Consider the following 72,089-nt stretch of genomic DNA (forward strand, 5'->3'; position numbering starts at 1 on the left):
CTGTGCACAAGCACTTGGCATTTTATAAAATACAACACATTTCACATTTTTATTTTTGTTTTGGTGAATGAAACTTTCCTATGTGCATCACTCCCATGCAAATACTATTCTGTGCACTTAAGTAACATGGATTACGGGGTTTGGCCTGTTTTAAGCACTTCAGCTTTTTACATATAAGGTATAGGGAACCCAGTGACTTGCACTTGGCCATAAAATATTGTCTTGAGGGGAAATTGTGATCAAAGCTCAGGGTTCCTTAACTCCTTAACCGAGGCGCAAATTCCGCTGTGGTGCGAGAGTTCTAATGAGTAGGCGGGGCTGCGTCGGCCAACGGACGTGCGCAGCACTAGCGAGGTAGTGCTCGTGACGGCCGTTGGCCGACGCGCGCACGGAACGGGTTAAACAACAGCTTAAAGCGTCACCACTCAACAAGACCAGATTGTGCCTATAAACTTAAAGGTCCAGAAAACAGGAGTTTGCACAATTCCAGCCACACAAAGCTTCTTGACCACTTTGCTTATTCTCCAATCTACCCTGCATGCGACTTGCACAGATATTTGTCAGGCACTGACTGCCCCAGTGCTTAATTTGAGACAGTGGTTTCCGGTGCTCAGCGCAAACACTTAATTGTTAGCACTGGTGCTTGCGACAGCCTGCCACAAGATGGCGCTTTCTAGGTAATTTAGAGATGACCACAACAACAGTTAATCATTGATACTATATTCATTAAATATGTAGGAGTGTGACAGTTAGTAGTTGTGTTGTTACTATCATTGCCATCATAGCAGGACAATGTGTGGTGGAAGCTGCAGTGGCCTCCTGGTGAGAGCCCTGACACTTATGTTTTTACAAATTAAGCACTGGACTGCACCCTATGGACCAAACTCCCCCTACGAACCAAGAACACTCACAATTCATCAAGGCATTTCAAATTTGGCTTTTCCAGAACTAAACAAAATCTATAGAATGAACACTCTTTTGGTCCGCTCAGTGCCTAATGGCCATCTTGATGGCGAAAAAGCGCTTCATAGTCATAAACAACAGAATGTTTCCTGCGCCTTCTCTTCAATTGTTCCAAGTGGTTTTAAAACCTAGTTCCCTCCTTCCAATGGCCCCCAACAATCTACAGTTGTTATGTTACCTACTGTCCCGCTGATCTGCACCAATCAGGGCCTTCGACACAGGAGCATGTTGACACAAGTCAACATAATAACTGAAATGGCCATAGAAGGGGAGGGAGAGTGCAGGAGGCTTGGTGTTTGTGTGTGTGGTTCAGGCTGTAGGAGGGACCTTGGGAGGCAGGAGTGGATATATTGCAAATTACAGAGGATAACAACTGAGCTGTGTATTTTGACTAAAAGTCTGACCGGGAGCTAGTATCAGGAACAAACTGCTCCTCATCAAGGAGGCACAGAGTCTCTGTCAATGTCGTAGATTACTGGTCCTCCCACTCACGGCTTGCCTTGTATTGGTGTTTTGTGACGTTCAGACACACCACCACCCAGATCTTGCTTTAGGAATTAGGACAGTTTGTAAATGTTATTTTGATTCGTAGGATGACAGTATGGTACCGAGGTGCCTCCTGGGTAAAGTATAGGATCAGAAATTATAGAAAGAAATAAGAGTATTTATTTCTAATCGCTGTCACTTGCATAACGCTAAAACCTAGGAGCTGATCAGGTGGAATAACAACAACAAAAAGGTTTGCGCCAATTTCCAAAAAGGCAGTAGAGCTTTGTGAGCCAATGAGATCCCAGAAGGAAGTTTAATAAATGTTCATTCTCCGGCTCATGACTTCAACAGCAAATTGACCAATCAGATGTACTTTCATTGGGATGAGAGAGTGAGTACTGACGTATATACTTTAAGGCATGCCCTGAGATATAGCATATCGCCATACATAGCATGATGGACTCGTCTCAGAGCTTTAGTTTTTAACCACTTTTCTTAAGTGCTGTACTTACAAGCTATCCTGGCTGATGAGTGTGAAACCAGTCCCAGGATGTTTGTTTACTGTCCAGGGAGGACCTGGCCTGGCAGTTTGGGATGGACTGTTCCCATTGGGCACAGGGTCAAGACTGATTTGCATATGGCTGGGTTCAAACTGGAATGGCGTGGGGAGCAAAAAAACGATGGATTTAGGCCCAGATCTCTGTACTGGGGTGAATGTGACATTGTTATGCATTCTGTCCATCAATTGTTGTTTTTTACTTACATGTTCATCACAGATGACTTTTGAAGTGCTTGAAGCTGCTGCATTAATGTCTTTTGTTGAAGGCCTCGTGAAAACTATTTTACACTAGAAAAACGTGGCTCTTTGTTTTTTGTCTAAAATTGGTTATTTCTACACCAAAGATTGATAGAAAGAGTCAAAGAGACCTACACTCCAGAGTTGAGTCAAAAGTAGCTATAAGGACTTATCTTTCTCGTTAGGTGACAGTAAGAGGGAATCAGGCGCGATTTGTTAGTAGTACTGAGTAAAGTACAAAAACGTAAAGTTAGGACTTATTGAAGTTTAGTCAGTAGTTGTTCATCAACGCTTGAGTCGATATTGGTAAACTGGATGACGGCCAAGGTATCTTTCGGTGAATCACTGATTCTGAAGTTAGTTTAGACTGGCATAATTGGTGCTATACAAACCACTGCAAATAAATATAAATACATTTTTGCATGGTTCTTGGGAAGGACAGTCCACAGTGGTGTCTTCAGAACTAGTGAAACACAAAGATGAAGGGTGGAATACTTGCAAAAAGTCTATGCTACTGGTAATCACTCGGGCTGCATTCCAATCCATCGTTTTTGACCCACTATGTCGCTTGAGACAGATTCCAGCTATATGCAAATAAGCCTTGGTCCTGCTCCAATAAAAACAACGCAGCCAGAAATGCAAGGCCTACTAGTCCTGGCAGAACTTCTTCATTTCTGTTTTGTGATTGACTGTGTTTTTCATGCGCAGAAATTGGGTACCACTAGGACGCAAAGCTGAGATAGAAATGGCCGCACCATTGTAAACTGTCACTCAGTTTAGTTTCCATTCCCTTGAGCATTTATTCCAGCATGCTTGAAAAGTCCCATTATATCCAAAAGGCATCTTTCTAAACAGGTTAATTCTATTCTTCTCTTTGAATGGAGTATTTTTTTCTTTTCCATTCCAGAGCGTCATGCGCCCTGAAGCCCACTGTTCCCTGTTTCCTATTGTTCCCCTAACACAAATGAGTTGTGCCTCTGAGTCATTTTCTTCTTGCTCTCTATTTTTCCAGAGGTAAGTTTGAAAAACCTCTTTAACAAGGAAGTAATACATGATACAGCAATTGGTAAATATAATCAGTAGCTGTCTGCAGGACTGAGCTTTGTGTGCAGTGGATGGGAAATACATTTTAGGTCTGGCTACAGACAGCTCCATTATCTAAAGCACATTATATTATCAAATCTACAAGAAAGTGCAATACGAGGTGGGCTTTGGGTCAGCCCCTTGTAGCCACTGGCTTTCACATGTTTTTATGGTTTGGCATTGCCTAGATGGGCTGTTCATCAAGCGATGCATCTCCAGGAGGATTACTTTGCATTGTATTCCCTTTAGGTCGTGATCATGGTACAGCAAGTAATCTTTTTGTTAGACTGCAGATTCTACATGGTGTGCAGCTTGTCGGACAATGTGCTTTTTTTTGCCACTCTGACATAGTTGTCATCACAAGGTTTTGAGTTGAGGGCCTAAAGCCGCCCCTACAGATCTGCCTAGGAAGTCTGTGGTGACATTTGAAATGGTGGTATGGCACCAAGGAATGACCAAGAGAGGCGTGGAGGTCAGAGGCTAGAAGGGCGAGTTGGTGAGATCACATGCTACACATGCGCGTTTTCCTGCACGTTTTGTGTGGCATGCTGCCTGCCTCAAGTCTTTAAAACTGAGCACATTCACAATACCACGGCTGGGCCCTGATTTCGATCACTGCAATATCTGATTTTTTTTTGCCCCCTTGGACATCGCTGCCTACGGTTAGTATTTCTTTGTGATATAAAATGTCTAAGTTTTAGTTGCACTTTTTTCTAATTATACAAATAGGAATACTCTGAATAATAATTGTCGTTAAGTAAGTCTCATTCGCTTCCTTTTACGGGTCCCGTTTCACGTTATCCGAAGTGGCCTCATTACCACATAATCAGCAGCGCGCTCTGTCGTGTACCCTGGAGTGGCCCTTCATTCTAAAGTCTTTAATGGTGGCTTTGTACATCTCAGGTCCTTGAGTTGACAATACTTAGAATTTCTATTAAGTGTTGTAAACAGAGCATGCAGATTGCCGCCTCGGGCGGGGAGGCCGCGTGGCGCACTGGAACTGGCCGCCGCCGGCTCTGTCTGGTTCTGGCTGCAGGGCCCGCGCGCCCGCCAGGCCCAGCTGCGTCTAATTGTTCTCCTTGGCTCGTGAAGGTCAAGATGCAGCCCTGGACCGCAGGTCGGGGCTTGACATTTCGTGCACACAAACGTTATGCTAATCCTTTGTGGAGCGCCTGGCTTCTTGTCGTCCTGTCCCGACCCTTCCCTACAGGGGCATAACGCTAAATGATGGGGCCCCCTTTGGAATGTGAAGTGGGTCCCTTAACCTTACAGATATTCATTGGCTTGGACTCAATGGGGTCCCGTGGAGATTTGAGCACCACACCTCTTCACTGCAGCAGGGGCCTGCCGCCTGCGTCACGCCACTGCTGCCCCCCCCCCCAATTCTAAGCGATGTCCCGAATCAGTGGGGGGGGGGCGGACAGGCCTGACCATCTCTTCATTGTTCGTGTTTCTTCACTAAATACTTTCTAGTATCTGTATTAAACGTATGTACTTACTACCATTCTCATGTGAATTTAGAGTTTATCTGTTTGTATCTTTTCCTTGAGTTAATTTGCATCTTTTATATATGAAACTCTAACCACTCGTATCTGTAGTAGTATTATGTACTTTCTACCATTCTTATGTGAATTTAGAGTTTATCTGTTTGTATCTTTTCCTTGAGTTAATTTGCAACTTGTATATATGTAACTCTACCTTCTCATATCTGTAGTAGACATTTGTACTTACTACCATTATATGAATTTAGAGTTTTTTCTGTTTGTATCTTTTATGGAGGTGGTCCTTTTGTAAAGTGCTCTGACACGTTCGGGTAAAGTTAACTCTATATAAACATGCATTAAATAAATAAATAAATCCCACATTTAACAGATGAAAGGGCGGGATACTGTCGCTCCTGAATAGACTAGAAACCAAAGGTTTGATTATGAGTCTGACAGGAAATTCACGTTATCGCGCAATAACTCAGAAGAAGCGGAATGCCTTTATTTCATAAGTTTCCCACCTAAAATTGTTTTTTCTTCAATGTATGTCAATGGGGTAAATAAAGTCCTCCATTATTTTTTCAAAATCTCTCTTTTTCTAATTTAAAACTATTGGCATATATTATAGGTATAATGTTAGAGCATGGATTCCGCCAAGGTAACCATGCTGTCAGTCCGAATGGAGTTAATGGACTCCAGATCTCGGATTCAATACCCTGCACCTATGTCCATGAAAAGAGATGAAGGACTTGCCAGGGGCTGACCCATCTGGGGATAAATGAGTAATAATTGGTAGAGGAAAGAGCAGAATTTCAGATGAACTGTTTGGATGGTAAATGGTTGATACAGTGTCGTGCTTAACTTACATTTGGATTGGAAATTATTGATGTTTTAGAGGAAGATAACTTAAGTAACATGAACCGTAAATAAATTATTGTGAAAATCAATAACATCTAGACTAGAGGAACGAGTGATTTATTGGTGGGGGATTAGACATTTTGAGGACCATACAAGCAACATTTTGTGATGGAGAGAGTACTTGTAATGCTGAGCTAGCACTTATTGTCACTAATTTGTGGGGGGAAAAGGAAGAAGCTCAAAGATTTTCTTGGGAGTCTGCTGCCTGTGCTAGTGATTTGTTGGGATTGAGTAATACCAAGGCTACCATGTCTTTATACCACCTCACGCCTCTTTGTTCCACCACCATACACGTCCTGTCTCTTTAACCTGTTATTGCAGGGTCCTGGTGAATCGCCGAAGAGCACTTAAAGTCACCCTTCATGAAGGGAAGTGTGACGAGGGATGAGGAGGCACCTCTGTTTCCTTTCCCTTGAGAAATTAGGTTTCTGCTTCCACCTTCAGCTCTTCCTGAGGGCTGCCCACTGCTTTTCCAGGTACAGGGGATTGGCCAGTATGGACAAAGAGGGCTTCCTGGTAGGGACAGCGCAACTAAGCATCCCGGTGTTTAATTAGTGTATGGGGTTGAGCTCTGGCAATTGGTTACTTGGAGGGTGAGACCTACTTGAAGGTGCTTCAGACCCCTGCTCTTCCTCGGGATTCCCACTGCTTTGCCAGTTAGTGGGGAGTGTCAACAATAGACCACATGGGGCCCGGTGCAGGGAAGGCATAACAAAGCATTTACTGGTTGTAAAATAGGTGGGCACCAAAGAAATGTCCACCAGTATTTTTTGGGTGTAGCCAAGGGACACAATTTGGTTTATTCAAGCATGGCTGAGTGCTGACTTTTTTTGGTAGGGGCGGGCCAATAGTAGTCATTTCACCAAAATTGCCATTTTTATGACCTATAGCACATTCTGTTAAAGTATTTCAACCCTCTTCATGAGGGTTCAAGCTTGGTACTGGGCTGATTATAGGGTAGACTTTCCTGCTGGTAGTCCAGACCCTCTACCCCTAATCAAGGATTGCCCCACAGTATGAGCGTTTAGATGGTGTGATCTGTAATGGTCATGTGATGCCCCAAGCAAAGACGATGCGGTAAGTGGCTCTCTGGTTGCTGGATCTGTAAATATACAACTCTATTGAGCTGGTAATATTTTTGCTTATTTCTTACGTAATTGTTCCCTGACCACTGGGCTCACGCTGCACAGGGGATGAACATAATTAACAGCTGTATCTGTGAATGTTATGCCCATATTATGTGGTTTTTCAAGAGATGTAAGATATGTATATATGTAAGAGATGTTTTCCAGCGTTTCTATTTAGAAGATCTATATGTGAAACACATGCCATAAAAATGTCTACAATATTTTGAAGTCAGTCGGAGCTATGCCTACGTTGTGTGCCACGACTTGCCAAGCCCCACAACATTGCACAGACGCAACTTATTTTTTTTATCCCGCTTTTCTCTTTTTGTCACTATTTTAGGATCTTTATCTTCCTCCTACTTTCTTCCACTTTTGTCTTTCACTCTCTTGCTCTGGGTCCAAGTCTGATGATGGTAAATAATTCCAGGTCCCCACAACTGAGTGCCAGTGCCGACCACCTACAATTGCCAGAACAAATTAAGCACTGGTACCCCATAGCCCAGAGCATGGACAGCTGTGCACTGCACAGCTTTTAGTCCATTTAAAGGGTCTGGAGGAGACAACAGATAGCCTTAGTGATGGGTCTTACAGGATGTTTAGAGAAGGTGCTGGGAGTGAGAGGGTGCATCGGGCTGCTATACCATTGTCAATGTAGCTTGCCTAAGCTCTGTAAGACCTCCTTTGCAACATGGTACCACCCTGTTGAACCATGATGTCAATAATAACTTCAATACTGTACAAAACAAGCAATTAGCAATTTCAGAAGGGTTCAAGAGTGGTTTAGTCTCCAGGGGCAGCCTCTCCATATTATTACTAGAATAGACAAAGAGATACTTGCATTGAACGGTGGTGTTGTACTAATGCGCACATTGCCAGAGTTCTCAGAATGCTTTTAGCCTGCAGCAACTCATAGGCCTTGATCTTTATCGGGGAACAAAAAGCACGCGCTCCACCTGAACAGAGAGAAATACTCAAGCAACATCAGCCTTCTCATCTTTGCCAAGTTGAAGTGCTTTTGACTTGCAAATCAATGACCTGCAGGAGGTCTTCTGTGCCTCAGAATGTTCCGGCTTATGTTAATTCAATTTCAGCTTTTGTTATGGTTTCCAATGCATCGATAGTGCAGATCCAGAACGTCCTCTCCTGCCACACTCTAATAGGAAGCTTTGTGCTACATATAGGAGGTCCACGAATAATATATAAATATTTATTTAATGTCCTCCTTGTACATTGGTGAGGTTAAAGTGCTTAGACAATGGGATCGGTCTTCCTTGCTGATCATGGAGAAATTAAGGGTCTACTTTATCTTATGGCACAACTGGTGCCACCAAGTCTCTGGGACTGCAGAAGCCCCGTCTCCCCTGACCCAGCGGTGGTTGACCTGCCATTTATTTAGATTTTTCACCAAGTTTGCTTCTGTTTCTCAGCAAATTTCCCCATCTGTGCAACAGGGAACTCAAACTATGGTGGGTGTGCCATCCCTCTAACTTGGCAGCCAGTCCATCATAACTTTAATAAGTTCCTCAAATGGCCTGTCCAAGTGCAGCATTTTAAATATTGTTTCATTTTATGTCTTTAGTTGGCTATCTAAGAGAATAAACTGAAGTAACTCACTGATTCGCAGTCAATATGGTAAAAAAACTAGTTTCACTGAAACAAAATTTGACATATTGAGATGACCCGTACCTTGAAAATGATCCCACCATGACTTCATATGTCCTTGCAAGATGCATGCATGCCAGTATGGTATGATCTAAAATGGGATGTATGTTTTGGCAGCCATTTTGGATATTGAGAAGCTATCTGTTTGCTAAAGTGCCTTGTCCAAATATTACCACATACAGTTACATAAGCTTTAGAACTACAAAATGGTAAACCACTATAGAAAAAAGAAACAAGTTATACAATAGGTAAATAAAGCAGTGAAAGGGTTGTAAGTGCCTGCTGAAGTGGAGGTAGTGTAGATCTGTGCCAAGAGATGACTGAACATGTTCTCAATGGAGAGGATTAGCTGCAAAGAATTAGCTAAAATATCGTCGCGTTCAGTTCCGTTTAGAAGGTGAGTGAACATGTTCTCAATGGAGGGGAACTGGTTGCAATGTCTTAGCTAAAGTATCACTGAAGGAGGAGGGATTTCATTCCCAATTTGAAGGTCAACAGTGAGGTAGTAGTGCGAAGGTTTGGAGGTAGTGAGGTCCAAATTCTGGTTGGGCTACCCGAGAAGGATTGTGTCAGGAGTCTTTCCTTTTTGAAGGTCGGAGTTCTAGCCACAATGCTTCAGCATTTTGCTGTGGTCTAAAACCTCCTGATAGATTGAGTTTGTCCGCCAGGTAACATGGAGTGGATGTGTGTAGAACCTTACGGGTGATGCAAGCAGTCTTCTTTCAGGCCCTGGCTTCAATGGGCAACCAGCGGAGGAAGACCAGCATAGGCATGAGGTGGTCATTCCTTTTGGCCCCGTAAATTAAGCGTGCTGCCGAGTGTAGGATCTATTTCAAAGGAGTTGGGGTTGAGAGCAGGTAAGCAAAATTGGCAGTCATGATGTGCCACCACTCTGGCTGCCTCTTACTTCATGAAAAGGGGGTGTGTTAATTGGGTTACTAGTTGACTGGGGTGTGCGCTCTAGTCAAGCAGCAACCACAGTCCTAGTCAGGTTAAGCCACAAGCAAACCCCAAATTAACCTGTGCTCTCCCCCTGGTTTGCCAAAGAGCAGTCAGGCTTAACGTAGATGCAATGTGCAAAGTATTTGTGCAACACTTCAAACAGTAAAACAGTGAAAATACCATGCAAAAAGATCCCACACCAGGTTGAAAAAATAGAGCTTAATTTAATAAATAAAACAAGACCAATACGATAAAGATGCAGTCAGTAGAACCAGAGTTATGAATCTTTAAAGAATAAACTGTAATAAAGGGCATCAAAGCATAAAGCGCCAACCACTGCTTTCAAGTCGCTCTGGAACAGGTCAAAGTCAAAATTTTAGGCCGACCTTGATGGAGTGCAGGTCGGGTACAGTCCCAGATTAATCCAGCGAAGTTTTACCATGTCAACTTTGGTACCAAGAGCCCCATTTGTGTTGGAGAGTGTCGCAGAGCGCAAAGAGAGCCGGCTGGAGCTTCGCGGTGGTAATCTTTTGTGGGCGATTAATGCTTGCTGTGCAAGGAGATGGGCTGGCGGTGGCTTGTGCTTAATTTCAGTGCGAGCGGCAGGGTTCCTGTGTAAATGGGCCAGTTTGTGGTCACGAAGAGCACAAAAACTTGACTTGAAGAGGCCAGGAGCCACACCAAGGGTCCAGGTCCTGAAAGGAACAACTTGGAGGTCAGGAACCCGTTGCAGCTGGGTCCAAGAGTTGGGGAGCCTTTTATGTACCTGAGGCTCACATCAGGAGGCCAGCAAACTAGTCCGTTGAGTCACTCTGGGGTCCCGGATTCAGGATGAAGTTGCATGTCCAGTTCTTCTTCCCAAGGCAAAAGGGCAGTAGGCAGAATGTCAGCACAGCAGGGCAGCAGTTACTTAAGAGCAGCAGTCCAGCGGAATGGCAGGTCTTGTAGCAGCATAGCATTCCTTCTTCCTGACAGGAAGGTCCAGAAGTGTACTGTAAAGTTGGTGCCTGAGTTCCTTCTTTTATACACAGTTGTGCCTCTGATGTGGGGAAAGCGTCTAGAGGCATGCCTTCAAAGTGCACAGATACCATGCCTTTACTGCCCTGGATCCAGACTAATGACAGGTGGTATGCAGCCCTTTGTGTGGAGGCAGGACACAGCCTATCCAAATGAAAGCGGGATGTGCCTAGCTCCTCCCTCCCATCCTGCCAGTGATGGCCCATCCAGTCACACCTAATCTCCCATTGGGTGTGGTTATCTAGGAAGAATACACAAAGCCCAAATGTCACCTGCATCCAATCATGTCACCAAGAGACAGGTTGCAACCACTAAATGGCTAAAAGTTAGGGGGAAACCATGCCAAGGATGCCAGGTCTAACAATCGGGAAAGCAAGAGTTAGCTGCTGCTGCTAAAACTGCTCTAATGCCTTTTAATTCGTGCAGTATGGCAGGGGTAAGAGTGGGTGAGTGTGATGCCTGCAGATTATGTGGTGCCACTCCAGGGGCTTTTTCCTTTTTGCGGTGGGCGTGGCTGGAACTGTTGTACTTGGTTTGCTACAGGTAAGTGCATTTGGGACCATGGTGATTTCTAGATGGACTTTTGCTTCATGTGTGGGAGCCAAAAGGATGTCTCAAAGAGGGATCCCTATGTCACTCTGTGCTCCAAATGTGGATGCAAGTTTAAATAACTAAAATAGCTCACTCAGTATGAATAAGATTCCTGATGTCAAATGGCCGTCCTGTGGGCTGACCCAAAATAAGACTAACACTGCCAACAAAGCCAATAGTTGAAGGAGGCTGGCCCATTCCTCCACTCCGTGCATGCTGGTCTGTGGGCTGCACTAAAATTTGAATGACATCCCAAAAGAAGAGGTTGAAGGAAACTGACCAAATCCCCTTTAAGTATAGGCATTACTTTTTTATGTGTCATTGTGATTTTTAGTCAATATAAGAGATTGGCAGGCAGCTAATGCTGCCTTTCCAATAGACCAAAAAAGCATTATAAAAACAATAATTTGGAGCTTAAAAAAGAACATTCATTCAGGTCTCGAGTGTAGATCTGGGGATATCAAAGGAAGCCTCTCTGCTTTCAAAACAGTCTCCTTGACTGGGCCTTCAACATTCTGGTGGCAAGATGTTCCAATGAGGAACATGAAAAGATCTCTGACTTTATAAGTTTTCATGCCATTAAAGGCGGGAAACTTTAGATGACAGAACCGTTGTAGAAAACCTGGTTTATTACTCAAAGACGCTATGTATTGACCCTTGCCTGGATCCACAAACTTTTTGTCAGTAGAAGTTCCTATTATTTTCTTCTATGTAAAATTGTTATATAGTATTGATGATTTAAAGTCAAGTCACAGAAAATGTCGCCCAATCATGATGGCATTCAGTTTCAGGCTCTTGGGTTTATATAGTTAAATTGTTTTTAAGAAGTACACCAAAGAGTAGGAAAATCTGCTATTGCTCAACATAGTGGATTAATGGTAACTGGAAGCCAGGAACAGCATCGCTTGCTTAGCGTAATACAATAATAGACCCGATGGCCATCAACTTACCTCACTTTGGCTACTCCTTGGTGGTACCACTTACCTTGCTCCTGAGTGATCAGGCAATAAGCGGGCTGAGGTATTACAGTGACAATGCCACTCCCGACTTCCGTTTCATGGTTGCAGGTGTTGGGCTGCCGCCTTTCCCCACTTTATTCTATTGTCATCTGTGCAAGGTGCTATATTTACTGTGACAATGTTCGTGGGTTGTTTTCTGTCTGTGTCTATGGTTCCACAGTTAACTCTGCCATTTCCTGCACACTGTGGATAGCATGTTGTGACAACGGTTGTTGGCTGTTTTTCTCTTTGCATCCATGTTCTCCTTTGCCCTTTATTGGTTCCCAGACAACAATTCCCCTGAATAGGCTCTCCCTGCCCCTTTCTGTGTAACATTTGCGCCACAACCTTTCAGCTGTCCCTTGAAAACGTGCCCACCTCTTCTGGAGAGGCTGGTCCTGCCCCTTCCTTGCTTCCACCACCGCCACCAGTGCCAGTTACGAGGTGTTGTTATAGTAAATGGTTCATTGAGAATGGCCAACCGTGAGACTGTGTACTCCCTCACTTGGAGATGTTTTCTGGTTGGGTCCACCATGCGAAGTATGGTGATCAAAGCAGGAAAATAACAAAATGTCCCTGACACACAGGAAGAAAACTCATTGCATATTGGGGGACATTGTTCTTTGTTTTGTATTTCAGACTAGGACCCCAGCTTTGGGCACATTGATGGTACACCATAAAGGTACTCTCGTCGCCAGGGTTGCCCAATTGCATGGGACTGTGCATCTTGGAGATGGTTTTGGCCTTTCCTTCTACTGGTCTTCTGAATTAGGGGCGGGCATAACTCACTGTAGTGTAATTCCAGCAAATTACATCAATTACACAAGATGAAACTGAATTACGTGAGGAGAGTAACCACGGGTTAGTGCTTTTTTCTTAGCATAAAATGCACCCTTGCGTCCAAAATGTACCTGAGGATGCATTTAGGGCTAAGAGAATAGCTCTAAATGTAACAGCAGCAGCAACTTGAGCTGTGTTCCTGTGCTCTTGGTTAGGCATTTTTGCCCTAAATTGCCCCCAATTACGCAAATGGGCATAATCACATAATTTTTGGTAATTTTGAAATTACTTCAAATACTCTGCCGTAATTAAAATGTGCTTGGGCCTAGTCTAAATCCACATCTGAATTACATAGCTGGCAAAGGCAGAGACGGCAGGACGTCTAAAAAGAATAACCCAATACAAGACCAGTTTTTTGTAGGCTTATTGTAGGTGGTGATGCATAGCTTCACAGCTGGATCACTTAATCAGGTTGAGTATGCTAGTTGTAGACTAAAGGACTAAGCCCCTATATACCAGGCATTGTAAGTACAGCCAATGCTTTACTTGAGTGTCAACGCGTATACAACGCAGGCTTCAGGCCTTTTCGTTTGCCAGATTCTATTCTGCACTCCCTTTTCAATGACCCAAGTAGCCTATAATTGCCCACAGGGGCTTTTTTTGTAAATCCACTAGAAAATAACTGTGTAATTTTGTGATCCTGTCTTCAAAGTGGTCTACAATACCTATACCCAAATGTTCAGTGAAGTATCATTGTGAAGATCTCAACAGTCGACTCTCCTTCTACGTACCCAACAGGAAACTCCGCTCCGCTGACCACGCCCTAGACACGGTCCCACGCATTCGGAGAACTACTTCCGGAGGCAGATCCTTCTCCCACTGTGCCGCCAAGACCTGGAACTCCCTCCCCTCTACCTGCGACAAACCGAAGACCTGCTGACCTTCAGGAGACAACTCAAGACCTGGCTCTTCGACCAATAGCAGCAGCCCCCCCCGCCCCCCAAGCGCCTTGAAACCCTCATGGGTATGTAGTGCGCTTTACAAATTAGTGATTGATTGATTGAAGATGGATGGGTAAACCTGTTGTAAATACCTAGGGGTGGGACCTCATTAGATATCTCTTGATTCATCACCTCCCGGTGAATGCTGGTGCACTCTTGTATAGATGTGCTAGAAGACATTTATAAATACCACTTTATAAAACAGATTTTACTCTATTTAGACCACCCTACATAAACTCAAACAAACTGTGTGTTGCTGTCGACAATCGATATTCAAGAAACGTATCTTTAAAAGACGAGCAATGCGGACCTCTCACCCTTCAATGACTGGAAGGGAGTATTTTATAATTTGAGGTTTCTTAATAGGGTGATGTTTCTGGGTTGATATGTGATCTATGTTTTGTTCACAAGTGCCATTTCAATACTGAATTGGTCACAAGATAAAAATTGCCTGGAGGGTGATCCACATCTCCAGGGATACAAACAGATATCATGAGCGTGAATGCCTGATGGATTCATTGCTCTCAGAGATGAACTGTGGTTTTGAACAGTTTCAAAGGAGCATCGCTAGTGATGTTATAAGGAGGCTGAAGATCTTTGAACAACTCCCAAAACCAGTGAACACGTTCATTGTTCATGAGCCCACAACTACATAAGCGGGGATAGGAAGAGGTCTACAAAACTGGTGATGATCTGTGTGTCTTGTAAATCTAGCACATTATGCACTGGGAGCCACAGTCAGCAGCGGCTCCTCCACTAAGGTGGCAGGGCGTTGCCCCATAGGAAAAATAAAATTATAATAACACCATGATATTATCATTGTATTATTCCTTAGTGGCTCTGTATGTGCGGACGGGACTGGGCTGCCCACACAGCAGAGGGAGAAGTGGTGAGCACTTTTTAAGTGTGCATGATGGTTTGGGCGCCCGTCTTGGGCCGGCTAAACACTCATGCACATTTAGGGGCCGATTTCGATGTAGGTCGGAAAAGCTCAGAACGGCATTCAGTTCGTCCGAATCTTTGTCGGAAACCTTGATTCCGACCGACTCAGAAACATTTCCGACCAACCGATTACAATGGTTGGAAACCGTTCGGACTCTCCGACTCTGTTCCAGCTCGTGTCTGAATGGCATCCGGAGAGTCCGAGTCGATCGATCGAAGCCGACTCGTACGTCTCCACTGACCGCATTTCCGACTGGGCGATTACGATGAATAGTTCGGACAGCCTTTCCAAATCGGTCTGTCTAACACGGATCAGCTGTCGGAATCCTCCTGGTGAAGGGGGGCCTGCTACGGGCCCCCCTTCACCAGGAGGCCTCTGGTTGGGGCCCATGGGGGTACCCATGCATCCCCTCTTTCCAACCATGCATGGTGTGACAGGCACCAAGGGGTGCCCGCCACAGGTTGCAAGGTTTTCCGGGACCACCCCTTTCTTCAATGGGAGCTTGTGTTGTCGGTCAGAACACAGGCTTCCATTGAAGTCCGACAGACCGGTGTTTGGAAACATCGTAATCGGTTGGGCGGACTCCCCGAACCCGAGTCACTCAGAAAACATTCCGAAACCGAGTCACTCGGAATGCTTTCTAACAGACATCGTAATGAGGCCCTTAGCATGTTCTCCACCCGGCTGTATTGCACAGCCTGGGAGAACATGCACAGCCTACCAGCCCCTGTCTGAAAGCCGAACCACGGCGCTCAGACCAATCACGACCCTGCTGGCATGCTGGTGACAGCAACGTTGTGATTGGCTAAGAGAGTCTGGGTGCTCCCTGTTTCCTGCGTTGTGAACAGAAGGACGGAGGAGAGGCAGCTGCCAGGAAGGTAAGTTAAATTTTCTTTTTTGCCCCTTTTATTCTTTTTTTACCCCCCCCCCCCCCGCCCCACCGCTACTGGCCAACATATTGTGAGGCTAACCCTAAGATACTGGTAGCCGCACCAGCCCTCTTTCTAATGCACCTCCCAGCGGATGCCTATTCAGTTTTAAACTCCCATACACTTCTGCTCAATTCAAAGACCCATAGTGCTCAACATGCACACACAGTGTTGCATGTCCCTCAAAGTCTTGTTGCTTGTGTTCTGCATGGTCTAGCATGTTTTTTTAATTAAAGTTAGTTTGAAAACTGGTTCATTGCATTCTCACATGACTTTACTTGAATGTGTCCAGGGTCTGCCACTTCATGTGACCACAGTGTGTTCTGGGAATTTAGCCTTCCAGGAAGAATTTCATATTTTCATCACAATCATTGTGAACGATATCAATATGTAGCTTCCTGACCAAGTAGATGAAATGTACCTTCTTCAAGGTGTGCAGCAATCTTGCCATGCATCGCAGATTAGACTAATGAATTTGGAGCCTTAGTGTGCCTCATCTCACTGAAATACGTGTGAATTTGGCGTTAGAGCATTAGAGTGCTGTACAAAAAGAACATAAAAATAAAACAACATGATCTATACAGTATAAAATTTAAGGAGAAAAAAAGAGATCAAAGTGTGTTACAAATTGTGGTGAATGAAGACAGAATGTAAGTCTCTCCAGGGCAGTTATAATAAAGCCTGAGAGGTTGGCCACAAGACCATGAGTGGAGACAAAATCGCCATCATCCTTTTGAATAAAATCAACATATCTATGGAACGGAGAGTCTTTAAGTTCTTTTTTAAAATGAACAAAGCATGGGGTGGTACAAAGATGCGTATGAAGTAAATTTGAAATTCTTATGGTGTCTCCTGGAAAGGATTGTTTTATGCAACGTTGTTTCTTGCTTACTTGTAGGAGATTCTAGAAGCACGGACTTTGCATGTCTTTTTATCCTCTGTGGCCACTGGAGATTTTCAGTTTCGCTGTTAAATATGAGAACTAGACGTGCGAAGGACTTTGTAAGTGATGCAAGCTGTTTTAAGCTGTGCTGTTCCTTCTATGGGAACCAGATTGAAAGAGGTGAGGAATGGAGTGATGTGGTCAGATTTCTTGCAACTAAAAACAAAACAAAGGGCATTTAGGAGGAATCCTAACTTTACTACGCCTAAATGCCCTTTGTGAATACTGAAAGTCGTAAAGTTAGGATTTTGTCTCAGATTACTTTCGTGAATCGGGCCCATTCTCATTTACAATGCCAATAGCTTAAACTCTCACAAAGGCGAGATCTATTGCATTGCAAATGCTTGTTTTTCATGCATATAGGACTACAAATATTAAAATGTAACTGCACAATTAGAATATATAATCAATAAACCATGACAGAAAACAATTTTAGATGTATGCTATGACCATAATGACGGAAGTTGTGGCACATCCAATCACTGCATTCCTCAGTGACATTCTCAAGGCAAACTTGTGTTGTTTTACAACTGTAATAAAAGTTTAAAGTACACATCTAAAGCATTGTTTTTAACAAATTATCCGTACAGGCATGATTTATCAAATAATAATTTCATGCTTGGAATTGTAAACATTCAGATCAGTGTCCATAGGCCACACATATCATACAGTTATACTCCTTACATAATCCTAATGAAATCAATTGATTGTCCATAATCTAAACACATCATGAAGTTACAGTCTTCAAAGGTGAGATCTTGTTTCACGGCAGTCTCTCCAGTGGCGTAGCAAGGTCAGGTGGTACCCGGTGCAGAAAAGTTCTTGTCACCACCGGCTTGACAAAATGGCAAAAATATGTGTTTAAAACACATATTTTTGCCATTTTGTCACCCCCCCCCACTCTCAGTGATGACACCCGGGGCGGCCCGCACCCACTGCACCCCCCTTCCTACGCCACTGAGTCTCTCAGAGACAGCCAACTATTGTTTCAAGATTTACCTAGCTTTCTCAAGACTCAACATTCTCACTTCTTTCCAAACTGATTTTAGCTCTGTGGTCCTGATTAAATACCCCAGAACAATGCTAATATTATAGAAATTCTTACTTCACTTCACTGTTAACATTCTTTCATGTTGCATAAAACAGATTCCTTCATATAATTCTCAACTTCGAAGGCATAAACTTTTAATGACCTATGTATGATAAGGTCACCTCTTTGAGAGTGTCTTACTGTTGGCCATCTCCCAATCAGAAATATACACATTGCTTGATGTATGTTTCAACAGTAGGATCTTCCCCTCACTAGAACGAGGCAGCCAGTGGCAGCTAAGCCTGCACGTGCATGCAGGAGAGGAAGTGATACCTATGCTTTCACTTGGCAGCTGCTCACCAGCCAGGGGGTGTTATGTGTGTTTTTGCTTGGCAGGCAGTGCTTGCTGGTATGGAGTCAATGCTTGCAGGGGAATTGGAAGAAGTTGTTGCTTGAAGAGAATGTGAATGGTGTCAGTGCTGCCGTCAGAGGAACTTGAGGGAGCCAATGCGGGTGGGGAACCCGGAAGTGGTTGCACAGGGGTCATAGTGGTGGGAGTGGCCATGCTGTGTTCGATTCATGGTGCTGAGGATAACACATAGACAAGATGACTGCTTGTGGTCTTTTTTGATGCTCAAGGTGTGACTTCTTTTCTACAGCTCAATGAATGTACTGGTTTCCGCGACTCCTCTGGTGGGGTCCACTCAATATTCTGTTTGCATCAAACACACGTACAGGTGGGTTGTTTTTCCTATGTTGGAGGTCAATGATTTTGTTTGTCATAAAGTGTCACACATAAGGCCAGGAAATATCACTCATTAGAAGATTGCAAACATGGAGATGTCAGTGTCACACACTAGCCACAGAGACGTTTTAAGGCATGAGCAAAGAGGGCTCTGGCCCAGGGCCCCAGCCTTTCAGGGGGCCCCTGATAGAGCCAGCTCTGTTCTGCGGAGAGTCTTGCCCTGATGACCTTGAATTTTGTTAAATAGATTGTTTTAAATAGTGTTTTTATATCATTTATTTGTAATGTGCAAGAGTCTATTACATTTTGCAGATAAATGTGTTTGTTTCATGCAACATCCATATAAAAAGTTTTTTAGATCAATACAGGACCTTACATATGAGAAATGAGAGGGTTAACCAGAGTTATTTGCAGCAATAGTAGTGAGCTGCTGCAGTATTTAAAACACATGTCACTATCCCTAAATATCAGATGTACACACAGTTAGAATTTTACAGAAGAGGGCATAAAGGGGCTGAAACTGGATAATAAAATCAAAGCTGTTCCGAACAGGGGCCCCCAAAATACAGGGCCCCCAAAATCCTTCAAACATCCCTGACTAGCAAGCCTACGCCATGGCAGTTATGATGCTGTCCAGATAATCAGACTTGTTTCCAAAATCTCTCAAAGAGGAAAGCAAACCAGCGGGAAAGCCAATGTGTACCAAGTCTGCGTGCGAAGTGAATACCAGCACTGTTAAATGGCAGCATTTGAATGTATCGCAAGCTTAGAGAATGTTGTAGGGCCTGATTGACAAAGCTTTTTGCGAAACTTAATAGCATTTGGATATGCAAACCCTCACAAAATGGCAGGTCGTTCCAATCAAGAGAATAAAGAAATCCTTTTTAGGTCTCGCCTGACCCAGCGCATGCGCTGGTCTGGCGAGACTTATTGAGAGGGCTCCAAAAAGTGCTACCAGGCCAGCCTAGAGCTACAGTGCATGTGGGCGCGCGCCGCGCTTGACCGCGATTACTTTCACTTTCGCGGCCGCTGTGATGTTTGATCGCGATCACTTTCGCGGCCGCACGGCCGCTTGGCATAGCCAATAGGTCTCGCTTTTGGGACCTTATAAGTATTTAGTTATGCAACTGTTGCATGGCTAAACACTTATAAGGTCCCAAAGGCGAGACCTATTGGCTATGCCAATGCTTGTTTAGGTTGGAAAGGAACCCAACGATCAACAGAGGGTAGCGGATGGCAAGAGGCTAACGGCAGTCCCTTGACGAAAGTGTGACTTAAGGTAGACGTTCCCATTACTTACCCGTTTTTGGAGGGAACAGATGAAACTTTGGATTTCCTGAAAAAATTTGCAGTGCGAAGGAGTAAGGAGAAAGAGTGATTACACGAATCCCCACACACATACCTGAAGATAGAAGGTGCTGTAAGTAGTGGAAGGCAAATCAAGCCTGTATACGGGTTCCTAATCCTGAAGAAGGCTTGCAGACCCCTTGGGGCTAATAGAGGGCCGAAACATGTAGATATAACAACACATATCTTTAGGGGGCACGGATACTTATGATCCAGGAACACACCGCTTTAACCAGTTTTTATCCTGCCTGGGAAAGTTCGAAATAAAAATTGAATGATCCCAAGGTAGTTTTAGATTTTTTTGTGTTGAGAGGATCCTGGTTCTAGGTGGGACAGAGGGATTAATTGTAGTTCCTCAACCGTTTTAATAACAAATTTTTTTCCGCTCCAGCCTAAACCTTGGTCTGCGTCAGGATGTTGAAGCGCACCCTATGATGAACCCTGACACTATCTTGTGTGTGAGGGCAGTATTTAAGCAAGATAGTACTTTCCAGTGCATATTAACGAGCAGCTCCCAGTGACAGAATAGTCCATTTTATTACCCCTTCCCTTCTTTTGCGTGTGTGTATGGAAAGGAACCCACCCATAAATGTTGCAGTTGAAAAGGGGGAAGTTTCTTAACATGGAAAACTATTTTCTGTTAAGCCGTTAAAAGAAACAAGAATAGGTAACATCTTTAGTTCTGGCCTTGACAAGATTGCAATACTTTTTATTTTTTCTTTTGTTGCCAAGCATATGCAATCTAAATTAAAATGTAACAATGCCATGGGGCTGCCAACCCATTACAAAAAACCTTGGCGAAGCCATAAGAAACGAGTATATACAATTGACATTTACCTTGTAAACGGAAAGATGCCTGTGGGGATTTCCCGGGCCCCAGGAGCAAAAGGGGAAGCCAAAACTAAATAAAAGTAAATAAAACATGAAAGGAGAGATACGCACACCAGGCACTGGTACTGAAGAGCCCTATTTCATAGGCGGATGGGCAAGTGATCAGGCAAAGTGGCATCACTCATAGTGCAAGAGAGTCAATATATTAAATGGGCGGACGCAATGCCAGTCGCTGCACTCTGCGCTGGCTATAGCAAAATGTGAAGAGCAATGTTAAAGACCAAATGGATGCCTAGAGGTGAGCCAAGAGGCCTTCTATGTATGCATATGCCATGCATTTTTATTTATGATTGGTTTGGTATACATGAAGACTGTGATTATGATGAGCCTAGGTGGGGCGGAGGTCAATTTGAATTGTGGCAGGCGGTGTGTGAAGTGTGTGAAGTGCCAGTAACTAGCTGAGGGAAGCTTTCCTGTAATAGGTTTTTAATTGTGGCAGCGAAGGTTGGGCACATTAAATGTTCAAGTCGCCAGGTTGCAGTGTTTAGTATGGTTTATGGAGATGCCAGAGATGGTGTCCATGGAGCCTCCATTCTTTGGGGGTGGTCTGTAGATAGGTAGGAGTGCACAAGAAGGAAGGGGTAGGTGTGTAGTGGGCTAGTAGATACTCACAATCTGTCAAGAGCACCTCTTCAATGCTGGTGGTGTTAAATGATTCCTTGAAGATCACTGCTCACCCTCCTCTGGCCTTCCCATACCAGTTACATGTATGGACTTGATATGGTGGCTTTGCCTCATGAACTACTGATGAAGTTTAATCTCCAAGCCATGTTTCGATTATGAAGAGTAGGTCTGGTTTCCAGTCAGCTATCAGGGCGAAGATGTTTTGTCGGTCCTTGTTCACTGAACATGAGCTGATCAACAGGCAATCAGATGATTGGTAGGGGAGAGCTGGTGAAGAGGAAAAGGTGTAGCAAAGGGTGTGATGGTAGGCAGAACGTGTTTTCATCTGAGTAAGGGGCATATGACATTGATGGTATAAGCATTGGAGATGAGAAAGAGAAAGCTGGGGAGAGAATTTTATGGTGGAATCAGGGATGGGAAGGTAAAATGACACACTTCATGCCAATTTTAGTTACGTGTTATAGGGTGGAAGAACAGTCTTAACTTAAAGTCCTAATCGAAGAAATGTATGTTATGTAAGAGCGTGCCATGGTGTCATGAGATGGCAGTCTGTGTTAAAGGTGTAAAAAGAACAAGACGGTGAAGAGAGGAAGTATCAGGAGATTGTGGTGTTGTTATGATGGGTTCAGAGGAAGCAGGGAAGGGTAAGAATGTTAAGACATGGCATGTTTTAAGGGTCCCTCAGTCATTTGAGAATGGTTAACAGAAAGAGGGAGCTTATGGGGGCATAGGGTTGTTTGCGCAGGAGGAGAGGAAATGAGAGAGCAGATGGAGAGATGGATTTAAGGAGGTTGGGGAAGCGTAAAGGGCATTATTACAAGAAAAGACTGATCAGAGGGGGTAGGGTGTAGAGGAAGGATGTTAGAGGCTGAGAGAGGTGGGAGAGGCAGGAGAGAATATTAATCTCTTTAAAAGACACCTTATAGCTACGAGGAGCAAACAGAGGCCGGCTTCGTTTAACTGGTTCCGGCTACTACTCCGGTCATATTACAGGAGCAGCCAGCAAATAATGAGGAAACGTCAAAATTATTAAAGACCTCTATCTCTCCAGATATAAAATCTCAGAAAGTAATTCAATTGAAGGACTTATTTAATAAACGTGCATACCTCTTCTATGATCAGCTGACTATTAGATTAAATATTCAGTTCTGGCCACCAGCGTACTCACTCTATCAGCGCCACTTGGCTTTGGAACCTCGAGTCTCATTTTACTTGCACCCACCACCTCTGAACTGGTGGCCAAAAAACTCTAGGTTAAAATCTGAGGGCTCTCAGGGCCAAAGCCCAGTCAGAATCCTTAATGGATTCTCAAATGCCATTGCCCTTTAGTTGATCCACGATTGTACCATTTCTCTAACTACTGGGGGTGTTCTAGAGCTCATAAAGATGGAATTAATCACACTTCTTTAAAAACACATATCTGAGCTCCTTAAGTCCAGCTATTAGCCACCCTACTTCTCTGCTTCTAGACTCTTCTGATATCATGGTATGGGTGGTGGCTATGCAGCTTTTCAAGTATACTGAATCCTCTCACTGTCTGCACAGCTTGAGCCTGGCTTTCAACCCCAAATGTGGCACAAAATCAGAGGATCACAGCAGACCACAGATGGACATTGCCTTATTCTTATTGTTCTTGTTAGGTCGGTTATGGCAACCTTAATCATGACATTTTTGCCCTCCAGGACTTTGAGACTATGTTCCTTCTTGTAAGACAGTACTTAAGCAGTCTTCCTTCCTTTCCTAAGACCTGACTTCTGCCACACTGAGTGAGGAGTTGCCCAGGGATTAGATTGTTCCCTTTTTCTGTTTCATTACTCTCACGTGGCATTGTCCCTTCTTTCGGGTTTCTAGTTATACTCATATGCTGAGATCACCCAGGTTCTCCGTGCTAACAAGGGGGACCTGGAAGTCATGTTAGCTACTTTTTAAAACTGTCTGGCTGAGGTCTTTGCTTGGATAGGGAGCAACCAAATAAAGATAACCACCAAAAATTCATGATTGTGGGAAGAAGGAAGACATGTGCAGCTACACGTTTATCCCTTGAGCCCGCTGTAGGTCTCTAAAGAATACTAGGAATCAGTAGGATCCGATTAAGAAGGATCTCTTACTTATCTTCAGGTTAATGGAGTCACTCCATCTTACTCCTTGCGCTTCAAGGCCTTGCACCAAATAACACTATATCTTACCGTAGGGAGAAGTAAATATGTGGTTTGGGATAGTGTGGTTTAGACTGTTGTCCAGTCCAACCATGATCGTGTCAATGCACTCTATGTGGGGAGGTTAGAAAGGAAATATTTGGGTCGGTCCTCAGGCTGAAAATGACAATTTAAATTTTGTTCATGTTACGGTTTTAGTTCTAGGCCCAGTGGCGGCTCCTCAACTAAGGCGAAGGAGCGTCGCCCTACTGCTATTTCATCAGTGCAAAAAATAAAAATAAAATGACAATAACAGGACGTTATTATCATTTTATTTTTCTATGCAGGACTCAGAGCCAGGTCAAGGCGGGGCTTGACTCTGTGACGCCAGAGCAGTGAGGAGTGGTTTGTACTCCAAGTGCGCATGATGGTTTGGCCGACCCTCTTGGGCCTGCCAAACCGTCATGTGCACTTCGTATGTTGTCCATGGGGCTGTGTTGCACAGCCCTGTGGAGGACATGCCCAGGCTCCCAGGCACTGCCTGAGCGGCCAAACAGGCCGCTCAGACCAATCACGACGCTGCCTATGCAGCGTGGTGATTGGATAGGAGAGTACGGGAGCAGCGTGCTTCCAGTGCTTTCCAGTCCAGCACATGAAGAAGACGGAGGAGAGACGTGCGGCGGCGTGGCAGCGAAGGTAAGTTTATTTTTATTTTTTTTGGTATCCTTCCCACCACCTCACCACCCCCATTCCGAGGCAGCCACCACTATCTAGGCCTCGGCTTTAAATAATGGAGCACACAGACTGGAAAGAGTCTAAAAGAGAAATGGTGAAGTGGTTTGTCCAAATTACATGAGGAGGATGCTCAACATAAAATGTGTTATCCAGTTGAAAATTAGATCAAGTGTGGCCTATAGGACTGGGGCCAGAGACCCAGTTCGTAAACATATTCTAAACATTTGGCAAATTAATTTGGTAAATTCTGGCACAACCTGACACTCCGGATGCCCTTGATGGTCTTATCATTGTCTTGTGTCCCATCATTGACTGCCAAACCCAATAAACAACCTTCACTAAGTTTAGGATGAAGGAATCCAGCAGAAAATCAGCATACTTCCTTACAGTTATGCTGCTATTTTGCATAACCTTACAGTTGCCTAGAGATACGACAAGCAGTTAAGATAGCCAGGAAAAGAGCAAAGCAACAAGGTTTTGACACAAAAGGACATAAGCGTTAATTCAATACTTCTTTGTGCTGTGAAGACTTAAACCAATAGGGACAGCACATTGGGCCAGATTTGTATTCTTGGGGTAACGCGGTATACCATGAAAATGGGCATCCTGAGATAATTATACACCCAGTCCACAGAAGAGGCTTGGGAGATTTTTGAAATAAAAATGGTGAAAAGATAAAGGATCTAAGATATGGAAAAGGTGTATCAACCTGGCACATCCCACATGCCGTGGAGCAACAGCAGTGCTGATACGCAATATCATGATGGTCTGTAACATAACATTAATGAATAAGAGATGTACAGTGGGAGATGCAAGGAGATCACATCCACAGTTTAAATTCAAATAGTCTTAGGAGACAAGGTAATCTGGCTTTAGCCATTTTATGGGAATGGAGTCCACCTATCCACACACCACAGGGCATTGCCTGACCACATTAAACAATGGCCAAGTACTTTACAACCCTTACTAAACATATTGTGGGTGTGAACCACCCCATCCTGCTATCGTACAAGCATTTAGCACACACACACGAATATCAGATGACACCATAAGGTGAAGGTTTTTCTTCCTTACTGAGAGAAAACAACATTTCTTCCTAGTAATGTTCCAATGAATAAAATAAGGATCCCATGTAGATTATCATAGTGGTCATAACTACCCCCTTTTCAACTAATAGATGCTTAAACAAGAAATTACTACAATATGGAATTCAAAATACATATTGATGACACAAAGATCTGTCAATTCAATGTCTTGGAATGCTTGATATAGATTCAAGAATAGAATGATGACCCCCTCAAATACCTAAACTCTCTCAAAATTAAAAATCTCCCAACTCTACATACTCAATTTCCCGGCAAATGTAAAAGTACTGGTGAAGAGCAAACTAGATAATTGTAACACTGTTTACGAAGCCTACGAAAAACCACAATTAATTAAGCAACTAAAAGAAGACCAGAATGAACGACTGTCAATCCTGAACTGAATACGCTAAACGCCAAGAAATCTGTCATTTGACGCTATTGTCTCAATGTCTCCCCATTGACAATGGATTGTTATGCACGGCCTCCATTGGAGGCCTCTATAATGAACAGCCAGACCAAAATTAGGTTAGTCACTGCTATGACACAACAACAGTGGGAAACAAAAATGTTGCTACAACCCAAGAAGCACTTGCTGTGTGAAAACCAAGTGCGCAGCTTTGGAGAGGATAGAAAGCCCAGAGGATGGTGGGGTGGGTGGCATGAGGTCATGTATTTTTTTTATACATTTGGGGCAAGAGGAGGAAGAGTTTAAGAGAGGGTGGTACGGGTGGGTGGCAGAACCAAAGGGATTTATTTTGATATATTTGGGAGGGGAAGCTTAATTCGGAGGGAAGTGTTAAAGGGTAGCAGGACCACACAGAAGGGTTCATTTTTTATGGGTGCGGGATTCTGTGGCAAGGACTCTTTGTTCTGTATGGCTCCCCTCTAACTCTTATACCCCTGTTCTGCTTATCTGAAAAGGGGTCGAGGGTTTGGGTGCCCATTCATAACATGACATTTAAGACTGTCAATTGTCAATATCAGGGATGTTGTTCACCTCGGGGGTCTCAGTGACATCATGAACAACTCAAACCTTGCTCTTGTTGTCTATCTGATGTCACTCATACGTCCCCGATGAAAAATATCCCCGCTGTCCACTTACCCTCCTATAATTCTATATCTATTACAATTATTCTGATTCTGTATGTGATGCTCAAAGTCAGCACAAGAACTCACTTTCTCTCACTCCCCTCCCCCTGCAATCAAGAAAGGAAAGTCATACACACATATTCTTCACTGGGGCGCTACATCAAAACCATTGGACTGCTAACGACCTAAAGCTCTCTGGGAAGTACCTTTCCACATTATTTCCATAGAACTGTGTTGCTTGCCCTCCTTCAGGGAGATCCTGAAAACCACCCTCTTCTTCTGAATTATATTTCGAAACAAACATTTTCAAAACCAACAGATCTGACTTCCTTATTCAGATCACCAACCCTACAGGTCGATATGTGTGCACAGAGAACACACATGCAGTCAACACACACAGGGACACGGACAGCAGACATACAACCACTGTGCAGGCAGTTCAAGCATGTGCTTGTTTCTGAGTGCATGGACATCTCTATGTGCTACCTGTGCAGCGTATGTATGCCTACTGTCTTTTTGCCTTTTGGTCAGTTTGTGTAGCGTGTGCATGTGTAACTCTATGTTTTGTCTGCGTTTATGTTCTCTGACAGTAATGATAGTAATATAGTTGATTTGTGCATAAACTCTGGGGAATATTGACTGAATGCGTGCTTGTAGTGGGTCAGGAGGAGCATTCTGACACCGCTATCGGATAAGACCGTAAGGGACAGGAAAGCAGTGTTTTCGAAAAGTGCCTCAAGTGAACCATCATTCACCCAGAATTCAACCCAACGCTGCCCTTTGACAGGGTACACATGGCGTCAGTGGACCTCCAGGAACAGGGAATAGGGCAGTCCAAGTGAAGACCTGAGTAACAGCAGCAGATCTCTGAACTGCAGGCAGGTGGCCATTGACTGCCCCTTTCTTTCCAATCAAAATAAGTTCTTCCTGGGGCAGGACTCTTCTCTCAGGCAGCATCCCTCACATCAAAGGCTGACCCTCCCCCCCACACCCCTGTGGACCAGCTCAACAAAACAGTCACGTACTTCCTGTTTCCGATGAACCGGATTCATGCTCACCACTTAGCTTATAGAAGGCCAGGTCAGAGCAAGAGGCCTTGCAGAGCCTGGGCCCCTTGCACACCCTGGCCTTCCATAAGCTGTACCTCTTAGGGTTTTACCTCCAGAATAAGCAGAAGCACAGGAGGCGAAGGCCCAGTCAAGCATAAGATCCTGCGGGACCAAGGAACCCTGGGAATACTAGAGGTTAGGGTCTTAATGGGCCTGGAGATGCTAGAGATGCTGCCTCTTCCACAGGACAATTGCTGAGGAGGCTGACAATTCGCTCCACTCTAAGAGCCTTACTACGAGCGCCTAGACCAGTGGTTCCCAAACTTTTCGACCCACGGCTCCCTTGAACCATTGGCCATTGCCCGTGGCTCCCCGCTGTTCCTTTTTTTGGAGAGTGGGGGGGATGTAAGCCCGGCCTAGGGAGTACTTGCATTTTTCTCCCGGAAAAAAATTGGGATGAAGCTGATGAAGGTATTATAATCAGATACGCAAGATGTTTCGTATTACTAAGGCGGCACCTCTAATAAAATATTCCTAATTACAATTCTAGGCCCGTGCCTTTTTTAGAGTACCCTCTCAAACTTTGCTATCCCACTGACAGTGTTAGCTAGCACCCCATGCATGGAGGCCTTATTGCTCATACGTGCTAACACTCCTGTCTCAGCAGGGTGACTCACGATTTTTTAAATCATATACAGTTTTATTTTTGCTGTCTCCTCCCTAAAATTGCTTCCAAATCAATGCACATAAAATTAATTCCTCTGATTTTCTTTTTTTAAACACCCCTTTTTCTTGCTTCCAAATGTTGGTGTTATGCCGTATATGGTTTTTACTTCCCTGTGCTCAAGGAGAGAGCAGGCCTGTCTAGACATGTGTATGTACTGAAAGAAATGTGTACTGGGAGTACATATGATTCAAGTACAAATGTCAATACTTATTAATAATTCGTGTGATTAATAGACAGGACAATTGAACTTTCCTGATAAATTGTATTGGTGTAAAATGCATTTGGAAAAAAACAAAACTAATAACGAGTCTAACAAAATTAATCAGGCATCTTCCGCTTACTTTGGGAGTGTTGGAAAGTGGGGATCCAGTGAAATATGGAGGTCATCTCCCTCAACATGCCATCAGTTAAGCACTACGTTCACAGCTTTAGGCATGTCACTTACAAATCATCAACATCATGCATTTAAGTCTAATTAGTTTAACAGAAGCCAACACCCTTTCAACATTAAATGCATTACAGTGCTTGGTGCGCGGCTACCCTAGCTAGGTTTGACGGCTCCCAAGGGAGCCACGGCGCAGTTTGGGAACCACTGGCCTAGACTCACACTTGGCAAGCCTTCACCGCTGGAAGTAACATTCAACGGTGTCATCTTAACTCAAGGAATGCAGTTATTGAGTACTGTGAGGGGAACCTTTAGGTGCCATGAGAACTGTGGAATTACAAGGTGAATCAGTAATTCCCCATTCCTCCCAACAGATTACCCTCAAGTTTTAGCTAAAAGCTCCAGGGCAAACCAGGCTGGTCAGTGAGGATTCAAAATTCTGATGGTCTGAGTAATTACCGTTACTGGGCCCATCGAATCGAACAGACCATTGCGACATACTGCCCATGGTCACTTTAAGTACGTGTGCTTATTAGAATCTTGTGTATGCCACTGGAATGTCTGTGCTAAAAAAGAGAATTTGCTGCAAGGAAGAAGAGCCATCTTGGATTAAGCATATTTCCCTCTGATTCATAAATATAATTTTGATTAAGAGTTGCAAGTGCTTTGCCTTGTACTTTGCACATTGGCAAAGAACAGCACCACCCCATTATATGGGAAAGAACTTGCTGAGTGCTAGCAACAACTTTCTGCTCAGACAGAGGATGTGGCCTAACAGCTAGAGTGGTCGACCTCGAAGTTGGGGAACCGGGTTCGAGTTAGGGGGATCAACCGTCCATACATTTCACGGACCGTCCGTTATTTTGGCGTGTTGTCCGTCATCATTCCTTTTACGGACACCATTTGTCCGTAATTTTGGGGATTGCAGCAAGCAGCGCTATTTTACTGGAGAAGCCCTAATAAAAATCTAAAAGTTATCGCTATCGGGGCCAGCGCGCACTTGTCAAACTGTAGAGGCTGAGGCAGCCCTTCCCCAACTTCACACAGACTGAGGACTGACCCATTGTCCTTCTGACTTCAGCTGATTGTCACATACAGAATGATAATGGGGCCTTGGGTAGTTACAGCAGGGGGTGTGCCTTCTCCCACATCTGCCTAGGGCATGGCATTGTGCTTCTGTCGACCAGCCATGCCGGAAGCATCAGCAAAAATCCGAATGAATGTAGACCAATCTTGTCATGAACTCTTGAGAGTTATAAGGTGAAGGTATTTGATTAATCTCGATGTTTATATTGCATTAATTTCCTACCTAGTACCATTTAAAACATGTTTCATGTTATTAGTCATCCAGTAGGAAAACCTGACTACTACCTCGTTCAATATAAAAAAATCCCTTCCAGAAGTGTGCTATAGAGTTGACCCTTCCTTCCTATCCTGAATTTTGTCCTTCTGTCCTGACTTTTTGTCTTGAATTTTGACCCTTTGTCCTGAATTTATACACTCAGTGTCCTGAATTAGCACCCATGTTCGAGTGTCTGCAGGGGCGCTCAGCATCCTGTGATTCTGGGCAAGTCACTTCATCTCCCCGTGCCTTACAAAATGAATGTGTCCATCTGTAATGCAACTGGTGCTCATGTAAAGGGTCTGATACATTTGGGTCGAGCTCGCGCTATATAAAACTCAAAACAATTTTTTAAAATAAAAACTACAGACACTGACAAAGAGCCCAGTTAAGGGGAGATTAGCGTCAGCTGGTGCAAGGCAATGGTGGAGCCACATCGGAGAGTGAAACAGTAAGGATTCGTGGGGCTTTGATTAGAGTACCACAGAGCAGCAGTGCCGTGTTGCCGTGTCAAAACTAGCCCGTATACAGCAAGCCTAGCAGGCGTCGGAGTTGACCACAAGGCTGCCTGGTAGTAACAAATAAAATGAGCAAGCTACCTCGCCAAAGTGGTAAAACCACCAAGCATGTGTTGTACAAACTAAAAGGCAAAAACAATATGAAGTGAAAAGGGGCAAACAAAGAGACCCACAATAGTGCGACTGGGCATAAGAAAGCCCCAGAGACAAGCAGACATAACAAATTAAAGAAAAGACAGAAGACGTACAACTACTAGACAAAAGACAAACAGAAGATAACAAAGTGAGGGGAAGGAAATAAGAAGGTAAGGTGCAAATTGAAAAAAAAAACATTATAGAAACAGAATTAACAAATGTACAGAAAAAGTAGCACTTACTTTATTACCATTAGCAACTGTGTCAACAGTACCAGCATCAATGTCACCACCATACTGTCACCACTGTAACATTGCAAGCTCATCCTTTAGATGGCCACCACTATTTGATATGCTAGGTACATAAACACTAGGACCAAGATGGTGGAAGAGGAGATGCAGATTTCAATATTGCCTAAATATGCAAAGGAGACACAGATAGGCAGGCACAAGATTTACTCATACATTTAATGCATGATGCCATAGACGAATATTAGTTACATGTTAACCAGGTCATAGACAAAGATACAAAGGTGTAATCAAATGTTTAAGTAACCTTTCAACCTATAAAGGAAGATATACCTTTATCTCTGTATGCTAAGGTGAAGAAGACTCAATGGATGATTTTTCCACAAGATTAGGGAAACTGGTCGCTTACTGTGACATTCACAAGTTTCATAGCAAATAAGCATAAAGATTTAGGGGCATATTATCAAGAACGGCCGTAATTATTATTATTATTATCGCCGTAATATGCCATTGAGAATTCCAATAGAAGTCCATGTTCTGGTGTGAACATGGTCTTCTATTGGAATACTCAAAGGCATATTATCAAGCCCATTATCGCCATTTTAGCGGCAGTTTCCTGCCGCTAAAGCGGCGATAATTTTAATGCCGTTCTTGATAATATGCCCCTAAGAATCATAAAGGAGCTTCACTAAACTCCATCCAGGACCAAATTGTTAAAAATGCCATTAGGTGTGCAAAAATATTTTGCAAGTGGCAAGAACAGAAGAGCAGAGGCTCATGCAATGGGAATGAAAGAAGAATGAAACAGAATAATTGATCAAATGGGAGAATATTAAATAAAGAAAAAGCCCACGAAGAAACAGGAGATTATGAATTTGAAAAAGAACGCATAATCGTACTCAGTAGATTAAGCTGCATCCTTCACCATATACTCCCATTGTTAGTAACCCGGGTTTCCTTCCAATCATATTGGATAAGAAGTTTTGAGAATGGCATGGGGCCACAGACCTCACCCTAAAGATCTATATGTTGATGGGGTCCCCAAAACCAGAACCCAACAAGCAACCGGTTTCTTACTCCATCGCACTGACCTATACAGGGTAACACAGCTTGTACACTGGGCCAGATAAGAGCACACCATTTAGGCTGAGACTCGGGATACACATCTAATAGAGGATGTCATGGGGGAGGTTATAGGACGAAAGCAATCTCACACGTTTACAGGACACCAGAACCCCTTTGGATGTCACCAAGGTTGCCTACGTTGTACAATGGTCCAGAGACCTGGGCATGGATATAGAGGAGGGGGCTTGTGTGCTATATGGTAGAGAGCTGCCAAGTCTTCTATTGGTCCCCAATATAAGAAAAACATATGTAAATGACTCATGCTGGTATCTTACTCCTGCCCGACTGTCACACATTGTGGGGGTCCGAGATGCCTTTTGGTGAGGTTCTGGAGCTCGTAGAACGTATCATCATAGGTGGTGGGAAAGCCCTATGGTAGCTGGTTTCTGGAAACCGGTGTTCCACCAAATCACTGAGATCTCAATTATTACTCTAGACCCCCAACCGCTTCAGGCCCTCTTGGGGGCACCAGATGAGGAGGGCCTCTACCCGCTTAACCCTCCTTTGGGCAAATTAATCACACATTGTTTCCTTGCTACTAGATTAGTGGTGGTTTACCGGTGCAGGCTCCAGAGCAGTGGCGTCTCCTCATCAAAGGCGGAGGAGCGTCGCCCATCTGCCTGGCGCATAGCTAGCAAACCAAAAATAAAATGATGCTCCAGCATTGTTTTATTTTTCGTTTGCCGGCTCTGAGCCCACTTGTGCATGAAGTGGGGGCATAAGAGGGGAGAGGAGGAGTGCCTGTGCACTCCCTAAGTACGTATATGTGTTTGGCTGGCCATCTCAGGCAGACCAAAACACACATACGCACTTAGGTTTCTCCAGCCGGAGAAGCCCCACAGACTGCATGATCTGAGCGGAGCGTCTTTCCTGCCCGCTCAGGCCAATCCCCGCACTGCTCTGCAGCACGGGGTTGGGAGGAGAGTCTGTCCCAGGGGCTGCTGGAACCAGGAAGTGCCCAGCACAAGCGATGCAACGCGGGATGCGGCCGGCGGCGTGAGGTATGTTTTTTAAATTATTATAATTAAAACATCCCCCACGTGTGCATGCTCGAACCCTTCTCCCTTTGCTTCTCAAACCCTCCTCACCACCCTCTGTTAGTGGCAGCCGCCACTGGTCCAGAGGCCTCCACCGTGACTCCTTGATGGGCTAAGATTTGGGACCTGTATGTCATGGAAAGTTGGACCGCTACGGTGCGCAACACATTACTTCATTTCGATAAAGTGTCACCTTTCTTGACATATGTAAAGGATAGATCCACACACCAGGCATTGACACCCCCCCGTGGCTACAGCGGGCCTTGTAGGCCATGAGGGAGGCAACATTGACTGAAGTGTGATGGGGAGAGGGGTGGTCCCTTGGGTACATTTGGAGGCCCCCCCTCTGCAGGTCCTTTGGGTTCTTTGAGTTTATACTGTACTTAAATGTGATGATCGCTTATTCATTTATGACCGAAGGGGAGGTAATGGAGGGGAGGGAACATTAGTGCTGCTGATTGTTTGGATTATTACTGCTTTTTGTTTTACTCCCCAGGGATTAACACCTGGGACTAATGCCTACTGTATTATTCCTCTGTTTTACCTTGAATTAAGCTGACAGCCATCTGTGGACACGTGTTTGCTTTTGTACATCTTAGGTTTCTTTTGATTCTTTTCTCTGTTCTTCAATAAAAAAGCATTTGTTTCAGAAAAAGAACACATGATCTGCAAGGCAAATGGAGGATTAAGAAGTAGTTGAATTAGTACATGTCACCAGAAAGAAGTGATACTAAGACATAAACATATTGAATGGTAAAACAGTGAGCCAACAACAGAAATTAGTTGAAAAAATGAACTCAATAGACAGAGGCAATATAAAGAAGACAGACTACAATAGGACAGGATACTGCCCCATTTATGTGTTGCTTGACAATGAAGCAACATATAATAATGTATATATCGCAGCAGCGTTCCGTGCAGGTAAGAGTGGTGGGGAGGGGGGGATGTCAACAGACGATGGAATAGGATTTATTTATTTATTTATTTATCCCTATTCCGTCGTCTTTCGACTCCACCCCCTTCCGTCCTGCCCCTCCCCGCCCCACCAGCATACCTGCATGGACCACCGCTGATGTTTCGTATGTGAAAAGATTCAGAACAAAACAAAACAGCAATCATCCATCATGGCCACCTTTCATTAGCAAAATCCAACAAACACCTTGCCTGTACTAATCCTTATTCTAAGACACAAATCATCAAGGTGACAACAACTAAATTAATGTCAACCTCCTCAAGAATTATTCAGAAATATTTTTATTTTGTTCAAAAATCCTTTTGTTTTTCACAAAATAAAAATATTTTAGAATAATTCTTGAGGAGGTTGACATTATTTTGGTCGTTGTCACCTTGATGATTTGTTTCTTAGAATAAGGATCAGCACAGGCAAGGTGTTTGTTGGATTTAGATTTTGTGGCTCAGCCTTGCTGATTAGAACCAGACCCTGTGTTGTTAGACCACCTTTCATTAGCAAGCACTAGACACTCTCAGAAAATGTCAAGAAACCCTTACATATGGGAATACCTCAATACAAGAAGAAATAGTAAGAGGCAGAATACAAACCATGTTTAAAGTAACATTGACTGCACAGGTTATGGGTTTAGTGGCTATGACATTCAAACTGACAGACAAACATGAAAACTTCCAGAGTTATTTAAAGGACTAGGAAAATTGAGAAACTCACAAATAGCAAATTTTCGGGAAGAGGCTGATCCTGTGAAGCAGAATCATAGGAGTGGACATCCATTAGCAAAAAAGTAGAAGAGGAGCTCCAAAGCTTATTAGAACATGACAAAATAGAACAAGTGTCACAACTGACAGCCTGGGGCCCACAATCTTCCATGTTTACCCCCAAAAAAGTGATAAAATGTGTATCTGTGTAGAAATGCGACAACCAAACACAGCTATTGATTTAGAATAACATTCAGGACAATTAGTAGGAGACAAGTTAAGTTATCTAACTGGAACTCTAGTTCTTTTAAAACTGGATGATTTAAGGGTTACCATCAAATTGAGCTAAATTAACAATCAACGTGCATCATAGTATTTTCAAAACACTTTAGCATCGTCTAGTACAAAAGGCTCTATTTGGAAAATGTTCTGCTTTAGAAATTTATTAAGAGACACTTAGGAAATAATAAAACCGACAAAGATCAGCTTAAATTATAGTGATGACACCCTTCTCTTTGTTCAAACCCAGAAAGAACATGATGCCAGTCTGGTAATTTATTGAAGATGGTCTCTCTATAAATGTTGCCAAATGCAATTTTGAAAATACATTCTCTGGCTACATTTTCCAGCTATGGAATACAAACATATCCAACTAAATTAATCATTTTGTGTAAAACGGTAATCGCCATGAATACATGTAACGCCCATTCATTCTTAAGAATGGTAAGGTACTGCCAAACCGTAGCATACATACGTACATCAGTGAAAGAATTAACTAAAAGGAACATATTTTCAAATGGACCAAAGAATGTGGTATTTCATTTAATGAAATGAATGAAAAACTGTGTTTGTGAAACACATAGCTTATTTTGTCCCACAACAATACACAGAATAAACAGTGGATGTGGGCCTCCTATGTTTGAGAGCAATACTTAATTAGCACAAACCTAGAAAAGAATCACCAAGACGCATAGTTGCATATGGAAGGGCAAACTTGACGGAAACCATAAAAAGCATACTCACAAGTTGAACAGGAAAGTCTTGCAGTAGTCTGGATGTATGAGCATCATCATTAATTCCTGTTTGGTAAACTAGTTACGATGGTCACAAATCACCAGGCACTCCTCGCAATATATGGAAATACAAAATCAAAACTGTCACCAAGTATTGAAAGGAATACAAATAGTGGACACGTTATAAAATAATTCACAAGCCAGGAAAAGAATACAACCCTGCAGACTAGATTTCTTGTCAGCTGATGATTTTCAAAAAATGGCTGGATCAAGCAATAACGCATTTATCACTAGAGTATATACGCTTAGTCATAAACTGAGTTACGAGGTAAGTCAGTGCACGAGCCTGAAGGACCAGCCACCATAGAGCCCCTGCCGGGCAATGGCCTTATTCAAAGCCACCATACAAAATGTTTTACTCAACACTCCAACCAAGTCACAAAGACAGTACAACTCTATATATAGTATAAGCCAATTATCCATGTTTCGATCGAACTTAATAGAAGAGTCCTATATGTGGTTATTATTCTCTTCTTTATTGCTCCTCCTATAAAAAATACTTTTTGATTGTGGCCAAAGCCAACCCATTTCGTTCCCAATAGGACTTCTTCAGGGCTCCTTCCAATCCCATTTTGTGATGTCAAGTGTTACATTTGGTACTCCAATGGAATGAGCTATTAATTAAATGTTTCCCCCGAAACTGGCTGTCTATTCGTCTGCTGCCAATATACGGAGGAACAAACACCTCAGCTGAAGAATTCATACATGTTATTAGAAGACAGTCCACACCAGAGTGAGCAATAAAAGAAAAGTTTGACAAGCTCTCTAGTGAAGATCCCATGATTCACGAAACTATCTACAATAAAATGGATAAATGGGGGCTCATACATGTGTGTAACATTTTTCGAAATATGCAAAATCTGCAAATATTTTGTGAAAATGATTTCTAAATAATTTAAGTTTTTATAATGCACAGACTTGTAACCAATGTACTAATGAAATTGCACCTGAAACGAGTAACCTGTGTCACTTAGAAGTCTAAATAATGCTATGAATAGTTTTGCCACATTTTCATGTAGAATGGCATTATTTTAAAATGGATGTATTTTAAAATGGATGCAGTTCCTAGGGTTATGTTCAACTTCTCCTCCTCAATTCCCCTCCAAATCAGTGTCCTGCTGCAAAGTCATCTCTCCCCTTAATGCCGTGGAGCATCAAGTAAACAACATCAATCTATTAGCGATGTGCAACATTGTCAGAAAATGAGTATAGTGATGTAGCCAAAGTATAATTTTCACGGACTTCTGCTGGAAATTCCACTGAAGATGTGCTAATGCTAGTTCTATGAGCCATTGTTAAATGTTTAATTTGTGCTATACATCTGCAGAATTCAGTTAATGTGACAGCAAGCGGAAGATTTCTCTTACCTTAAACAATGGTTTAATGCTACATAATTGTATTTTTTTTAAATATTATGTTGTTTCTGATTTGCCAAATGCGACCCTAACCATGACCATACTATGCCAAGCTTGTGTGAGTTTGTTTGCCATTTTTTCTTGTTGCGACGTCATGCTATCAATGCTCTTTATGTGTTTGACTCTTAGAAGGGGAGTCTATTGCCATTTTCCTTTTCGGTGACTTGTCCTCCAAACAGTGCTCTTTATGAGTTAGAAATGTTCTTTAAATATGTCCAATTAGGGATTATATAGTTTTAGGATTTTGCATTTCATCTGTATTTCTGTATTGGGCCTTCATGGCAATTTATGCATTTTCCCTCTGTTCCGCATTTTTGATTATTCTGTAATAAATATCCTATTTGTTGTACTTTTGATCTAGAACTTAGTACTTTATGCATCTAATATTTTATTCTGTTTAACTCTACTAAATGTAGTTTTCCTGATGAGGAGAGTAGTCTTTAACAGCTAGATCAGCAAGAGACTCAGGAGTGGAATTATTATGTTAAATATTTGGGGCAATGAAATATTGGGGTTGAGGTGATTACTGAGGTTCAGCTCCCATATATATTCAGCAACAAAGTTCCAAAAGTGATGGAAAGTAAAGAAAGGCAGGCTGAACAATAAATGTTTGCAAGATGATTGCTACTAAGGTGAACAAGGGTTACCTATCCAAAACTGTTAAGAAGAATATAGCCTTATAGCCCACCATAGGGGGCTATACCGGCTAATACTGGCTATTAAAGGTGCGCTCAAGCGTTCGGCGAGGGCCTTTAACAAGGGAGCTGGACTTTAATAGCTGGTATAGTCCTGCTACGAAGGGCTATTAGAACATTCTGCCACTAGAGGGCAGAATGTTCTAACAAATAAAACAAAGAGTTCAGGGAGCGCGAGGGGATTGAAATCCCCTCAGGCTCCCTGAAGCCTTTGTTCACAGCCACAGCTGTGAACAAAGAAACATTGGATTTTGGAGCTCCGGGCTTATACCAGCCATTATAAGACCAGAGCTACTCCATTGTTTTCAGTGGAGCTCCCAAGGTTCCAATGTTCTAATAGAGATGTCTCTCTGATATATGAGAGTCATAACAGTATTATAGCTCTGCAACAAAGAACCTGTTGAGATCTAGGGTATGATTTTCCATGATTAGACACCTCAGAGGATGAAAAGGTGGGGTACTGTCTGAGTCAGAGCCTCGGAAGATCAAAGCCACCTGTAAAATTATTTGCGGCAGAGCTACCACAATATATCTAGTCCATTGTAGCTCTAAACATCTATGGTTTGATGGAACTTGGACAATAACTACTAATGATAATTGGTGAATATTCCCTCTTTCGAATTGTTGGCTAAGTAACATCCACGTCGGACTCAATTTTGCTGCCAATCCTAGATGGAGTATTTGCTGAGTGAGGACATGCCCCATAAGTTCAAATCTTACAAGGGACCACCATCCAATGGTATAGAATTAAAATCTTTCATGAGTTACATGGAAGACTATCAAAAGAATAAGCAAGCTGTTGTGTCCACATGGATATGGAATGTATTAAATGTCCATGACCACCATTACCAGAACATTTTAACTGACTAAACTAATGAAGATTGAAATGTATCAAACAATGTGTCAAGTGTAATGTGACCATAGAGCAACTCAACGTATTTTAAAAGGGAGATACCATTCCAAGTTGATATTTAGTCATGCTAGGCAAACCAAGCTCTCTGAAATTCTGTATACACAGCAAAATCGGGATACAAAGCAGAGATGGAAATAATATACTGATATCACAAGATCTGCCGAAGACACGGATATTAAGCCTGCAGACTAGGTGAGTGTAAGATAACAAGAATCGAGGAAAACTGATGCGCTTTTTAAAAGTACTCCTTTATAAGTGATCCAGGTTAAAGGAAACATGGGGGCATATTCACAAGGAGTTATGGCTGCGTTAGCGGCACTTTTCTGCCGCTAATGTAGCAATCATTTTATCGACCTATTACCAAGCTATCACTAACAGCCGTTAGCGACAGTTTTTAGCCAAAAACGTCCGTTGTAAAGATCACTACTTCTGGACAGCGCTCCATGACAGTAATGACACACACGTCCGGAATCCTGACGTATCTGTCTGCGCTAAAATCACGCATTGCTGCAGTCGTGTCACAACCATGACGAAACTCCATCAATGCAAGTGGCCAGCCTATCCCTGTGGTCCTGCGTCACCCTCAAGCCTGCCATCAGGCAGGCGGAAGGTACTGACGCAGTGCCGTTCATGAGGGGTGCCCGTATGTCGGCGCTGTTGGAGATCCATCGGTGGTGGTTGCGCGCTGCGGTGTCATCGTTTGGAAGCATTGGTGGAGTGTTGGTGCGGAGGGAGTTGACGAGACGCTCTTCGGTGGCCTTGATCCAGCTGCAAAGGGGTGCAATGATGGTGGTGGCGTCTGGGGGGACGGGTGAAGACGTGATGTTACCAATAATGGTCGGTCCAGGAGAGTCCGGTGTTGTGGCTGTAGTTGAAGTTCCCGCTGGTGGAGGTGACGTGCTCGACTGTGTGTCCTGCTATGTGGCTTGTTGAGGTGGCTTGCTGCTTGCGTCTGATGTAGGGGACCTTCCTCAGGAGGGGCTGGTGTCCTGGTCACTGGGGTTGTCCAGGTGGAACTTGAGTTCACCTAGTAAGATGTCGTCGGTGGATGGGAGACCCTGGGGTGCAATGAGGTCTACAATGGTATTGTAGATTGGGGGGCCATGCCCCGAGGGGCCAGCACATAAGGGTGCTGCAGAGGATATGCTTGGGCTTGGTCAAGATCTGAGAGTTGTGGTGGTCCAGGGTCACCCTTGGGTCATTAGAGTGGGTGTTCAGTCGGATTGTGCTTCTGCAGGTGATGGCAATGCCTCCTCCTTGATGGTTGGGGTGCTCCTTGCAGGTGATACTGCAGCCATCAATGATGTCAATGGCGATGTCCGGTCCGGAGTAGAGGTTGGACTGGCAGTCGAGGTGGTGTCCAGGGTTGATGGTGACGGAGCTTGCTGACGTCGTAGCGGTGGAGTGTCCAAAAGGAAGGCTCCTTGGTGCTGAGCACGGTCCAGGGGCAGAACAACGCAAACGGCGTAGCCTATGGGTTGCCTTTGGCACGGGAGACGACCATTACAATGCAGGTAGTATATCGTTAACAACGCAACTCCGACAACGCAGGTGCCTTTGCATCGCATTTGATTACAATGCATTGTGAGGTCAGTAATGGGGTAATTTAAAGTTTTTCGGGTGGGTATGGGTTTCGGATGTAAAATTTGAAGATTGGGGTGTGCTTTGGGGTAAAATATGGAAATCGCGGTAAAATATGGAAATTGGGGTGTGTTTGAGGGTACAATATGGAAATTGGGGGGGGGTTTGGGGTCAAATATGAAAATATGGGTGTGCATTTGGATCAAATTTGATTTTTGGGTGTGTTATGGGGGCTCAAAAAGGAATTCCAGGGTTCACGGATGGGTTTGTGGTGCAAAGGTTAGTTGTGGGTTGCACTCACTGAAGTGGGAGTAGTCATATTAATGTCTCCACTATGCAACACCTACTCTACTGTTGCAATGTGCCTAGTATTAGTATGCATTGGGATGGAATGCAAAGTTATGGCATGCATCGCAACCACATATGTGCCTTTGGCACATGAGTGATACGCTCGCTGTGCGTGGGCGCACAGCGGCCGCCATTAAGAAGTGCTGGGGGGGCTGGACAGCTGTGAGGTAGTAAATGCTGGAAAGAACACTGGATGGGGCATGGACGTGGGGATGTGTGTGTGAGTGGGTTTGTAAATATTTTAATAAGGGATGTCTTACCTCGAAGCTGGGTACCGTGTCTTCATTGCTCCTGCTCTCCTGCGTCTGCATCCAGTAACAGGAAGTAGGCAGCCAGGCTCCCTCCCCTGAGCCAATCACAACGCTGCGATGCGGCGATGGGATTGGTAATTGGCAACGGGACAAGGCATGCAGCCAGGGTCTGGAGGGGTGGGCATGTTCTCCATGCAGGCTGTAATGCAACGTGCATTACAAAAAGGAAAGTGCGCATGACTGCTTTTGGCGGCCTGAGTGGGCCGACCAAACAGTCACTGCGCACTTGAGTGGACATGCCAATCCGCCCATGCCTTGCCCCGTGCTTTGAGCAGTCCTACCCACCCTCCCACCAGCAAAGGAAACATAGCAGGGTTACATCAGTAAGTTATCATCATGTGATGATTGTTCCTCTTCTGCACTGCTTGAAAGCAGTGGGGCGATGCTCTTCCGCCATAGCAGATGAGCAGCCACTGGGGTGCATCATCAACGTGTGCTAGACCTGGGCGACTCGGCCCCCAGGCGTCCTGCGCTATGCGTCCCACCTTCTCCTTACCTGGACATTGACACCGTGGCGCAATCCGCTGCACTCTCTCCAAATCTGTGACTCAGCCAGCAGGAGCCTCAGCCAGGTGGGATTTTACTAGCTTGGGTACAGCAGTTGCCCCCATGTCCGCTGGTGAACCTCCCGATGCAGTTGATGCAGCAAGGCCCCTTTGGGTGTGAAGTTGCAGCGCTCCCAACACACAAGTTTGGCGCACCTCAGGAGCCTCACCCTCCACAGCGTCCTGCCAGCCCAACATCATCTGGCCTGTGATGCAGAGAGGCGGCACCCACCGTTGGTAATCCCCTCCGTGCACCCAGGTGTAGTGGTGGATCGTAGTATGCGATGCGGACCTCACTATGTTGGTGCGCAGGAGCGCCTCTACCATTAACAGCTTCAAGGTTCTCAAGGCGGTCTTCTAACACAGGTCAGCAACGTGTCTCCATGCGACCTGTCAGACTTCACCACCAGGTACGGGCGATCGTCAAGCCTCAATGTCTACTGCCACGGCTCATCAACTCCACAGCTCCCCTGCATCCCACTCTAGGCTCCAGACGCAGGTCCAGCGAGGCATCCAGGCTCCTGACGGAGGTCCAGCGAGGCATCCAGGCTCCAGACGCAGGTCCAGTGAGGCATCCAGACGCAGGTCCAGCGAGCCATCCAGGCTCCAGATGCAGGTCCAGCGAGGCATCCAGGCTCCAGACGCAGGTCCAGGAGGCATCCAGGCTCCAGGTGCAGGTCCAGTGAGGCATCCAGGCTCCAGGCACAGGTCCAGCGAGGCATCCTGGCTCTCATCCTGGTCATCCTGGAGGTTGGGAGGCTTGCAGGGGTTGTTGATGTGTGCCGCACTTGGCCCAGACTGCTCCATTCTGCATTGTTTTAGTTTTTATGCCTATTTTCTATTGGCTGTTGACTGATAGGCTATGTTTTGCATTAGAGGCAAAAAAAACTCATGTTGGGCTGACTAACATGAGTTTTTTTGCCGCTAATGGGCCTATCGGTAGTTTTCGCCCGCTAACGCCGGATTTCCTATTGCCTTCGCGCTGATGTTAGCGGCAGTTTTCACCGCCATTCCATGATACTATTGCCATGTACCGACGGCTTGTTAATACGCCGCTAACATGGCGATAGTTTTCAGGGTTAGGCGGCGATAAAAGAACTGCCGCTAACTAGCGTTTGCGATAGGTATAGCCGGACCTTGTGAATATGCCCCATGGTGTCCACTGCACTTTCGCAGTTCTATCTACAGGACTATGTCTTATTTCAAAGATAAAATACATTCTGAAGGATCATCTCAGGAATCAAAAACTGCAAAAGTTTACGAAGAGGAAAATCAGGACCGTACTTTGTTGCAAAATAATTGTGGTGAAAAAACTGTAAAAAGTGTATTTGTTTGTAGACCTGAAAAGGATGTAATCAATACATCATTGCACAAATGGGGGAGAACAGTTCAGAGTCCGCATCGTCTCCAAAAATGTAGCAAAACCTGTAACAGTTCTTAATATTCAAATGTTGTTTCTTGGGTTATTTTCTTCTTGTTTATTCTTTTGTGTTTTGTTTCTTTTCTCCTTCTTTGTCAAGATGGTTACATATTATAACAACCTATGGTCTCTTTAAGTGCATATGCTTAGTAGAATATTCCGTTTGTCACTGCAATGTTTGTGCTCAAAAAGAGAAATCATGTAAAGGCAAAAAGCTATCTTTGATTCAGTATAAATCCCCCTGCTTTATAAATATAATCTTGATTAAGAGTTGCAAATACATTGGCACTGACTTTGCCACTGTCACCTGTAATGTGGTCTTGACTTATTCGGTGGAGTGTCAAAAATATCACTGAGACATCCAGCAAGCAGTGCCTGAAGTGGTCTCTCCCAAAATGGCTCTCCATTTATAACATTTTGATGTATTAATTTAAACAACTTTTAGGGCATTCATTCTGGCAGACAGATACATTCAGGCACATGCATCAAGGTAGGATTTTGCGAGTCCTCAATTGCGATTATTAAGGAATCGAAATTAAGGACTCGCAAAAACCTATGCATGTAGGAATCGCTATAAAAATACAAATTCCTACACATTCTTTATTTGCGACTCGCAAATTGCGAGACACAAATAAGGAATGGCTTCCCATTCATTCAGGCCCATAGGAATGAATGGGAAATTGCATGTGCAATTTGCGAGTACCAATAGGTCTTCGAAAATTGCGCATGCAATTTCAGGGTGCAAGGTTGTCAAAAGGACACCCTGCTGTACCCCTGAAATTGATCTGTGCACATATGTTGCATTTTTCAAAGTTTTTGCAAATTACCATGAAGTTCAATTTCATGGTAATTTGCGTCCCCTATTAGCGAAATCGCTATTCTCAAGTGGTTCTTGCGTTGCATTTAAGGAATCGCAAATTGTGATTCCTTAAAGGCAATCGCAATTTGAAAAATCGCAATTAATTGCGATTTTTTAATGTGATTGTGGCAAGTTGTTTCATGCATTGCAAAAGCTAATTTTGCAATCGCAAACGGCCGAGTTTTGGAATTCGCACCTTTTGCGATCGCAAAAATCTTTGATGCATGTGCCTGTTGGTTCTTATACAGGTGCTAAAATGCTGCATCTGTTCCCACCTTCTGAGCTTGGAACTGCATCTACAAACATTTGTGACATTAATCAAGTGTACAAACGGTGTATTGATTACCACGCTCCAAATTCCCAACTTGGGAGGCACATTTACAAATAGGAAACTGAGATATTTGGGAATTTCTGATTTTTGGGTTTAAATGTGAGCCCCTGACTTTCCGACTAGGCCTCAGAGGTGTCATCCCGGAGTGTGTACATCACGGGTACTCATAGTACGGCCCGCGGGCGGCCAGCGGCCCGGCAAGCCTTCCTTGGCGGCCCGTGGACCTTGCAGACATCATATCTGTGTTTTTTCTATCGCCGGTTGCAGCAAGCAGCGCGGAGCTATGGGGGCCGGGCGATTCTTTTAAAGACCATTCACTTGTTAATGAGGCTTTGTTGTATTTCACCTCTTCTTAGCGCCCCTGTATCTCCACTCTGAGTGGAGATGCAGGGGCGCTAAGAAGAGGTGAAATACAACAAAGCCTCATTAACAAGTGAATGGTCTTTAAAAGACCTGTGAAGCACTTCGGTGCGGCGGCTGTATGTGTTCCTGGGAGGCAGGCTCAGCGTGGAGTGAAGTGACAGAGGGTGACAGAGTGAGGTGACAGAGGGTGACGAGGACAACAGGGTGGGGTGATGGAGGGCAGCAGGGAGTGAGAGCAGCGGGTGAGGTGACAGCGGGAGGAAGACAGAGTGCGACAGAGGGAGGAAGAGGGAGGGGGAGAGAGAGGGAGAGGGGGAAGACAGAGAGAGGGAGACAGAGAGAGAGGGAGACAGACAGGGAGACAGAGACAGGGAGACAGAGGGAGAGGGAGGGAGAGAGAGAGGGAGAGGGAGTGAGACAGAGGGGGAGGGAGACAGAGGGAGAACAGAGGGGGAGGGAGGGAGGGAGACAGAGAGAGAGGGAGACAAACAGAGTGAGTGAGACAGAGGGAGACAGGGAGGGAGACAGAGAGAGGGATGGAGGGAGACAGCAAAAGGGAGACAAACAGAGTGAGTGAGACAGAGGGAGAGAGAGAGTGATAGAGGGAGGGAGAGGGAGAGAGGGAGGGAGACGGAGAGAGAGAGGGAGGGAGACAGAGAAAGGGAGACAAACAGAGTGAGTGAGACAGAGGGAGAGAGAGAGAGAGATGGAGTGAGGGAGGGAGACAGAGGGAGGGAGACAGACGGAGGGAGACAGACGGAGGGAGACAAACGGAGAGAGGGAGGGAGACAGACAGAGAGAGGGAGGGAGACAGACGGAGAGAGGGAGGGAGACAGACGGAGAGAGGGAGGGAGGGAGACAGAGCGAGAGATAGATAGATAGATAGATAGATAGATAGATAGATAGATAGATAGATAGATAGATAGATAGATAGATAGATAGATAGATAGATAGATAGATAGATAGATAGACAGATAGATAGATAGATAGATAGATAGATAGATAGATAGATAGATAGATAGATAGATAGATATGTGTGAATGCCGGGTCTGGTGGCTAAGTGGACTAAGGTGTCCGCTGCAGGGGCCTGTGTTCAGCCTCATGGTCATAGTTTTTTTTTGCTCTAGCCCCGCCCCCTTCCCCACTGCCCCCGCCCCCACCGGTGCGGCCCTAAGCCACAAACCACACTGTAAATTTGGCCTCTGAGAGAAAGTTTGTGAGTACCCATGGTGTACATCTATCTTTCTTCGGTTGTAATCAGACCTACCCGTTGATTCTACAACCATGAGAAAAAAGTGTGCTGTATTGATCTGTCATTTTTTATATCTCGTTACTTTACTTGTGAACTTTAAAAAAGAACATTTAACTAAATTGGTGTGTCATGATGAGGCCTCGGGTGGTAGGATAAGTAATCTCCTTCACTTTGAAACCCTTTGCTTTTACAACGAAGAAATCAATAAAAAAAACAATCTCAAGCATACGCCTTTTGCAAAAAATAAGGTCAAAACTGGGCTTTGACTAACCCACTGTACTCTGAGCTGTTTACAAGTGACGGTGTTATTGAACACAGTTAGATCATCAAGATGGACTCATTATTTTTAATAAACCTGGGCCTAACGGGCACTTCGGAAATGAAAATAGAATCAAGTGGATTGTATTACGGCTGCAAAATGCAATAACAGTTGCTCAGCACAGAATAGCTATCTATAAAGGAAACTGCAGGGATTGGATACAGAGACAAACACAGCCACTGTGGACTGGAGAATAGGCCGAGAAGGAAGGTAAAAATAGCTCTGTTTCTTTCTTTAGCAAGCTTATCACAGGGATGAGCACAATGGAGGCAAGATGTGTGCAAGATGGAAGGTAAACAGGTCACAGGAAGTCATAAGAAGTCTGGGGTTTCATAGCAACGCCCCAGAAAGCTGCACTTACGGGTACTTCATGTCAGGAGAGGCCAGTAAAAGCACCGCTTTGCCAGAGTAATGGACTAATATTGCTGGCCAGCCAGACGCTTGTCCGCATAACCTAGGAAAAAACTCGGCCATACTTTGTTCATTTTGCTCTGTTCATGTTCTACTCGGAAAACAACTGATTTTCTATTGCTTGCGGGGAGAGTTACTAAATTAAGTGTCCTGGCTCATTTTATTCTCATAGGATGGACAACAGCCATAGCTTTAGCTGTAATCTTACCTTCCTTGCCCTCAGAATTTCAGATTATGCTATTGCATAAGTACGGGCTTCCTGCATCTGCATTCTCTTCATGGTCTCTACCTTGTAGCCAGTTCGGCTGTGCCCATCGTGGACTGCCCCTCTGACCAATGAGTGTTAACCTTCACAGATTGTACCCTGCTCACTGCCTCTTACCTGCACCCAGCGCCAGTGCTTAATTTGTAAGAAAATAAGTGCCAGGGCTCTCGTCGTTGCACCTTGCACCAGAAATTGCCTATGCCATGCAGCCAGTGATGGTAATAGCACAACTACTAACCATCACGTTCCTGCAAGTGTTACAATTCAGACTATTTCAGGCCCCCAAAGCAATAAGAATGGCTTGGGCAACAGGCAATCAAAAAATAAAATAATTTCCTGTTAAAATATTTTTATTTTCCAGAGAAAAGAGCATATAATAAAATACGTTATACTAACATACACGTCAAGGCATAAATACATATCTTGGAGAATACATATGTTTCAGTATCCACAAATTTCATATACGGTTTTATGCTAAAAGATATTAGATATAAAAAGTCAGCATAGGTATACACATTTATGCATATATAGCGGCCCAGTGTTTCATATGTAATGTGACAGCTTACAGGAGTGTAAAATAGAGGGGAGAGAGAGGCAAATTTCCTCTCTTGAATAGTTAAGCATTAAGAATTTTTTTTAAAAACTAGCGTGGGCCAGAAGCAAGACAATATCTGCGTCCGAGATCGCCATTCCACCAGTCCAACAAAGGGGACCAGATATTTTGTCCCCACTTCCTAGCCTGTCAACCCTTACAATTAGAAAGGAGGTTCTGGATCTTTCCATCTAGTAGTGATTAAAAGCCTAGCAACAGCGACTGATATGAAAACACAATTATTTTGAGTTGTGTCTAATTTGCTGTTATTATCATATCCAAGCAATATCATCAACGGACTAAGGCGGATCTTTCTCCCAAATAATTTCTCCCAGAATATCTCTAAGTCGCTTTTCAAGGGTGATAGCTTATCACAGCTGTAAAATGTATTAATCAACTCGGCTAGCCCTTCTCCACACCTAGGACATTTATCATCCTCCCTTTTTGCCCAACCGAAAAGCTTGGCTGGAGTAAAGTATAGGTTAAATATTGTCTAGTAGTGTTGAGCCTTCAGGTTGGCTGAGAGGAGGATCTTTGGAACTAGTCCAAGTGACATATCTAAATCAGTGTCTGCCTCTTCTAATTTCCTGGCCCAGGTTGTTTCGGTCTTCTCAAGATCATCTGACATATGATGCATTAAGATATTACAGACATGTCTTATCTTGCTATCAGTGCAATTAATTGTCTCTAGGAGAGGGATATTCTCTAAAGAAAGATTCACCCTGTGTTTATTAAAAAATTATTTTACTTGTAGGTGCTTAAAGTTTGAACAGCCAGGTATACAAAGATCATGCTATAAATCAAGAAATATACACAATTGCCCTGATGAAAACATATCCCCAATCCTGGTTAGACCGCATAGCTCCCATTGCCTTCCAATCACATCATAGAAGATAGGCGTAAAGAGCAAGGACAAGCCACAAAGGTGTGTATTTGTTATAGTTTGGTATATTCATTATTTTTCAAACTTTACTCCAAACTTTACAGGCATTTATTATACACCTGAATCTTACTGTCTTAAAATAGCTCGGCTCCAGTTGTCGGAGCAGAGTACGTCCCGCTGCTCTCCCAACTGCTAGCTCATAGATGGTTGGAAGGGCCATTAAGCATTCCTGATCTTCCACATCCTTATTCTCTACTAAGAACAATATGCTCATCTGCTGGAGGAGAGACGACCAATAGTAGAGCAATAGGCAAGAGGTTGCCCAGCCACCACGTTCCTGTGGAAGCATAAGAAATTTCAAAGAGCAAATAACTTTATCATATTGCCAAATAAAATTTATAAAAATTGAATCTAATTTCTTTAAAATTGATCTTCCAATCTCTAGGAGGATAGACCTAAACAGATATAATATCTTTGGTAGCATTATCATTTTAAGAATATTGCCCCGACCAATTATTGACAGGTGTAACCCATTCATCTGCCTCCGGTCGTTAGATATTTTACTGATCAAGAGGCTAAAGTTAATTTGAATAATTATATCCACCTTATGGTTAATTCTAACCCCAAGATATATGGCAGTATACACTTGACAAGAATTGGCGGCCGAATCCCTTTACCGCTAGTACACCTTATAAGTATTTCCATGCCACCCAATCAAATGCTTTTCCGCATCGAGAAGGATCATAGCCATCTCATTCCTGGTTACTTCGGCAATGTCAAACAAAGACATGGCATGCCTTATGTGATCAGTTGTCCCCCTACCTGGTATAAAACCATGTTGCCATGGTGTGACCAGGTGAGCTATGACCCTCCCTAAGTATACCACCAAGATGTTAGAATACAATTTGGCAACTGAATTTATAAGAGATATTGGCCAGTACGAGTTGGGACTGTCAGGGGGTTTACCCTTTTTTAGGAAAAATAGGGATATCCATGCCTTTTCAAGAATCAGGAGGGAGCCCACTGTGTTGTACTCCTAGGAACAAATCTAAAAGGAATGGAGCTAGTTCAGTTTGAAGTACCTTATATAGCTCTAGTGGTATTTTGTCAGGGCTTGCGGCTTTCCCTGAGGTCAGCTGATGTAATGCATTTAATACTTCTGCGAGTGAAATGTCAGCTTTCAATTCCTACCTGGTAGCCTGGTCTATCTTTCCGCCCAAGTCTGGCCCCTGGGCTATCCCAAGCCCAGCTGCCTGGCTGTCGTCCTTATATAGGTTTTGATAAAATTATTTAAATACACATAAGATATCACTAGCATCGGTAACGATTGACTCATCCTTTCTTTCAATCAAAGCAATATTATTCTTCACTGTATTCTGTCTAGTACTTAAGGCTAGGAGTTTCTCAACTGATTCACCATATTCAGACCTATCGTTCCGATGAGTCTGGTATCTTTCAGTAATTTTCTGGGTATTATAGCTATTTATTTCGGCTTTTAAAATTCTGATTTCCATCTGGGTTCGAAATATGTCTAACTCCTGACTTAACCTTACCAGATGTTCTTTTACCAGTTCGCCTAATTTTTCTGCCAAGCTCCTACTCTCAGCCTCTTGCTGCTTCCTACTACGTGACACAAAGCAAATTGCTTCTCCCCTCAGCCCCCCTTTAAAAGCATCCCACACCATACCCACTGGGGCACTATACCTATTGTTGTCAAAGTACCCAACGACCCACCTTTTCATACACTCTATAAATGCTGCATTTACCAATACTTTTTTATCAACGGTCCATATACCTTTATGATTCCCTTGGACAACAACTTCTAGAACCAAGGAATTGTGATCTGACATAAGATTTGGAAGTTTCACAATCCCTACTTTCTCCAACAGTCTACCAGAAACCGTAAAAAAGTCCAGCTGGACATTTTTTTTGTGTGGGCAAGAAAAATATGTATAGCATGGGTTGAAGGGATGTTTAGCGTTCCAGACATCGACCAAGCCGTGACTAACCATAAGTGAAGTCAATGCCCTGTAAACTCATGGCTTTCTTTCCCTGATAATTACTCGGTTGAAACATATCCACTGCCCGATGTATATTCAAGTCTCTACAAATTATTAGTGAATCTGACCAGGATGCTAATTCCACCTCCAGATCTTCCAGCACTTTAGGATCATCTTGGTTTGAACCATAGATAGTACATACTCTTAATACCATAGCCAACTCAACTAATGCCCATCTACCATATTATCCACCAATTTATGACTTATTAACCCCATTCTATTACTAGCTGGAATAGCCACCCCTCTGATTTTAGAGCTCTGAGTGGACCAAGCCAATAGAGTGTATCCTTTGATTGATAACATTTCCCTTCTGCCCCATGGGATATGTGCCTGCTGTTGGCATATTATATCCGGGGCTACTGTTCTTAAAATCTCAGCGACCCACAAACGTTCGGACTTATCATTTAGCCCCCCCACATTGACAAAGCTTGTAGTTATTTTACCCATTCAATATAAAAAATAACATAATATTTATTCTCTCAGTCATATTTTGCCAAATTTCAGCAAATCAATTTTTGTTCTTTTTCTAGTTTTTGTTATATTTTCCACCCCTGCTTCCCTCCACCCCCTCTAACCTCCACTACCCCACCCCTACCCCCACCCCCATCCTCCCTTCCACCCCGTCCTTCCCTGACCCCGAACACCCCCTCCCTTCTTGCCCTTCCCCCCAACCCTGAGAAGAGTACAGACACCTCATCGGTCTGTGTAGAGATGAGGGCTGCCTCTTCAACCCACAGTGATAGTTGCAATAGCTCTTCATCACCCACCCACTATCTAATACACATCATCATTGCTGCTTCTACAAAAAAAAAAGAAAAAGCATAAGATGATAGTGTAGAGCATAACTAGGGGCTTAACCTCCAATAACACTAACAATCCTTTCTTTATCTTATCTTTGTTAGGAATTGCTGTGCCTTAATTTCTGAGGAAAAAAATTATGTCTGACTTCCCGAGAACACCTTCAGTCGTGCTGGGTTCACAAGGTATGCCTGCGCCCCTTCATCTTGGAAGGGCTTAATTAATTGCCACAAACGCCACCTTCTTTCCAGAGGTATGTTACAGAAGTCAGGTCTGACAAAGAATGAAACATCGCTGCTAACCCGCTTAGCCTCAGGCCTGGCCTTCTCAAAGATTAACTGTCTTAGCAGAAAATTCCCAAAATATACCAGAATTGCTCACAGCTTTGAGTCTTCACAGATTGGTTGTTTCAGAACAAACGGGTACCCTATGGACTCGTTGCACCTTCTGGGACCAGTTCCACCCTTCTAGCTCTGGAAAAGCAGTGCATAGTAGTTCCCCCATATATAACCGAATATCTGTTCCTTTTTTGCCCTCCAGCACTTCCAATACACGCATATTTTTGTGTCGTTGACGATTCTCCTGGTCCTCAAACGTTCACTGGATATCAATGAGCTGTGATTCTTGTGCCTCTTTCTGCACACGGGTGCTTGCCAGATCTGTTTCTATAGCCTCCGTTCTTGTTTCTAGGTCCGATAAACGTTCCACTATGGAGCTACATGCCTTAGCCAGCTGTATGACGGCACCCTGTACTTTTCCTTGTACCTGCTTGAGATTTGTGACCATCTTGTAGTGTTTCTTCTCGATGTGTCATTATACATTATAAAATGCTTTCCAAAGTAGGGTGGTCTGAACAGGAGATGTCTTGTGAAGGTGCAATCAGTGTACAAAATCATAAGGGAATGGATCACTTGTACTTGTATTACAACCAGGGTCTGGTATGTTAGCCGTCTTTAAAAACCCTCATTCACGTACAGGAGTGGTGGAGCGGTATATCTTGATTAGCCGCTTTCTATGTAACGTGAAAGCATCATCACAGGGGCACCGTGAACGGAGTGAACACAAGTCGTGCAACCTGACACCCACAGCAGGTTGGTAAGCCTGCAGGTCTCCTGAGGAAGCACGATACGGGAACCATGAGTTACAGTACTCATGACCTGTAGCAATTGAGAAGAGGGGTAAGTGACTTACCTACCCTTTGCGTGTTGCACAATTGACAACCCGTTTTGCTCTGGTCCTGAAGAAAGCCCCCCAACCCATCTGGGCGATACAAGGGCTGAAACATGTCGACCACTCACATGGACTAATAGGTGCCATAGAATAGTAACTTTTTTATGTATGCACCGCCCTGATTTTAACCTTGCTCTATCTCCAACTTAATGAAATTCCCTCGTTGCTAGGATGTAGGTATTTTTAACATCCACTTCACTCTAATTCACTTCATTTCTGGTCACTACTGTTGTCACCAGCTGGTCTACCTCCGGGTGGAGGAAAGCATATTTTGTAACAAAAAGACCCATGATGCTTTCACGTTACACAAAAAGGTGATAATCAAGATATACCGTTCCACCACTCCTGTACGTGAGCAAGGGTTTTTTAAGACGGCTAACATACCAGACCCTGGTTGTAATACAGGAACAAGTGATCCATTCCCTTATGATTTTGTATCCACGCCTGGATGCCGAATGGATCTCAGCTTCTCTATCCCTCCCTTGATTAATTAACGGTGCAATCAGTGTGCCAACTAGCTGTTTTGTTGGTGAGTCGTTCCATTTTAAATCTTTGCCATCTAATGTTTGTCGATCTGGTTTCTTGACCGTCTTACAGGCTGTCATTGTAGAAGCGCCTCCATCTGTGTCTGGGGAGTTATCGTTGTCACTAGACCCTGTGAGGGAACTAGATCCGTCCACTGACCATTCTGTTCCATCAGAGAGTGAAAAGAAGCAATCATTAGCCTCCGTATCCAGGTTGTTGTTCCCAGTTTCCAATCCCAGGGGTCAAAATACTGATTGCTGGAGTCCTTTTATGTTATCAATAACCCTAATCTGAGGGCCACTCTTCCGCACTTTAACCGACCCTGTTTGAGCCAGGACCCCCTTTTCACTAAAGCCCTCCCTGCGGTCTCGATGCTCTCAGCACTCTCCTCGTTATGGGGCTTGGCCTCAGTTGAAATGGACAAACCAGCACGATTTATTTATTTATTTATTGGGGATGAGAAACCAAGTCAGACATACCTCCATCCTGAGGGACCGGTGTTCTGGTCTCTGCTGAGGTCTCATCCCCTGAAGCGTGATGGCTGTCTCTGGGAGTTGCTGAGCTGCTTATCGGAGGCCTCCTGCTGTGTCCGATCGGCAGTCATTCCCGTTGAGCCTCGTAGCAGCTAAGAACTGTAGAGCTGGCCGGATGCTGGCTAAGTGCAGCCCCGCCTTTCCCCCTCCTTTTCGGGGCAGTCTCTGTCCTAGACACCGGCAGTCAGTGCTTTAAATGGGCCGGTACTCACCGGTACTGAGTCCCGGCACTTCTTAGTTTTATGTCTCTGAGTACCGGCACTTCTCTACTGCCGAGGATAGTACCGGTACTCATAAAACGCTGGTGCTGGCGGTCTGTCTCTAACAGCCCAGGCACTTCTGTAGTCCTGAGCCGAGCCCCGCTGAACTATTCAGCTTGGGCTCATCTGCATACCGTCGGGGCATCACGCTGTGTTGCAAACACAGAAATCGAGGCAGCTGGTGACGGCGCTATTAAGAAAGCCGTGGGAGGTAACCAGGTTCAAATAGCTTTAATCATCCCACCTAATTCTTAGTGTCTGCTTATGCTTGTCTGCTTGCCTGTGATTGTTTTTGTGTGAGAGAAATACGAGAGAAAGGGGGAGAGAATAGAGACACTCATGGAAGGTATATGTGACGAGGTCCCCCTCGAGAGCTGCGCCGACCAATCCAGGATTGGCCGATGCGCAAACCGGAAGCGGAGTTGACGCTCTAGCGCCTGGGCGAGACCGCGCGAACGAGACGGTTAAAAGTCTCGAGACGCGGGTGAAAGGGTGTCCAGGAGGATCGGAGTGGGAGGAGGACGCGACCTGAGCAGGACAAGAGGAGCGGAGGAACCCGACCACGAGGAGAACGGAGGGAGAAGCAGAGGAGCTGGGCGCTGGAGGAGCCAACCAAGAGCCAAGCACCAGGGAGACAACGAGGGAAAACAGCTCCAGGAGCACTGCCCCAGGGACCACTGCACTTCCCGACGAGAAGGAGGCTTGGTCTCCCAACACCACGGCCCTGGAGGGTCGTGGAAGGAGGCAAGTACCAACAGCACACTCGGGGCTTGTTCAGGGACTGTGGGCTCGTCTAAGGGAACATCACTAAAGGTCACCACTTGTTCCTCCCCCACACATTAGGCACAAACACTAGGGACTGGTGACGGTACACTTGCCCCCCCTTTTTTTTGCTTCAGAATTATAGAAGCCTAAACCCAGTATTATTCTCTTTGTTTTATTTTGGGTCCACGCTCGCCTACCACGAAACAGAGCTGGGAGCAGAGAGAGAGAGACGAGGAGTCTGACGTAGAGGACCCCACACCTGTGTTGTTGTCTCGCACTATTGATTGCCTATTGAATATTTTCTCGAACCCGTAAATAAACAAGAACGCAAAACTTACACAGTCTGGGACTACTTTAAACACAAAGAGGGGAGGGAGTAACTAACAGCCGAGGGTTCCCGACCACAGTGGTGTCAGAAGTGGGATAGGAGTCCGGAAAGAGACAGAACCCCGTCATGGAAGCTATCATCACTCGCAGAAGGGCAGCGCCATTTACAGTTGGTATTTGAGGAACAAACCAAGCAGGCTCAAAAAGAGAGGGAGGCTTTGCAGGCAGCCTTAAGGGATCAAGCGGCTCTCCTCATGTCCAACCAAACAGTCCAGGACACCACAGTTCTTCGCCTGACTGACGCTATATCTAGTGCACGTGTCCACCCGAATGTACCTGGGTCGGTCCTTCAGAAATTTCAACCAGGGGACGACCCGGATTATTTTTTCGTTAATTTTGAAGGAGTAGCCTCCACAGCCACCTGGCCCCCGGAAAGATGGGGTCAATATATCGCGACCCTTCTATCAGGCGAATTACAGGCGGCGTATCAGGCCACGAATCCGGCAGGGGTTACGAGCTATACAGACATAAAAAAGGCCATCCTGGAACGCTTAGGGTGCGACCAGGAATATTATAGGTCACGCTTTCGAAAAGAAAAATGGACAGCAGGTGATAATCCCAGGGCCTTATATTACCGGATAAGGGACTTAGGTAACCGCTGGATACAACCTACTATCTCTTCTGTGGATGAACTGACTGAAAAAGTGTACCTCGAACAGTACTTGGAGGCCCTACCATTCAGTACCAGAGCATGGATGAAGCAACACCCTAACTTGACTGTGACCCTTGCAGTAGACTTAGCCTGTGCATTCCACCGCTCCCCAGAGTTCAAAGCTTTGTCTCACAAAACCCCGGCGGGATTCCCACGAACGCCCACTAGGCCCAGTCCCCTCCCTGTAGAACAAAACCCACAAACCTTTCCACGACCCCAACCTCGACCACCCCTTCCACATTCCCCCTTAACGGGACCACAGTGTTTCCTGTGAATGGGGACACATAGCCCGTAACTGCCCCTTGCGTCTTCCCCCGCAAGAGCCCATGGAAGTGGGGTATTCCAGAGGGAGGGTGTTGGTGACTGGAAAGCCCCCTGAAAGGTATAGAAAGCAGATCTATGTGAACGGGAAGCCGGTTTTAGCTTTTCTGGACACAGGGTGCCATCACACAGTAGTGGATAGGTCCCTGATACGGGATTCCCAATTGCTAGAGGATGAATGTGTACAAGTAACATGTGTCCACGGGGTCAAAAAGCTGTATCCCTTGGCAGAAGTGTTATTGGATATAGAGGGAGAGTCCCAACTACGGAAGGTAGGGGTTGTGCCAAATCTCCCTGAGACGGTCCTGCTGGGAACAGACCAACCTAGGTTCCATGACTATCTACAGGCCTACGCCACGTCACCCCCCCCCCCTCCTGCCCTTTGGGTGGATAGTGCCCCTTTCTATACAGAAGAGATAGAAGAAACGTTCCCTAAAACACCAAAGACCCGCAAGGAAAAAGGAAGGGAAAGAGCTATGTATCTACGGTCAGAACCCCTCTTACCCACGACTGTTTTTACCTCCCCAGACACATCACAGGAGTCAGGACTAAGCTTCCGGGCTGCCCAAAGGGACGATGCCACGCTAGTCAATGCTTGGAACCAGGTGCAAGAAGACCAACCGGAACAGGTAGGCCCCTTTTTCTATGTGAAAAAGGGTCTTTTATACAGGGTTTCACGTGAGGGAGACAAAAGAAAAGAACAGCTGTTGGTTCCACAATCTTATAGGGAACAGGTACTATCATTGGCCCATAGCCAGACTGGGGGCGGACATTATGGCAAGGAGCACACCCTGAAATATTTGTTGCCTAAATTCTATTGGCCGGGGATATATCAGGAAGTAGCCAGGTACTGCACCCACTGTCCCCGGTGTCAATTGGTCAACGCACCAGTACTTCCCAAAGCGCCTCTTCAACCCCTCCCCATCATAGACGTCCCCTTCAAAAGAGTAGGGATGGACTTGGTGGGCCCCTTAATCCCCTCTGCTTGGGGCCACCAGTACATCCTTGTTCTGGTAGACTACGCTACCAGATACCCAGAAGCCATACCCCTTTCCTCAGCAACCACCTCAGCCGTAGCACATGCCATGGTCACGTTATTTTCTCGAGTAGAATTCCCTCAGGAATTACTAACAGACCAGGGTACCCCGTTTATGTCCCGGTTAATGAAACAAATATGTGCCATCCTCAAAGTAAAGCAGATACGCATCTCAGTCTACCACCCACAAACAGATGGGTTGGTTGGAAGATACCATCGCACAATTAAGACCATCCTAAAAAAAGAGTATAGACAAAGCAGGGAGGGATTGGGACAGGCGACTCCCCCTGGTCCTATTCGCCATCAGGACGCACGAGCAAACATCAACAGGTTTTTCGCTCTTTGAACTCTTGTTCGGGCGACAACCCCGAACGCTCCTAGACATGGCTATAGAAAGATGGACAGAGGAGGAAGACGAGGGTAGACCTCTACTTCAGTATTCAGCTAGTCTAAAAGATACGTTGTCTTCCCTGTGGGAGGAGGTGCATGCAAACATGGAGATGGCTCAAACTAGGCAAAAACGGCAATACGACCGTCAATCAAAGCTTAGGGAGTTCAAGACAGGAGATCAGGTACTCATTCTTCTACCTAGCTCGGAAAAAAAACTGTTGGCCACCTGGCAGGGACCCTACAAGATATTGAGGAAAGTGACTCCTGTTACGTACCGAGTAGACATCCCACATAAAAAGAACAAAGGACAGATATACCACGTCAATCTGCTTAAAGCTTGGGAGGGGCCCCTTCCCGATGCTCCAAATGCCTACGCATCAATATGCCACATAACTGTAAACAAACCCATAGAGGTATCCTACGTTCCCCGGGGAGGGCAGGAGGATACCCCCATTCAATTGGGACCACAAGTGACTCCCAAACAAAAACAACAGATGTTGGAATTATGCGCAAAATATACCACAGTCCTGTCAGGGGATCCTGGGAGAACCACTCTGGTAGAACACGACATCGTCACAAAAACCACCCAACCAATCAAGCTAAAGCCGTATCGCATCCCGGAAGCTAGAAGAAAAGCGGTCGATCAGGAGGTACGGGCATTGCAGGAAGCCAATATAATCGAACCTTCTAACAGCGCCTGGTCTTCTCCGGTCGTTTTTTGTCCCAAAACCGGATGGGAGCATCAGATTTTGCATAGACTTTCGTCAGGTGAACGCAGTGTCCAAACTTGACGCCTACCCAATGCCCAGGGTGGACGAGTTAATCGAACGGCTGGGCGACGCTAGAGTAATGATGACTATAGACTTAACCAAAGTCTACTGGCAGATTCCCCTCACCTCTTCCGCCAAGGAAAAAACTGCCTTCTCAACACCATGGGCCTATATCACTTTAAAGTCCTGCCTTTCGGCCTGCATAGGGCCCCCGCTACTTTTCAGCGACTGATGGATACCATACTGGCCCCACATCTCCAATTTGCAGTCGCCTATCTGGACGAAATCGTCGTCTACAGTCCAGACTGGAATACCCACCTAAGACACTTGGAAGCGGTGCTACAGTCCTTACGACAAGCAGGTCTCACTCTCAATCCCCAAAAAACCACGTTCGGAACCGACTGCATAGAATATCTAGGGTATACCATCAGTAAAGGACAGATAAGACCACAAGTCAGCAAGATAGAGGCTATTACTCAGATACTCAGACCCTCCTGCAAGAAAGATGTCCGTTCATTCCTGTGGTTAGTGGGGTATTATAGGAGGTTTATCCCACGTTTCTCAGAAATAGCCAGTCCCCTCACCGATCTGCTCACAAAAACGCATACAGGGAAACACCTTCTTTGGCTAGTCCCCCAGGAGGATAGCTTCCAGAAACTAAAAGGCATTTTATGCACGTCCACAGTCCTTACCTGTCCTGATTTCAAGAAAACCTTTGTCCTTCAAACAGATGCTCTCACAACCAGATTACTTTGGAGACCTACACCCCGTCCTCTATCTCAGCCGGAAACTATTTCCCAGAGAAACTCGATATGCGACAATCAAGAAAGAGTGCCTAGCGCTCAAATGGGCCATGGAGGCACTGCAGTATTACCTTTTGGGACGTTCCTTTCTTGTTCTTACTGATCATGCCCCTCTTACCTGGCTCTCTTTACATAAAGACGCTAATCCTAAAGTCTTACGATGGTTCCTTGCATTGTAGCCCTTCACCATTGAGGCCATACACGTACCAGGAAAACTTCAAACCAACGTGGACTACCTCTCCAGGTTCCCAGTCTTGGAGTGGCCCGAACGCCCACTCCGAAGGGGAGGGCAATGTGACGAGGTCCCCCTCGAGAGCGGCGCCGACCAATCCAAGATGGCTGCCGCCGACGCGCAAACAGGAAGCGGAGTTGACGCTGTAGCGTCTGGGCGAGACCGAGCGAAAAGTCTCGAGACGCGGGTGAAAGGGTGTCCAGGAGGATCGGAGCGGGAGGAGGACGCGACCTGAGCAGGACAAGAGGAACGGAGGAACCCGACCACGAGGAGAACGGAGGTAGAAGCAGAGGAGCTGGGCGCTGGAGGAGCCAACCAAGAGCCAAGCACCAGGGAGACAACGAGGGAAAACAGCTCCAGGAGCACTGCCCCCGGGACCACTGCACTCCCCGACGAGAAGGAGGCTTGGTCTCCCAACACCACGGCCCTGGAGGGTCGTGGAAGGAGGCTAGTACCAACAGCACACTCGGGGCTTGTTCAGGGACTGTGGGCTCATCTAAGGGGACGTCACTAAAAGTCACCACTTGTTCCTCCCCCACACATTAGGCACAAACACTAGGGACTGGTGACGGTACACTTGCCCCCCCCCTTTTTTTTGCTTCAGAATTATAGAAGCCTAAACCCAGTATTGTTCTCTTTGTTTATTTTGGGTCCACGCTCGCCTACCACGAAACGGAGCTGGGAGCAGAGAGAGAGAGAGAGACGAGGAGTCTGACGTGGAGGACCCCACACTTGTGTTGTTGTCACACACTATTGATTGCCTATTGACTATTTTCTCGAACCCGTAGATAAACAAGAATGCAAAACTTACACAGTCTGGGACTACTTTAAACACAAAGAGGGGAGGGAGTAACTAACGGTTGAGGGTTCCCGACCACATATATCAAAGGAAATGTGTGGAATGCTTGTGTGTGCACGTCTGCTTGTTTCTTTCTGTGTTGCTCGAGAATATATAGTATTGTGCCAAGCAGCAGCAATTGATGTTGCACATATTAAAAAACTAGGAAATGTTAAAATATCACCGCGTTTGGCTTTCCTTGTGTAATGAGTAAACAAACCTTCTTTGTTTATTGAAAGACATTTCTTATGTGTTTTGGTATGTGCTGCAAGTAGTATAGAAGCGTTACAACAAACAAATGATGGACAGAATGCTGACAATGCAGACATTCTCCCCCAGTCAAGAGATCTGGGTTAAATCCATCGTTCTTTTGCCCACTACGCCACCCCAGTTCAGACATGGCCATATGCAAATCAGTCTTGACCCTGTGCCTCATGGGAACAGTCCAGCCCGAACTGCCAAGCCATGTCTTCCCTGGACCGGAATCAAGCATCCTAGGACCGGTTTCTGGCTATCAGCCGTCATCAGCCAGGATAGCTTGACTCCAGTGGCGTAGTGAGCACGGGACCCACGTCTGGGCATACCCATCCCACTTAGGGCGAAACGCGTTACAACAAACAAATGATGGACGGAATGCTGACAATGCAGACATTCTCCCCCAGTCAAGAGATCTGGGTTAAATCCATCGTTCTGTTGCCCACTACGCCACCCCAGTTCAGACATGGCCATATGCAAATCAGTCTTGACCCTGTGCCTCATGGGAACAGTCCAGCCCGAACTGCCAAGCCATGTCTTCCCTGGACCGGAATCAAGCATCCTAGGACCGGTTTCTGGCTATCAGCCGTCATCAGCCAGGATAGCTTGACTCCAGTGGCGTAGTGAGCACGGGACCCACGTCTGGGCATACCCATCCCACTTAGGGCGAAAAGCGTTACAACAAACAAATGATGGACGGAATGCTGACAATGCAGACATTCTCCCCCAGTCAAGAGATCTGGGTTAAATCCATCGTTCTTTTGCCCACTACGCCACCCCAGTTCAGACATGGCCATATGCAAATCAGTCTTGACCCTGTGCCTCATGGGAACAGTCCAGCCCGAACTGCCAAGCCATGTCTTCCCTGGACCGGAATCAAGCATCCTAGGACCGGTTTCTGGCTATCAGCCGTCATCAGCCAGGATAGCTTGACTCCAGTGGCGTAGTGAGCACGGGACCCACGTCTGGGCATACCCATCCCACTTAGGGCAAAAAGCGTTACAACAAACAAATGATGGACGGAATGCTGACAATGTAGACATTCTCCCCCAGTCAAGAGATCTGGGTTAAATCCATCGTTCTTTTGCCCACTACGCCACCCCAGTTCAGACATGGCCATATGCAAATCAGTCTTGACCCTGTGCCTCATGGGAACAGTCCAACCCGAACTGCCAAGCCATGTCTTCCCTGGACCGGAATCAAGCATCCTAGGACCGGTTTCTGGCTATCAGCCGTCATCAGCCAGGATAGCTTGACTCCAGTGGCGCAGTGAGCACGGGACCCACGTCTGGGCATACCCATCCCACTTAGGGCGAAAAGCGTTACAACAAACTAATGATGGACGGAATGCTGACAATGCAGACATTCTCCCCCAGTCAAGAGATCTGGGTTAAATCCATCGTTCTTTTGCCCACTACGCCACCCCAGTTCAGACATGGCCATATGCAAATCAGTCTTGACCCTGTGCCTCATGGGAACAGTCCAGCCCGAACTGCCAAGCCATGTCTTCCCTGGACCGGAATCAAACATCTTAGGACCGGTTTCTGGCTATCAGCCGTCATCAGCCAGGATAGCTTGACTCCAGTGGCGTAGTGAGCACGGGACCCACGTCTGGGCATACCCATCCCACTTAGGGCGAAAAGCGTTACAACAAACAAATGATGGACGGAATGCTGACAATGCAGACATTCTCCCCCAGTCAAGAGATCTGGGTTAAATCCACCTGGCTTGGCAGTTCGGGCTGGACTGTTCCCACTGATTTGCATATGGCTGGGTTCAAACTGGAATGGCATGGTGAGCAGAAAAACGATGGATTTAGGCCCAGATCTCTGTACTAGGGTGAATGTATGACATTGTTCTGCATTCTGTCCATCAATTGTTGTTTTTGCATTTGTCACCCCGAGTGGGAAGGGTATGCTCAGACGTGAGTCCCGTGCGTGCTCTCCATGCCACTGGAATCAAGCTATCCTGGCTGACGAGGGCTGAAAGCCCGAAACCGGTCCTAGGATGCTTGTTTTCAGTCCAGGGAGGACCTGGCTTGGCAGTTCGGGCTGGACTGTTCCCATGGGGACAGGGTCAAGACTGATTTACATATGGCTGGGTTCAAACTGGAATGGCATGGTGAGCAAAAAAACGATGGATTTAGGCCCAGATCTCAGTACTAGGGTGAATGTATGACATTGTTCTGCATTCTGTCCATCAATTGTTGTTTTTGCATTTGTCACCCCGAGTGGGAAGGGTATGCTCAGACGTGAGTCCCGTGCTCTCCATGCCACTGGAATCAAGCTATCCTGGCTGACGAGGGCTGAAAGCCCGAAACCGGTCCTAGGATGCTTGTTTTCAGTCCAGGGAGGACCTGGCTTGGCAGTTCGGGCTGGACTGTTCCCATGGGGACAGGGTCAAGACTGATTTGCATATGGCTGGGTTCAAACTGGAATGGCATGGTGAGCAAAAAAACGATGGATTTAGGCCCAGATCTCTGTACTAGGGTGAATGTATGACATTGTTCTGCATTCTGTCCATCAATTGTTGTTTTTGCATTTGTCACCCCGAGTGGGAAGGGTATGCTCAGACGTGAGTCCCGTGCTCTCCATGCCACTGGAATCAAACTATCCTGGCTGACGAGGGCTGAAAGCCCGAAACCGGTCCTAGGATGCTTGTTTTCAGTCCAGGGAGGACCTGGCTTGGCAGTTCGGGCTGGACTGTTCCCATGGGGAACAGGGTCAAGACTGATTTGCATATGGCTGGGTTCAAACTGGAATGGCATGGTGAGCAAAAAAACGATGGATTTAGGCCCAGATCTCTGTACTAGGGTGAATGTATGACATTGTTCTGCATTCTGTCCATCAATTGTTGTTTTTGCAACTAGTATAGAAGTCAATATGTATCGGCATGACTACTCCTAAGCCCCGCCCCCAAGCCCCGCCCACTCGCCACATTTAAATGAGTACCTGCACTATTTTTCCCCCATTTAAAGCACTGCCGGCAGTACACGTCTCCCAGTCTGCTGCAGCGCCGACAGCCTCAGCTCCATGATCCACCGACCCGGTCGGGGACACTAGGGGAGCAGCATTCCCTCTCTGAGCAACTTTAGGACACATCCTCGTCTCCAACAAACTATTGCAGCGCTCACCACAGTCAACGTGGTCCAGGACTGCCGCTACTAAGCGACTGAAGGCAATCAGCGTTTCTTGGACCAGTCCAGCCCTGGAACAGCAGTTTGCCGGCGACTGGATTACGGAGGTACCGAGGAGCATAATCGGGTACCTAGGTGAGTTATTCCCTCTTCGTTTTCACTGCAGATCAAAGGGCTGGCGAGCAACGACCTCAAGCGGCCCCCATCTTGCTTCTCCTCTGACACATGTAGGTAATAATAATTTTTTTATGTATACTGAATTAATAATTAACTGCTGCTGTGGTCATCTCTAAATTAGCAAGAGCCACCTTGTGGCAGACTGTCGCAAGCGCCAGCAGGGACAATAAAGTGCCAGTGCCCAGCACCGTAAACCACCGGCTCAAATTAAGCACTGACCCAGCCTGACTGCATGCACTAATAATTATCTGACACCACACAGCGTATGTGAACTCCCTCAGCCTGAGCTCTGCTTGCCCTGTCTGACTAAAATATCTTGCTATACACACATCATAACAGAACACATCAGAATTGCCCATTACACACTGCATTTAGCTGGATGAGCTTCAACTCAATGCACTAAGTCAGAACATACCCAACTAGCAGGGGTGTAGTTTCGCGGGGAGGTTGGGGTGTTATACCCCCCAAAAAATGTATTCTGTAGTAAGTAGTTGGGTACAGACGCTTTCAGTCAGGTATGGCAAGGTATCTGTCCGATTTCACCCTGTATTTTTACATGCCCACACTGACAAATCCACACAGACACATAGACACACACACACTCTCTCTCTCGCTCTCTCTCTCTCCTGTCTCTGACTTAAAAACTTGGTTAGTTTGAAAACTATTGGGTTTTAAGTACCCCTAGCAACCTAAAGTCCTCTCTCTTTCTACTGACTCTTACGCCCCCCCTCCTGTCCTGCTTCTCATAATGTATTTTAACAAGATATGCCTGCGTGATTGTTAGGAAATCTGAAGCTTACACCCACCCAATCTTACTGACCAAGCTATGCCCCTGGCAACAAGTTAGAACCTTTACCATCCCCTACCCACCTATATTCTAATTCATCTGAAATTTGCTACAATTCATTAGCAACTGAATCATGGAATGACCCTTCTTCGTCTCTACCATATACATTTGAACTTGGATCCAATAGCCACAGACCTTAAGGGTCGAAAATCAAGATCTAAAAAGACAAATGTGCTCCCCAATCTCCTGCTTCTGGACTTCACCTCCAGCAAGCAGTCAGCTTCCCTCATCATTAATATGTGCGTTGAAGCCTCCTAAATAGCTCCACCACTTTGTACCGACTCGGCCAAGCATATACCACCACACCGTTACTTGCAGCACTGCATTTATTTTTGCTGAGCTGGCCAGCAAATTTGGACAGCAGTTCTCGACCACCCGCCATTCCAAAATCCACACATGAAGGCCCTGATTATGAATGGTATTCTTTTTATTTCCTTGGGTGGGAAACTGCTCTACACAATTATAAGAAGCCAAGGGTTGCACCTGTACTTTCAGGGTGCAAGAACACAGAACCAGATTTTATCAGCTAGAAAATCTTACTGGTAATATCTTCTGGGAAAGGGGTTGTAAGAGCAGCTCACCCTATTACTCGGCCCCCACCTGACCTCCTTCTAAGCCAAGGAGGGGAACATATAATGCTCGCCCTGCCAGCTCACATCCTCCTCTACCCTCAGTCACCCTCACCACCCATCACTCTCCATCACCTGTCCTAATCACATTTACCACCTGCACTTAGCAAGTGGTAAAAGTTTGTTGTTTATTTCTTTCTTGCATAAGTTAATTAAAACCATTGCAATACAGTAATAAAGATAAAAGTTTAAATAAAAAGAAAACATTAGTATATCAGAAAATGCATAGCCGTAGTGCAGAATCTGCCCAGGCGAAAGGATCGTGAGTTCTAATAAAGTGCCAGTTTCTAAGTTAATTCCTTTCACTCAGAGCTTATTCTTGTGTTTAATTTAGACTGTTTAATTTAGACGTGCGCTCTGCGACCAGCCCCAATAACCCAGCTGCCTCTCAAAGGTCCTGATGCTACTGTCCTCCTGGTCTCCTCTGCTTCCTCATTCCTCCGTCCATGAGACGACGTCCCAGGTAAAGTGCCTGTGCATTGCGATAGTTCACTTTGAAGGAGTCAGTTGATGAGTAATATTTGTTGGGGGGGTTCCAGACTCTGGACATTCCTCCAAAGCGGAGACAGCAACATGTTGTTATACTGAGTACTCCGACTTTAAAGAGTAGCCAAGAGTGTTCATTTGGTCTGGTCTGGTCTTGTCTAAAAGGTCATACTGGCTTCCCTTTGAAGTAATCCAGGATCACCTTTTGGAATATCTGTAGGCCAGGTCGGGGCCCAGGACGGAGCTGGAGAGCATCCCTGATGGTTTGTATGAAACGCCCGCAGCGCGCCAGGATGTAGGGTTATTTTTATGTAAAACATATGGCCGAAGCCTCCAGGCAGGTACTTGCTTTTACGCTCAGGCATAGTTCCCTTAGAAGGATTCTTCTCTCATTAGCAATGGTTGGGCAGCAGCACAGAAGATGCAGCCATGATTTTCTTTTGTAAGCACATAGATGGCACGCACCCCCTGTTTTTTTGTGCACCCACGCCAGGCTAAGTTCCGCTATTGGCAGAGCCAGCAGCCGCATGTATAGAACCTCTCTTCGAGTTTTAGAATTTAGCACCGCTGTGGGATAACACTGTGGTTTAGTGGAGAAGTGTGGCTCAATGGTTAGAGCGGCAGATCTTGATGCAGAGCACTGGTCTGGGACCAGGGTTCGATTCCCGCCGTGGCAGGGTCTCGGGCTATAAATTCCTCTGACCGGATATTCTCGCCTCAGTGCCTATTCTAATCATGGGTCCCACTCTGCAACTCTGGGCAATAGCTTGCTTAATCTCCACAATGGCCCCAACAGCGCTGGGATGCCTGGCTTCACCATGGGGGTGCCCAGGAGTGGACACTTCACATGGAAAGCCAGGAAGGGTTCCTTCAGCGGTATGAATACAGTGCAGAAATACCCCCAGGGGTGATTCGGCGCTATATAAGTACATACACATTTACATTTACATTTAGATACCAGGTATGATGCATTGATCGGAGCCAGGAAAGAAGATGCTTTTATTGTTTCCCGATCTTGCCGGAGTGAAATTATTTTAACTTGCTTGTTTGAGCACTTTTTCCAGGTGGCGTATGTGATCAAAGGCAAAACAAGTGCTGTTTTGTTTATTCATGTGGTGGCTAGGGCTTTCTTGAGCTGTGTGTGCCACGGAGATCCGGCTTTCTCTAATGTGTCTTGGAGGCATTTCTTTAGAGATTTCTCCAGAGCTTCCAAAATTCAAATGTAATATTTTAAAAGGTCCGCGTCAAGAGCTAAAGATAGCTTAGTCAGTCCGAGCGCCAGTGTCAGTCTCTCCCTGAGGAGATATTTTGGAATTTCGGAGATCTTTTTGTAGCACAAATACTGTGCTCGGTCCAAGATTTCCAAGCAGTCCCCCGAAAATGCATGATATCCATAAGATAATACTGGTAGGAAGGATGCTTGCGTGACTTTTCTTATGCCCTCTGCTGACGAGCTTTTTAGCTTAGTGTTTCATCTGGTTAGACCATAGGTAATTGCCATCGCTTTCTTGATCAGGTTCCTGGCCACAAGATGCAAATATTAGATGGCGAACTTGATGCCTTCGGGTTACAATAACTGAACATGTTAGTGTGTGGCTTTCCTTCAGTGTTCACAGTGGCTCACTGAGCTACTGCACAAACCCACCCAAACCATCAAGTATGCATGTATCACAGTGAAATACATAGAGAGGGTCCCTGAAACGAGTTCGATTTGGAGAAGAATCCAGGGAAGGATACTAGTAACAGACATCAACATAAACTTCTCCAAAATCTAAATATGAAAACAATGCGTTTATGATATAAAGATACCATATGTCAGACCAGTGTCATTTAGAATTTATTGATCTTAGATATGAAAATTCGTTTTTTGTTTTTCAATTTTTTAACATATAAAATAGTGATATTTAACAATAAGATGTGTATGCAATTTGTGAGCTCCACATACATAGAAAGACAAATGCACCATATAAATACACTGAGAACACAGACAAAAATACACTAACTACATAACAAATTAAAAAAAGACAATCACATACAGTCATACTTAAGATAAATATGCACATCAAGACATCAACTACATGAAATTCATGGGGTCCTAAGGCTTAATTCATATTGTAATAACAGTATTAGTGCAATGTTAAAAAATTCTGACATACTATTTTAAAAAACACAATTACATGTAGACAGAAGTGCACCGACGCGCGTTTCGAAAGTTACAAGTCGGTGTAAACGAGTGGTGCAACCTTCATCAGGGCGCTGTCTATATATTTAACTCTGTGGCAGCTGCCATCCACTCTGCACCCATTCAAAAGCAAAGTCAAACATAAGGGGCTCACACCAATCTTCAAATACTGGTCTGAAATATGAAACGAAATTAGTTCATATAAGGTAACATAAGTACGAGGGGTAGGAATAGCTAAAGTAACAAACCAAGGAAAAGAGGCCCAATGTGCTTGTGTAGGTGAAAATTCCATAGAACCACATGCAGGGGTTAAGTATTTGTAGCTAGAAATAACGATAGAAAAACCTTATAGAGAGACCGAGGTGAAGATTACATGTGATATACGTGAATCCAGATTAGTGTGTAGGAACGAGATTTTAAATGGAAAGAAAATATAAGATTGTAGTAGCAGTAAGGACAGCACTCAAGACAGAAACATATACCTACTTCTGAGAAATGTTGATGGAACTGGAAGAAAAAACAACCACCCTTTCATGGGAGAAGCTTCTATAGAATATCAAGTTCAGAAGGATATCTGAACTATGAGAGTTCCAAGTGGAGAACCAAATGTAATTATGAGGTCTGTATAAAAATATCGACATAAAAAAAAGACGGTATGAGAAAATGCGACCAATTATTAATAAGATTAAGAGGAAAAAAAAAGAAATATGTCAAAGAATACTTGCTTCAGGGAAAAATCCACTGAGAAGAGCAGGGATCTTGCCTCAAGTTATCCACAGTTAGGCATATGACAGTCTATCTTCAGCCATTTGTGGGCCCTTTACCTTGATGGTGCCCTGCTCTTCTCAGTGGATTTTTCCCTGATAAGTGCCGCTCCATTTTGTAACTCACTCTGTGGTTTTCACTATGTTTCTTAAGTATATTGCCTTTATTGTTGTAATGCTGTCATTGCGTTTTCAGCGCTGTATAGGTTTCTTGTCACTCGGTTTCATTACAGGTTTAGCCCTCGGCGCTGCCGCCCGTTCTGTTGGTGCGACCACTCTTCAGTCCGCTCCCTTTCCTCTTTTGGGTGTGTGCTGCGCCTTGATTCCCTATTCTGATTTTCCTCTTTATCCCCCCTTTTCCACATACAGTGCTTCCGCTGATTGACAGGCAGCCCCTTCAGGGAGCATGGTCACATATGTAGCCCAATTGGGCTACACAAGCGTTTCTCTGGGAACGCATGCCGGAGTATCTTCTCTTGCGCTCGGCAGGTTCCTGATCTACACGCTGGTTCCGCCTCTCCCTGGGCTGCAACAATAGGGGATTTCTGCAGTCAACTGAATCTTTGTGGTATGTTTTGTTTATAACAATTGAACTTGGCTCAGTAAATGGTTTTTCACTGTTCTAAGGCCAAATACATTTCTGGAACTTTCTAACTGACTGTTACTTGCTGTCCTGCTGCCAGCTATTGCTCCCATTGACGTCCTGATCCACTGAGCTTGGAAGGGTTGTAACAATTTTGGTGTCAGCGACTTTTAACCCCTTCCTTCCTGTGTACCATTTTGAAGATCCCTGCTTCCCACTGGGGATTTTGATTGTGAGGCCCACCCCTCCTGTGACCATGTCTAAATATGAGGCATTTGACTGGGACCTAGAAGCCTATGGCCCTGATGAAGACGAGGATTATTATTACGATGAGGGCCTGGAAGAAGTTATTGATAAATCAGTCCTGAAATCACTTAATAAAGCCATCAGCTTGGCCTTTCAACCCATTTCGAAATGACTTGACGAGCTTGTAGGTCACCCATCCGCCACCTCCCCTCTTGAGCTCCCTCCCTTCCCCCTTTGACCTCCTCCATAGATCCCTCTTTGCTTCATTTGGATGCCCTTATTAAAATTTCCCAGGAGGCATTGAATGATCACGCTTACAGTGCAGGGAATCACCCGGACATTCCTCCCCCCTTTGAACTCCCCCATTACTGATAAGGATACCAACTCCTTTCTTCTTCTCACAAGTCCCAAACTTTCAAACGCACTAAGAAATGCAAGCGTTCCCATACCTCTTCCCTTCCCCCCCAACACCTTTCAAATTTGAGCCTTCAGATATTGTCCATTCCAGGTCCTCCGATTGGACCCTGCTCCTCCGGATGCAAACTATAGGAAACTGGCTCTGCATATACTATACCAAAGTAAGGTATAGTGTGCACAGAGTCCAGTTGATCCCCAGAGGTATAACAGAGGCTAAAGTAGATAATACCTTACTTTCTTTTGTGGAAGTGTGGTTGAGCAGTCAGACTTATCGGAGGGTAGTATTAAGCATTTGTTGTACACACTCAGGTAAGAAACAATGTCACACACTCAAACTGAATCCAGACCAATTGTTTGTATACATATTTATTTTTGTGTTTTATTTCTAGAACCAAGGTTTACTTAGTAGCAAGTAAGTTAAACTCTTCATACAATGTTCCTTTTCGAAATACAGTGAAAACTGGATTTGTAGGAACATTCAGATTATTTTTGCAGCTGAGAAAACAATTTGTAAACTGTTCAAAATCACTTGAAATTACTTTTAGATAACTTTTGGATTACTTCATGATTACTTTTCTAGTATAACATGAAACACACTCCTAACAGAGTTAAAGAAACACAGGACATTGATAAACAGGTTAAACCCGGTGAAGGCACTAAGTTACTTTTTGTTGCAGTACAAGACAGTTCAACACAAATGAATTTTCAGAGAAAACCCACCCTTCAGTCCTATGTAGAAAAACAAAGTGTTATGTTTACAGGTAAGTAAGCGGTTTCAGGATTGGAGTTTTGGGGGGGGGAGGGGTAGAAACAAGGTTCCCCATGTTTCAGGTTGGCACTCAAGGGGCACCACTAGCGGCACTAGAACGTTCGGGTTCAGAGTACAGGGTGCCAATGTTAGGCAATGGGGCTAGGGAACACTCTTGTTGAGGGCTCCTCACGGGCAGGCCACTCGGTCTTGGGAGCCAAGCTTCTAGAGTTAAGGTCAGGGCAAAGGGGGTCCAAGATTAGCACCAGATCCACACCACCAGCAGTGCAGTGGCAGCCAGGTGCAAGGTGGTGAGGAGGTGTTTGGACCCCAATGCTTTTCTATGGAGGATGTCAGTCGCGAAAAAGGGCTGCAGACTGGAGCCAGAAGACTGGATGAAGGGAACCAACGACTGGAGGATGAAGATAAAGAGTTGCTGGACACCAGGACACCGTCCGTCGGGCACCTCAGGCCTCAGGAGCTGTGGATGCAGGGGTGTCCTTTTATGTCGGGTTCTTCTCACCAGTTCCAGTTGCGGTGAAGGGGATCCTTCAAGAATAGGCTACAGAGGTGGAGGAGGTTGGTGGAGGTCATCCAACGCTGGAACACGGGTCAGGATCACCGGGGGGACCGAGCTGGGGTGTTCAGCCACTCGGATTTGGGCCGTGGTTGTCGGGTGCAGAGTGGTGAGGACTGGCAGATTCGGTTGGATCTGGAGTCTTGGCTTGGGTTGGTGTTGGACAAATCAGGTGCCTACAGGAGAGCATAGTTCCTTAGGAAGGCAGGGCAGGTGCCCAGGGTTCTTGGAGGCTGCTGACTGCAGGACACGCCGGGTTCAGCTTGCAGGGGTTTCAGATCAGGAGACAGGCCGGTAGGGCTGCGGCCAAAGCAGTTGTCGTCATTCTCTCTTCTGCAGCACAGCTCTTCGGTCCTTCTTCTTCTTGTCACATCGAATCTGAAGAGGCAAGGTTCAGGGATGCCCCTAAAACTAGATTTAGGGGCGTTATAGGGATGTGCAGGTTGGGCCAATGGGTCACTTCCCTGGGGCATCTACACCCCCTAGTATGCCACCCTCCAGTGGGAGGGGGCATAGGCCTCTTCCTGATTGGAAGGGTCCCCCGATCTTCAAGAGATGGCCTTCACTTCGCCTTCCCTGCCTGAGGGTTGAGTTTGGCAAAGGTGGGCACACCTCCTTTCCTGGCAAGGTGTTCCCGCTGTTTCTCCCGCACAAAATGGGGGTTAGAACCGGTGGGAGCCGGTTGCTGATAGCACCAAAAGGCTGGGGACAGCTAGCAAAGGCAGCAGGCCTTTGTAGATCCCTCTTCAAGGACCATGCCCATTCTGGGGGAGGAGGGATGACACCTCTGCCTAGAATGTGCTTTGTTTCCAGACCCAGAGAGTGTAGGCTCTCTACCCAGGGGTCTAGAGACTTGGATGATGGTGGCAGATGGCTGGGAACCAGTCAGGAACCACATCAGAGTTGGTCATTTTTAAGTGGGCATCTCTAAGATGTCAACTGAGTGCATTTTTCATTAAATCCCACACTGGCAGCAATGTGGGTTGAATGTTCTGGGTAGTTTGATACCAAACTTCCCAGACTTCAGTAAAGCCATACTGTTACTCAATATGGTTTCACTGCAATTACATTGTCTGTGAATGGCACAGACATTGTAGTAGCATATTGCTCCTGCAGCTATGCCCTCACCTGGGTATGGTGCACCATACCTTTAGGGCTGTAAGGCCTACTAGAGCGGTGACTTACCCATGCCACAGGCAGTGTTGGTGGGCATGGCATACAGAGATGTGTGCCATGTCGACTCTCCAGTTTGGTCTGCACCAAAACACGCAGTCTGCAATGGCAG

The sequence above is a fragment of the Triturus cristatus genome, chromosome 10, assembly GCF_964204655.1.
Source record: "Triturus cristatus chromosome 10, aTriCri1.1, whole genome shotgun sequence".
In the NCBI taxonomy this organism is placed as follows: domain Eukaryota; kingdom Metazoa; phylum Chordata; class Amphibia; order Caudata; family Salamandridae; genus Triturus; species Triturus cristatus.